Source organism: Cherax quadricarinatus, chromosome 19, assembly GCF_038502225.1.
Source record: "Cherax quadricarinatus isolate ZL_2023a chromosome 19, ASM3850222v1, whole genome shotgun sequence".
Lineage (NCBI taxonomy): Eukaryota > Metazoa > Arthropoda > Malacostraca > Decapoda > Parastacidae > Cherax > Cherax quadricarinatus.
The window spans coordinates 47,020,303-47,084,565 of record NC_091310.1 but is presented as its reverse complement, the minus strand read 5'-3'; the positions used below and the strand labels follow the sequence as shown (position 1 = coordinate 47,084,565).

The 64,263-nt window shown below is 38.6% G+C and overlaps 2 protein-coding genes across 11 annotated transcripts in view; both read right to left on the bottom strand.

Moving 5' to 3' along the window:
- Positions 1–3,661: 3,661 nt before the first annotated feature.
- LOC138851034 (DNA repair and recombination protein RAD54B-like) lies at positions 3,662–41,549 on the bottom strand. 2 transcript variants are annotated; one of them, XM_070086793.1, is made up of 10 exons: positions 41,423–41,549; positions 37,420–37,542; positions 33,798–34,209; positions 30,246–30,345; positions 25,542–25,646; positions 17,359–17,610; positions 15,133–15,351; positions 12,534–12,674; positions 12,008–12,232; positions 3,662–3,814 (listed from the first exon to the last, which is right to left on the bottom strand). In XM_070086793.1, exons 2-10 carry the CDS (start codon positions 37,523–37,525, stop codon positions 3,677–3,679), a joined length of 1,698 nt encoding a protein of 565 aa, XP_069942894.1. In that variant the 5' UTR covers positions 37,526–37,542; positions 41,423–41,549; the 3' UTR covers positions 3,662–3,676. The 2 variants fall into 2 exon arrangements, with proteins under 2 accessions (XP_069942894.1, XP_069942895.1); XM_070086794.1 differs by lacking the exon at positions 17,359–17,610.
- Positions 41,550–51,358: 9,809 nt separating this feature from the next.
- The window catches only part of LOC128688146 (serine-rich adhesin for platelets-like), a 134,938-nt gene continuing 122,033 nt past the window's right edge, over positions 51,359–64,263 (bottom strand). For all 9 annotated transcript variants that reach the window (XM_070086784.1, XM_070086788.1, XM_070086787.1 and 6 more), the window contains 3 exons: positions 60,569–62,577; positions 54,186–54,317; positions 51,359–53,895 (listed from right to left, as the gene is read on the bottom strand). In XM_070086784.1, the coding sequence (XP_069942885.1) occupies positions 53,735–53,895; positions 54,186–54,317; positions 60,569–62,577 (2,302 nt within the window). In that variant the 3' untranslated portion in view covers positions 51,359–53,734. The remainder of the gene's footprint in view (positions 53,896–54,185; positions 54,318–60,568; positions 62,578–64,263) is intronic.

The window sequence follows — 64,263 nt, the reverse complement described above, 5'->3', positions numbered from 1 at the left end:
AAATAACTGAACACTTGCTTCCTCCACATACCTTCCCTCCAATCTGATATCCAATCTTTCATTACCTAACTCATTTGTTACCCTCATCACCTGCCTCTTATCTATGTTCATTTTCAACTTCCATCCTTTTAATACAGTACGTACTATATTGAATGAACTGAGATTTTTTTTTTATTATCACACTGGCCGATTCCCACCAAGGCAGGGTGGCCCGAAAAAGAAAAACTTTCACCATCATTCACTCCATCACTGTCTTGCCAGAAGGGTGCTTTACACTACAGTTTTTAAACTGCAACATTAACACCCCTCCTTCAGAGTGCAGGCACTGTACTTCCCATCTCCAGGACTCAAGTCCGGCCTGCCGGTTTCCCTGAACCCCTTCATAAATGTTACTTTGCTCACACTCCAACAGCACGTCAAGTATTAAAAACCATTTGTCTCCATTCACTCCTATCAAACACGCTCATGCATGCCTGCTGGAAGTCCAAGCCCCTAGCACACAAAACCTCCTTTACCCCCTCCCTCCAACCTTTCCTAGGCCGACCCCTACCCCGCCTTCCTTCCACTACAGACTGATACACTCTTGAAGTCATTCTGTTTCGCTCCATTCTCTCTACATGTCCGAACCACCTCAACAACCCTTCCTCAGCCCTCTGGACAACAGTTTTGGTAATCCCGCACCTCCTCCTAACTTCCAAACTACGAATTCTCTGCATTATATTCACACCACACATTGCCCTCAGACATGACATCTCCACTGCCTCCAGCCTTCTCCTCGCTGCAACATTCATCACCCACGCTTCACACCCATATAAGAGCGTTGGTAAAACTATACTCTCATACATTCCCCTCTTTGCCTCCAAGGACAAAGTTCTTTGTCTCCACAGACTCCTAAGTGCACCACTCACTCTTTTTCCCTCATCAATTCTATGATTCAGCTCATCTTTCATAGACCCATCCGCTGACACGTCCACTCCCAAATATCTGAATATGTTCACCTCCTCCATACTCTCTCCCTCCAATCTGATATTCAATCTTTCATCACCTAATCTTTTTGTTATCCTCATAACCTTACTCTTTCCTGTATTCACCTTTAATTTTCTTCTTTTGCACACCCTACCAAATTCATCCACCAATCTCTGCAACTTCTCTTCAGAATCTCCCAAGAGCACAGTGTCATCAGCAAAGAGCAGCTGTGACAACTCCCACTTTGTGTGTGATTCTTTATCTTTTAACTCCACGCCTCTTGCCAAGACCCTCGCATTTACTTCTCTTACAACCCCATCTATAAATATATTAAACAACCACGGTGACATCACACATCCTTGTCTAAGGCCTACTTTTACTGGGAAAAAATTTCCCTCTTTCCTACATACTCTAACTTGAGCCTCACTATCCTCGTAAAAACTCTTCACTGCTTTCAGTAACCTACCTCCTACACCATACACTTGCAACATCTGCCACATTGCCCCCCTATCCACCCTGTCATACGCCTTTTCCAAATCCATAAATGCCACAAAGACCTCTTTAGCCTTATCTAAATACTGTTCACTTATATGTTTCACTGTAAACACCTGGTACACACACCCCCTACCTTTCCTAAAGCCTCCTTGTTCATCTGCTATCCTATTCTCCGTCTTACTCTTAATTCTTTCAATTATAACTCTACCATACACTTTACCAGGTACACTCAACAGACTTATCCCCCTATAATTTTTGCACTCTCTTTTATCCCCTTTGCCTTTATACAAAGGAACTATGCATGCTCTCTGCCAATCCCTAGGTACCTTACCCTCTTCCATACATTTATTAAATAATTGCACCAACCACTCCAAAACTATATCCCCACCTGCTTTTAACATTTCTATCTTTATCCCATCAATCCCGGCTGCCTTACCCCCTTTCATTTTACCTACTGCCTCATGAACTTCCCCCACACTCACAACTGGCTCTTCCTCACTCCTACAAGATGTTATTCCTCCTTGCCCTATACACGAAATCACAGCTTCCCTATCTTCATCAACATTTAACAATTTCTCAAAATATTCCCTCCATCTTCCCAATACCTCTAACTCTCCATTTAATAACTCTCCTCTCCTATTTTTAACTGACAAATCCATTTGTTCTCTAGGCTTTCTTAACTTGTTAATCTCACTCCAAAACTTTTTCTTATTTTCAACAAAATTTGTTGATAACATCTCACCCACTCTCTCATTTGCTCTCTTTTTACATTGCTTCACCACTCTCTTAACCTCTCTCTTTTTCTCCATATACTCTTCCCTCCTTGCATCACTTCTACTTTGTAAAAACTTCTCATATGCTAACTTTTTCTCCCTTACTACTCTCTTTACATCATCATTCCACCAATCGCTCCTCTTCCCTCCTGCACCCACTTTCCTGTAACCACAAACTTCTGCTGAACACTCTAACACTACATTTTTAATCCTACCCCATACCTCTTCGACCCCATTGCCTATGCTCTCATTAGCCCATCTATCCTCCAATAGCTCTTTATATCTTACCCTAACTGCCTCCTCTTTTAGTTTATAAACCTTCACCTCTCTATTCCCTGATGCTTCTATTCTCCCTGTATCCCATCTACCTTTTACTCTCAGTGTAGCTACAACTAGAAAGTGATCTGATATATCTGTGGCCCCTCTATAAACATGTACATCCTGAAGTCTACTCAACAGTCTTTTATCTACCAATACATAATCCAACAAACTACTGTCATTTCGCCCTACATCATATCTTGTATACTTATTTATCCTATTTTTCTTAAAATATGTATTACCTATAACTAAACCCCTTTCTATACAAAGTTCAATCAAAAGGCTCCCATTATCATTTACACCTGGCACCCCAAACTTACCTACCACACCCTCTCTAAAAGTTTCTCCTACTTTAGCATTCAGGTCCCCTACCACAATTACTCTCTCACTTGGTTCAAAGGCTCCTATACATTCACTTAACATCTCCCAAAATCTCTCTCTCTCCTCTGCATTCCTCTCTTCTCCAGGTGCATACACGCTTATTATGACCCACTTCTCGCATCCAACCTTTACTTTAATCCACATAATTCTTGAATTTACACATTCATATTCTCTTTTCTCCTTCCATAACTGATCATTTAACGTTACTGCTACCCCTTCCTTTGCTCTAACTCTCTCAGATACTCCAGATTTAATCCCATTTATTTCCCCCCACTGAAACTCTCCTACCCCCTTCAGCTTTGTTTCGCTTAGAGCCAGGACATCCAACTTCTTTTCATTCATAACATCAGCAATCATCTGTTTCTTGTCATCCGCACTACATCCACGCACATTTAAGCATCCCAGTTTTATAAAGTTTTTCTTCTTCTCTTTTTTAGTAAATGTATACAGGAGAAGGGGTTACTAGCCCATTGCTCCCGGCATTTTAGTCGCCTCATACGAAACGCATGGCTTACGGAGGAAAGATTCTTTTCCACTTCCCCATGGACAATAGAAGAAATAAAAAAGAACAAGAGCTATTTAGAAAAAGGAGAAAAACCTAGATGTATGTATATATATATATATGCATGTGCGTGTCTGTGAAGTGTGACCAAAGTGTAAGTAGGAGTAGCAAGATATCCCTGTTATCTAGCGTGTTTATGAGACAGAAAAAGATCTATACAAGTATTCATGAGATTAGGAGTTCAAAACTTACCCAATTCCTTTTCAGTCTGAGATGCATTTGGCTGCTGAGAAGCAATTATAGGATCTTCATATACATGACGAAATGATGATGAGGTGAGTATACCTGGATTCACATATTCTATGAGGGCAAATAACTCCTGCGGAGATTATGAAAAGTGTCATCAGAATTGAATGCTATAAATAAAAATTACATTTTAATTTCCTATGCATTATAGGCATACCCAGTTTATTCTCTGGGTGGGTTACATGATCTCAGAATGTTATGAGAGCAAAGATGAATGGATTTTAAGTGCCTAAGGAAAAATCAAAAGGTCCACTGAAAGAAAATATTCTGCTGTGAGTCTGATGAAATATACTACTTTTTTTTTCTTAACATAATGGCAGTTTCCCATCAAAGCAAAGTGATCTACAAAACAAAAACTAAAGTTTTTCTTTTTACATCTAGTAATTTATACAGGAGAAAAGGTTTACTAGCCCTTTGCTCCCACTAATTTATTTCATAATCAAGATATTATTATTGTAAAACATATATTAATAATGCACAATACTCGCTAATTATTGTAGTACATAGTTTGGAATTTGTATAGGATATGACGAACACTAGTAGTAGTAGGTTGGTAGACAGTAACCACCCAGGGAGGTACTACTGTCCTGCCAAGTGAGTGTAAAACGAAAGCCTGTAATTGTTTTACATGAAGGTAGGATTGCTGGTGTCTTTTGTCTGTCTCATAAATATGCAAGATTACAGGTACATCTTGCTACTTCTACTTACACTTAGGTCACACTACACATACATGTACACGTTTATTTATACACACTCATCTGAGTTTTCTTTGATTTTATCTTAATAGTTCTTGGTCTTATTACTTTTCCTTTTATATCCATGGGGAAGTGGAATAAGAATCTTTCCTCCGTAAGCCATGCGTGTTGTAAAAGTCAACTAAAATGCCGGGAACAATGGGCTAGTAACCCCTTTTCCTGTAAAGATTACTAAAAAGAAAAAGAAGAAGAAAATTGTCAAAGTGGGAAGTCTGAATGTGCGTGGATGTTGTGCAAATGATAAGAAAGAGATGATTGTGGATGTTATGAATGAGAAGAAACTGGATGTCCTGGTTTTAAGTGAAACAAAGCTGAAGGGGGTGGGAGAGTTTCAATGGAGAGGAATAAATGGGATTAGGTCAAGGGTTTCAAATAGAGTTAGAGCTAAAGAAGGAGTAGCAATAATGTTGAAGGATAAGCTATGGCAGGAAAAGAGGGACTACAAATGTATAAATTCAAGGATTATGTGGAGTAAAATAAAGATTGGATGTGAAAAGTGGGTTATAGTAAGCGTGTATGCACCTGGAGAAGAGAGAAGTGTAGAGGAGAGAGAGAGATTCTGGGAAATGTTGAGTGAATGCGTGGGGAGTTTTGAATCAAGTGTGAGAGTAATGGTGGTTGGGGATTTCAATGCTAAAGTGGGTAAAAATGTTATGGAGGGAGTAGTAGGTAAATTTGGGGTGCCAGGGGTAAATGTAAATGGGGAGCCTTTAATTGAGCTATGTGTAGAAAGAAATTTGGTAATAAGTAATACATATTTTATGAAAAAGAGGATAAATAAATATACAAGGTATGATGTAGCATGTAATGAAAGTAGTTTGTTAGATTATGTATTGGTGGATAAAAGGTTGATGGGTAGGCTCCAGGATGTACATGTTTATAGAGGGGCAACTGATATATCGGATCATTATTTAGTTGTAGCTACAGTTAGAGTAAGAGGTAGATGGGAAAAGAGGAAGGTGGCAACAACAAGTAAGAGTGAGGTGAAAGTGTATAAACTAAGGGAGGAGGAAGTTCGGGCGAGATATAAGCGACTATTGGCAGAAAGGTGGGCTAGTGCAAAGATGAGTAGTGGGGGGGTTGAAGAGGGTTTGAATAGTTTTAAAAATGCAGTATTAGAATGTGGGGCAGAAGTTTGTGGTTATAGGAGGGTGGGGGCAGAAGGAAAGAGGAGTGATTGGTGGAATGATGAAGTAAAGGGTGTGATAAAAGAGAAAAAGGTAGCTTACGAGAGGTTTTTACAAAGCAGAAGTGTTATAAGAAGAGCAGAGTATATGGAGAGTAAAAGAAAGGTGAAGAGAGTAGTGAGAGAGTGCAAAAGGAGAGCAGATGAAAGAGTGGGAGAGGCACTGTCAAGAAATTTTAATGAAAATAAGAAAAAATTTTGGAGTGAGTTAAACAAGTTAAGAAAGCCTAGGGAAAGTATGGATTTGTCCATTAAAAACAGAGTAGGGGAGTTAGTAGATGGGGAGAGGTATTAGGTAGATGGCGAGAATATTTTGAGGAACTTTTAAATGTTGAGGAAGAAAGGGAGGCGGTAATTTCATGCACTGGCCAGGGAGGTATACCATCTTTTAAGAGTGAAGAAGAGCAGAATGTAAGTGTGGTGGAGGTACGTGAGGCATTACGTAGAATGAAAGGGGGTAAAGCAGCTGGAACTGATGGGATCATGACAGAAATGTTAAAAGCAGGGGGAGATATAGTGTTGGAGTGGTTGGTACTTTTGTTTAATAAATGTATGAAAGAGGGGAAGGCACCTAGGCATTGGCGGAGAGCATGTATAATCTCTTTATATAAAGGGAAAGGGGACAAAAGAGATTGTAAAAATTATAGAGGAATAAGTTTACTGAGTATACCAGGAAAAGTATACGGTAGAGTTATAATTGAAAGAATTAGAGGTAAGACAGAATGTAGAATTGCGGATGAGCAAGGAGGCTTCAGAGTGGGTAGGGGATGTGTAGATCAACTGTTTACATTGAAGCATATATGTGAACAGTATTTAGATAAAGGTAGGGAAGTTTTTATTGCATTTATGGATTTAGAAAAGGCATATGATAGAGTGGATAGAGGAGCAATGTGGCAGATGTTGCAAGTATATGGGATAGGTGGTAAGTTACTAAATGCTGTAAAGAGCTTTTATGAGGATAGTGAGGCTCAGGTTAGGGTGTGTAGAAGAGATGGAGAATACTTCCCGGTAAAAGTAGGTCTTAGACAGGGATGTGTAATGTCACCATGGTTGTTTAATATATTTATAGATGGGGTTGTAAAAGAAGTAAATGCTAGGGTGTTCGGGAGAGGGGTGGGATTAAATTATGGGGAATCAAATTCAAAATGGGAATTGACACATTTACTTTTTGCTGATGATACTGTGCTTATGGGAGATTCTAAAGAAAAATTGCAAAGGTTAGTGGATGAGTTTGAGAATGTGTGTAAAGGTAAAAAGTTGAAAGTGAACATAGAAAAGAGTAAGGTGATGAGGATATCAAATGATTTAGATAAAGAAAAATTGGATATCAAATTGGGGAGGAGGAGTACGGAAGAAGTGAATGTTTTCAGATACTTGGGAGTTGACGTGTCAGCGGATGGATTTATGAAGGATGAGGTTAATCATAGAATTGATGAGGGAAAAAAGGTGAGTGGTGCGTTGAGGTATATGTGGAGTCAAAAAACGTTATCTATGGAGGCAAAGAAGGGAATGTATGAAAGTATAGTAGTACCAACACTCTTATATGGATGTGAAGCTTGGGTGGTAAATGCAGCAGCGAGGAGACGGTTGGAGGCAGTGGAGATGTCCTGTCTAAGGGCAATGTGTGGTGTAAATATTATGCAGAAAATTCGGAGTGTGGAAATTAGGAGAAGGTGTGGAGTTAACAAAAGCATTAGTCAGAGGGCAGAAGAGGGGTTGTTGAGGTGGTTTGGTCATTTAGAGAGAATGGATCAAAGTAGAATGACATGGAAAGCATATAAATCTATAGGGGAAGGAAAGAGGGGTAGGGGTCGTCCTCGAAAGGGTTGGAAAGAGGGGGTAAAGGAGGTTTTGTGGGCAAGGGGCTTGGACTTCCAGCAAGCGTGCATGAGCGTGTTAGATAGGAGTGAATGGAGACGAATGATACTTGGGACCTGACGATCTGTTGGAGTGTGAGCAGGGTAATATTTAGTGAAGGGATTCAGGGAAACTGGTTATTTTCATATAGTCAGACTTGAGTCCCGGAAATGGGAAGTACAATGCCTGCACTTTAAAGGAGGGGTTTGGGATATTGGCAGTTTGGAGGGATATGTTGTGTATCTTTATACGTATATGCTTCTAAACTGTTGTATTCTGAGCACCTCTGCAAAAGCAGTGATAATGTGTGAGTGTGGTGAAAGTGTTGAATGATGATGAAAGTATTTTCTTTTTGGGGATTTTCTTTCTTTTTTGGGTCACCCTGCCTCGGTGGGAGACGACCAACTTGTTGACAAAAAAAAAAAGAAAAAATGATGAACACTAATAGGAAATGGAAATTTAGTGTTAGTTGGCAAGTGTTAGTTCAGTGAGATCATCTGCCTGTTTGTCTATCAAAAAACTGTTGGAGAATCCACAGTACAGTGGACCCCCGGCATACGATATTAATCCGTCCCTGAGAGCTCATCGTATGCCGAAATCATCGTAAGGCGAATTAATTTTCCCCATAAGAAATAATGGAAAATCAAATTAATCCGTGCAAGACACCCAAAAGTACGAAAAAGTCTTACCGCATGAAATATTAAGTTTAATGCACACAAACTGAAGAAGAAATGCACAGTAAGTAGTACTCTACTAACAATAGAATACATGACACTTACCTTTGATGAAGATCTGGTGATGACTGATGGAATGGGAGGAGGGGAGAGTGTCGAACTTATTGTTTAGAAGGGGAATCCCCTTCCATTAGGACTTGAGGTATCAAGTCCTTTTCTGGGGTTACTTCCCTTCTTCTTTTAATGCCACTAGGACCAGCTTGAGTCAGTGGACTTCGGTCGCACAACATACCTGTCCATAGAGGCCTGTACCTCTCGTTCCTTTATGATTTGTCTAAAGTGGTTCACAACATTGTCATTGTAATAGTCACCAGCACAGCTTGCAATAGATGTGTGAGGGTGATTTTCATCCATAAAGGTTTGCACCTCAAGCCACTTTGCACACATTTCCTTAATCTCTTTTTTCAGTTCCATACTAATTCTCACCCTTTTTACCACAGGGATGGCACTAGCTTTCTTTGGGTCCAAGGCGACTTATTTTGTGGTAACAAGCACTAAAAACACTGGGATAATGTGAAATGTACCGAATGTATGCGTAGATGCGACCGCACTGGCTAGCTTGTGAACATTGATGCTGAGGCCACATGTGGGACACGTCTCTGACGAATCGCATGAGGCGAGTTTTTTAACGTGAGGCAAGGCAAAATTTTTGCATTAAAATGTATCATATGCCGGATTTAACGTATGCCGATGCCATCGTATGCCGGGGGTCCACTGTAATTACAATTTGGAACTAACTTACAGAAGGACTTTTGGGAGCCTCTGCCTCTTCCTCTGTAGAATGAGGGCTCTTGTGGTATAAAATGGCTTAAAGATGACTCTAATGTGATTTTCTTTTTAACACGTCGGCCGTCTCCCACCAAGGAAGGGTGACCCAAAAGAAAGAAAAACACAGAAAGAAAGAAAAAACTTTCATTATCAGTCAACACTTTCATCATCACTCATACATAATCAATGTCTAAGCAGAGGCACCCAGATATGACAGTTTAGATAGTCACTCCAAACTGCCAATATCCCAAACTCCTCCTTTAAAGTGTAGGCACTGTACTTCCCATTTCCAGGACTCAAGTCCGGCTAATATGAATATTAAGAGAAAAAATGATGTGATGTTTGATTACAAGGTTCACATATTTTTCTCTTTACACAGCTCTTAATAATGTGAAAGGCTGTTCTTACTACATCCACATCCAAAGTAAATAGCCATGTGAACCTAGGTGCCTGCCTGTTACCTAAGTTGGGATGGAGCAGATTATCAAACACCAAGCAATAAATACAAAGCAATCAGCTTACAGCAGTATTAATATACAGTGGACCCCCGGTATTCGATATTAATCCGTTCCTGAGAGCTCATTGAATGCCGAAAATATCGAAAAGCGAATCAATTTTCCTCATAAGAAATAATGGAAATCAAATTAATCTGTGCAAGACACCCAAAAGTATGAAAAAAAAAAAAATTTACTACATGAAATATTAAGTTTAATGCAATAGAATATTTACAATAACAATAAAATAATTGACAATTACCTTTAATGAAGATCTGGTGATGATTGATGGGATGGGAGGAGGGGAGAGGTGTTAGTGTTTAGAAGGAGAATCCCCTTCCATTAGACTTGAGGTAGCAAATCCTTTTCCGGGGTTACTTCCCTTCTTCTTTTAATGCCACTAGGACCAGCTTGAGAGTCACTGGATTTCTGTCGCACAACATATCTGTCCATAGTGGCCTGTACCTCCCGTTCCTTTATGACATTCCTAAAGTGTTTCACAACATTGTCAGTGTAATAGTCACCAGCACGGCTTCCAATAGCTGTGTTAGGGTGATTGTCATCTAAAAAGGTTTGCACTTTAAGCCACATTGCACACATTTCCTTAATTTTTGAAGTAGGCAACTTCTTCAATTTCTCTCTCCCCTCCTCCGAAGCAGTTTCCTCAAGTGTGGCCTCTTGCTGTTGAAGATGATCTAGCAGCTCATCAGTGGTTAGTTCTTCATTGTCCTCCTCCACCAACTCTTCCACTTCCTCCCCACTAACCTCCAACCCCAAAGACTTCCCCAATGCCACAATGGATTCCTCAACTGGCGGATTCTCAGGGTTAGCCTCAAATCCTTCAAAATCCCTTTTGTCTACACATTCTGGCCACAGTTTTTTCCAAGCAGAGTTCAAGGTCCTCTTAGTCACTCCCTCCCAAGCCGTACCTATAAGGGTTATACAATTGAGGATATTAAAGTGATCCTTCCAAAACTCTTTTAGAGTCAGTTGAGTTTCTGAGGTCACTACAAAGCACCTTTCAAACATAGCTTTTGTGTACAGTTTCTTGAAGTTGGAAATAACCTGCTGGTCCATGGGCTGCAGGAGAGGAGTGGTATTAGGAGGCAAAAACTTCACCTTAATGAAGCTCATGTCCCCAGAAAGTCGCTCTGCCAAGTCTGTAGGATTGCCAGGGGCATTGTCTAATACCAGGAGGCACTTAAGGCACTAATTTCTTTTCAATTAGGTAATTTTTCACAGTGGGGGCAAATGCATGGTGTAACCAGTCATAGAAAAAGTCCCTAGTGACCCATGCCTTACTGTTTGCCCTCCACATCACACACAAATTAGCCTTGAGGACATTGTTTTTCCTGAACACTCTGGGAGTTTCAGAGTGATACAATAATAAAGGCTTCACTTTGCAATCACCACTAGCATTGGCACACATTAACAGAGTAAGCCTGTCTTTCATAGGCTTATGTCCTGGGAGTGCCTTTTCCTCCTGAGTAATGTAGGTCCTGCTTGGCATTTTCTTCCAAAACAGGCCTGTTTCATCGCAATTAAACACTTGTTCAGGTTTCAAGTCTTCACTGTCTATGTAATCCTTGAATTCCTTCACATATTTTTCAGCTGCTTTTTGGTCTGAACTGGCAGCCTCACCATGCCTTACCACACTGTGTATGTCACTACGATTCTTAAATCTTTCAAACCAACCTTTGCTGGCCTTAAATTCACTCACATCAGCACTAGTTGCAGGCAATTTCTTTACTAAATCGTCATGCAACTGCCTAGCCTTTTCACAAATGATCGCTTGAGAGATGCTATCTCCTGCTATCTGTTTTTCATTTATCCACACCAATAACAGTCTCTCAACATTTTCTAACACTTGCAGTCACTGTTTCGTAATCACAGTTGCACCTTTTGCAAGAACAGCTTCCTTGATTACCGTTTTCCTGCTCACTATAGTAGAGATGGTTGATTGGGGTTTATTATACAACCTGACCAGCTCCGACACACGCACTCCACTTTCGTACTTTGTAATTAGCTCTTTCTTTATTTCAATAGTCATTAGCGCCTTTTTTCTCGAAGGGTTGGCACTAGAAGCTTTCTTGGGGCCCATGGTGACTTATTTTGCAGAAAGAAGCACCAAAAACAGTGATAATATGGATAATATGGAATGTACCGAATGTATCCTTAGATGCGCGCACACTGGCTGGCTTGTAAACACTGGCACACACGGGGCAGTTCAGGCCACACGTGGACACGTCTCGTACGAATCGTATCGAATACCAGGTTTTCGATCTGATACCGAGGCAAAATTTTTTGCGATATAATGCATCGAATACCGGATTTATCGAATACCGGGGGTCCACTGTACATGGTAGTGATTAAAGAGGCAATGATCAAAATTCATCAAAATTCTATAAAATGCAGGTAGCTACATTATTTTTACAATACATAATGTAATACACTTAAAAAAATAACCCTTACCTGCAGATCATTCTGAACTGGAGTTCCTGTAATTATGACTTTTCTTCTACAATTAATACTTGCAAGGAGAGATGTAGTTTTAATATTGGCATTCTTTAAGCGGTGCCCCTCATCACAGAGGAGGAGATCAAATTTTAGTGTTTTAATCAGATCAACACCACGTACAAACATTTCATATGATATAATCATAATTCCTGAATGCTGTACTTTGCCAAAGTCTTCAACCTGTATAAAAGAGAAACAACATATTGCAATGGAATTGGTTTAAAATGGGTCTCAAAAGTGGGCAAAATTGCTAATGTGTGAATTGTGCCCTGAACACTAACTCTGCACTTGCATAACTCCTTAAGTTTTCCATCAAATTTTGTACTTATGGTTTCATTACCACCAGAAAAAGATTCTCTACCATTTCAGAATTAAAAAAAAGAATGTAGACACTCAGCACTTAATTTCAGGGCTTTGGACAGTGAAAGAGTCAACAAAAGTAAATAATTAAATATCAAATTAATTTGCGAAGTTACTTTACCTTGTTGGCTTGATTCACAACATAGACTTTAATTCTCTCTCTTCCCAGCCATTTTGTGAATTCCTTTTCCCAACTGCTCGTGAGACTCGATGGAGTGACGATCAAACTGTTCTTTACTACCGGAAGTCCACCATAGGGGCCCTGACAAAATGCAATGATGTGTAGATCGAGTGTTTGCATTGAAGCACGTAAGTGATCACTTCTTAAATAAGGAAGATGAGTGCCTGCTTCACTGATGGAAATGAAGGTGTGTGACATTGTAGATTAGAAAGTGATCTGGCAAGAATTGCAAGTCTATGAAATAAACAGTAGCTTGATGAAAACTCTACAGCATTCTTGTCAGGCAACTCTGCCACATTTTATGGTGTACTTTCCAGTACACCATTGTTTTTTAGTAAGAATGAGATTTAAACAGAAATGCATGATGTCGCTATAGTTCTGTTTTTGCTGTATATGGGGTAGTAAGAAAAGTTAATGGAAGTGGGTGCTCCTAAAAAATAATTAATCTGATTTTATATTGTTGCAGTTGCACAAATAACCTGCACTTAGGAGAGGAAACTTATAACAATGTTTCAGTCCATCTCAGAACACTGACAAGTCACATTGAAGCAAGAGGTGGAGAATGCCAGAATATATATGATGGAGGGTGGGGGGGTGAAGATGGGAGTAGTAGTAGTAGCAACAGTAGTACCCCTGCTGTTACTTTTATTACTACTCCCTCTGCCACCATCCTATGCCCTCCACCAACACTACTAGTACTACCTCTATTTTCTCTACTACTACTACTACTACTGCTGCTGCTCTCTTCTTCCTCTGCTCCCTCTCATACATACTGTGGCCTTCTCCACTTCTCGCTTCAGTGTGACTTGTCAATGGACCAAGACAGGCCGAAATGTTGTCATAAGTTTCTTCACTTTAGTGCAGATTGATTGTGTACTGTTCCAGCCATGGTATTGTGATTTTGTGAATTTTTTTCTGTTGCAATTGCAATTTGAAGTTCACAGATGTACTTGAGAGAGTCAAAAGAGAAACTGCAAAATTTGGTATAGGAGACTGGTAAGTTGTTTGAAGAGAAAACCAAAAGTGAATGCAGGGAACTGTAAAGTTATTAGAATTAATAAAAGTATAGGAAATGAAAGATTAGAAGGTTAGATTAGAAGGTGTGAATATAATGCAGAGAATTCGTAGTTTGGAAGTTAGGAGGAGGTGCGGGATTACCAAAACTGTTGTCCAGAGGGCTGAGGAAGGGTTGTTGAGGTGGTTCGGACATGTAGAGAGAATGGAGCGAAACAGAATGACTTCAAGAGTGTATCAGTCTGTAGTGGAAGGAAGGCGGGGTAGGGGTCGGCCTAGGAAGGGTTGGAGGGAGGGGGTAAAGGAGGTTTTGTGTGCGAGGGGCTTGGACTTCCAGCAGGCATGCGCGAGCGTGTTTGATAGGAGTGAATGGAGACAAATGGTTTTTAATACTTGACGTGCTGTTGGAGTGTGAGCAAAGTAACATTTATGAAGGGATTCAGGGAAACCGGCAGGCCGGACTTGAGTCCTGGAGATGGGAAGTACAGTGCCTGCACTCTGAAGGAGGGGTGTTAATGTTGCAGTTTAAAAACTGTAGTGTAAAGCACCCTTCTGGCAAGACAGTGATGGAGTGAATGATGGTGAAAGTTTTTCTTTTTCGGGCCACCCTGCCTTGGTGGGAATCGGCCGGTGTGATAATAAAAATAAAAAATTAGAAGGAAGGAATGTGGAGATGTATATGTATTTAGTTTTTTTTTTCAACAAACCAGCTGTATCCCACCAAGGCAGGGTGGCCCAAAAAGAAAAACGAAAGTTTCTATTTTTAAACTTAGTAATTTATACAGAAGGGGTTACTAGGCCCTTGCTCCCGGCATTTTAGTCGCCTCTTACAACACGCATGGCTTATGGAGGAAGAATTCTGTTCCACTTCCCCATGGAGATAAGAGGAAATAAACAAGAGCTAGAAAGAAAATAGAAGAAAACCCAGAGGGGTGTATACATATATGCTTGTATATGTATGTGTAGTGTGACCTAAGTGTAAGTAGAAGTAGCAAGACGTACCTGAAATCTTGCATGTTTAAGAGTCAGAAAAGACACCAATAATCCTACCATCATGCAAAACAATTACAGGATTCCATTTTACACTCACTTGGCAGGATGGTAGTACCTCCCTGGGCAGTTGCTGTCTACCAACCTACTACCTATTTAGATACTTGTGTAGATTTATCATGTGGATTCATGAAAGATGAGGTAAATCCAAATAAATATGGAAAAATGTGGTGATAAATCTGCGGGAAGGAAGAAGCATGTCAATGTGAGGTCAGTACACTTCTGGAAAGACAGTGATAGTGAATGTTTTCTTCTCTGGATCACCCCGCCTTGGTGGGAGACATATGTTGAGCTAAAAATAATATTGAAGAAAAGTGCAGTAATGTTTAAACCAACTAGCATTTAGTTAAAGCTCACAATATTATTATCATACAGCAACACTATCATGAATCTTTTAAAAAAGGTTAAAGATATCATTACAGACATTTTTATCTAACCCTCTTGCACAAACTATTTATTTCTTGTAATAATTTACCTGCTTGAGAAGAGTCCACACCAGAGTAATGCACTGTAGTGTCTTGCCAAGGCCCATTTCATCTGCTAATATTGCTCCAAAGCTACCAGGAAGCCTATATCCCATGACACATTCATACAAGAAGATGACACCTTCATGCTGGTGTGGTCGTAGCTGTCCGCTGATGTATGGATCTATTACTACGTCCACCACTTTTGCTCCGCTACTGTTATAGGTCCACTATAAACAAAACATGTCCAAAGTTGTAGAACTCATAATTATGTACTGTACTAAAATAAGACTCTGCTACATTGAATAAAGTTAAATTTTCTGATTTGGGTTTACATGCATTAAGTCAAACAGAAAGCTTACCACTTGGTTTCGGTCACCCACATACATTACTAAGTGGCAATACCTTTAGCCTTGACTCTTAGTTCTTCCCTTTAGTTATACCCACATTAATCCAATGCTGGAAGGTAAAAAATAGTAAAAGAAGTATCTGAAAAAAAGAGAGTATAATTCTGTAGCAAGGTCGTCTTATGATTAGTAGATCTTGCACTAAATAAATAGGTTATTTACTGACCACAATACAAATATTTTTTGCATGTCCTTTTATCCAATTAATTCTTTATTTAAGTGATGTAGTACTAGCAGCAGCATTATTTTCATTCTGCTAACAATCTTATCTCTGATTATTCTACTCTTCATAGTTTTCTTCTTCTTTCAACAAACCAGCCATATCCCACTGAAGCAGGTGGCTTAAAAGGAAAAACAAAAGTTTCTCCTCTTAAATTTAGTAATACAGTGGAACCTCAGTATACGTCCAGCTCCCTCCTCAAGCAAAGCTCAGCACTCGACCAAACAAATACGACTTGCCAGAACTTCGCTGTAAACTATTTCATGTCTCTTCGCATTTTTTGATGTTTTTTTGCATTATTTGTATAAATAAGTCACCATGGAGCCTACGACGATTAGTGATAACAGCCAACCAAACAGAAAATTGGTTGGGAAGAACTTGTTCGATACTCAAATGGAGCGGCACTCAAGCAGCCTTCTGGAATGAATTAAGGTTGCATACTGAGGTTCCACTGTATATACAGGAGAAGGGGTTACTAGCTCCTTGCTCCCGGCATTTAAGTCGTCTCTTACAACACGCATGGCTTACAGAGGAAGAATTCTGTTCCGCTTTCCCATGTAGATTGGAAATAAACAAGAACTAGAAAGAAAATAGAAAAAACCCAGAGGGGTGTGTATATACATGCTTGGTATAAACCTTGGCAATAAATACCGACAAGTTGGTTTAGAAAGACATAAGCAAACATTATGGCATATTTATTAGAAAACGTTTCAGTCCTGGGACCTATATCACTTCTAACATACAGAGGTAGAAAGACATTATATATAGCGGAGAGTGAGGTGTGAGTGACGCATGGTGACCTGAAGAATGTTATGTTGGGATGAGGACGGGCAGACGATGAGATCATGTGACTCCTGTGTTGTTGAGTTGGTGGTGCTTAGCCTACTTAAGTATCATGTATGCTAATGTTTTTGAAATTTTGTGGTTTCCAGTGTTATGTTCTATTGTGTCGGTGAGAGCGATTAGTGAGGCTTCTAGGCACCGTCGGGGTCTGAGGTCTGGTTCGGTGAGAATGAGTTGTGCCTCATTCCAGTTCATCAAATGCCCCGTGGAATCTCTGTGGAGGACACAGGCATACCTTAAATCATCTCTGTTACAGGCACTTCGATGCTCGTTCAGGTGGACCGCAAGATCTCTGCCTGTCTTGCCTACATATTTCTTGGGACAGAAACCGCAGGGGATGGTGTAGATGCCTACTGTAGAAGTTACAGGTGTGGGGCTGTGTTTCATAGTGAGGTCTTTGATAGATGATGTGTTTATGGTGGAAATGTTTTATCCAAGTTTGACCTTTCTAATTTTTAAGCTTGCTTTTTACTATCTTTCTTCAATATATATTCTGAAGTTAGTGAGGTGTCCTATTTTTTTCCTGTTCTACTTTGGCAAATTAAAGAGAAATAGGAAAATCTTAAGTGAAATTATTTGAGAAAAGGATGTACAGGGAAGGTAAGCTTGTAGGAAGCTTAAAAAGTTTGGTACAAATACTGGTAGGCAGGTGAGAATATAGATCAAGAGATGGCAGTGTCAGCAAGACAAAAGCCAGACCATGAATGGAAGAAAAAGGTAAATGGGAAAATGTCCTAATGAATGTAAACAACAAATTAAATATGTACCTGATGGTGACTTGGCGGTCTGGGCATGACAAGGGCATCAGGTCCTGTAGGATCAAACAAAGGACCTATGTCTTTGGTTTTAATGGCAGTCCAATTGTGAGAAGGACCTAGTGTAGGGAGACGAAAAGGCTTTGGTTTTGGTTTTGGTCTGGACAATTGCCTTTCGTCCTGGGTTCCACTTTTAATTTGTGATATTTGTTCATGAAAGCATTCACCACTGGCATAGCTCTCAGCACTGATGATACCTTGAATCTGGAATTATAGTTAGTGAATTTAGTATTAAAATTAATTGAGTTAATATTCATCATCTATCTTGAGATAGGTGACATCTAGGATACCACTTACACTTAGGTCACACTACACATACATGTACAAGCCTATACTATATACACACTCCTCTGGGTTTTCTGCTATTTTCTTTCTAGTTCTTGTTCTTGTTTATTTCCTCTTATCTCCATGGGGAAGTGGAACAGAATTCTTCCTCCGTAAGCCATGCGTGTTGTAAGAGGCGACTAAAATGCCAGGGGCAAGGGGTTAGTAACACCTTTCTCTTGTATAAATTACTAAATTTAAAAATAGAAACTTTCGTTTTTCTTTTTGGGCCACCCTGCCTTGGTGGGATACGGCTGGTTTGTTGAAAAAAAAAACAACAACAAAATTCTAAACTGTTGTATTTGGGCGCCTCTGCAAACACAGTGATTGTGTCTGAATGATGGTGAAAGTGTTTCTTTTTTTTTTGTTCAACCTACCTCAGAGGGAGATGGCTGACATGGTGCTGTGGTCGGGGACATGGAAGAGGATGCAATACTGACAAGTGCAAAGTACAGCCTCTCATCACTTAACGACGGAGTTCCATTCCTAAGACCACTCGGGTAAACGAAATCGTCGTTAAGTGAGGAGCATATTATAATGGTAGTGGGTTTGTGTCAACCATCTTTGATATTGTCTTAATGTCACCTTTGCACCATTTATAACATTTCTGGTGTATTTTTAAATGTTTATACAGTAGTGTACTGTATATTGTAACAAACAGAACAGAGGAAATCAGGTCTAATATACATTATTTAGGTATGCATACTGGTTAGAGCCCGTCATAAGTCCGAGTTGTCGGCAAACGAGTAAGTCACTACACGAGGAGAGGCTGTAATACATTTTTAGGTTAGGGTGTGAAGAAGTGAGGGAGACTACTTCTCGGTAAAAGTAGGTCTTAGACAGGGATGTGTAATGTCACCATGGTTGTTTAATATATTTATAGATAGGGTTCAATTCAATTCAAGTTTATTCTCTATAAGGGTTACAATGTGGGGTTTACAGGTTTTGGGTATTGTGTGGTTTACATGTTATAAAATACTAATTACAGAGGGGGCCACTAGGACACCTAGCATGGCTAGGCATTTCGAGCAGACTTAGATTATTTCTTAACATTAAATCCTTACAGATTATGGTATTAAGGCTAAGTAACTACATCATAATTTGTGAGTTTAGCAATGTGAATGCTTTTGTTTTGGCACAATACAAGGTGTCTATATTGGAGTATCATAGGCAAACTTATGACTAGTTAGGATTTATTATTTTAAGATTAAGATTAGTATTTCTGGGTTTATAGTCAGTGGGTAAGTGAGTGTAATTGTGAACCACCAGGTGGTTCTCCTGGAGAGTGAAACGTTGCCACAATAAATGTCACATTAGTTGCACTTGTGTCCTTTTACTTTACATATTGTCGGTAATTCTACCAACTTTATTACATGTAGTTAGTTGTCGGGGTGGATCAGGGAGATAGGATGTTTTCTAACTGAAAGTGATGAATGTGTCTGCAGTTCTAGAGTTTTCAGGTAGGGTGTTCCAGATTCTAGGTCCTTTGAAATACATTGAATTTTTGTAAAGGTTTAGTCGAACACAGGGAATATCATAGAGATGTTTGTGTCTGGTGTTATGCCTGTGGATCCTGTCACAATTATCAAGAAAGCATTTTAGGTCAAGGTTAATATTGGAATTTAAGGTCCTGTAGATATAGATTGCACAGTAGTAAGTGTGGATGTTCTGAACAGGGAGTAAGTTTAGATCTATGAAGAGTGGGGGGGGGGGGGTGTTGGTAGGGATGGGATTTAGTTATTCTTACTGCGGCTTTTTGTTGGGTTATTATTGGCTTTAGGTGTGTTGCTGCAGTTGAACCCCAAGCACAGATAGCATAGGAGAGGTATGGATATATAAGTGAATGGTATAGTGTGAGAAGGGCAGTTTGCGGTACGTAGTATCGTATCTTGGAGAGGAGCCCCACCGTTTTGGATACTTTTTTTATGTGTTGGATATGGGTGCTGAAATTTAGGTTGTTGTCGAGGAATAAAGAAGTAAATGCTAGGGTGTTCGGGAGAGGGGTGGGATTAAATTATGGGGAATCAAATACAAAATGGGAATTGACACAGATGCTTTTTGCTGATGATACTGTGCTTATGGGAGATTCTAAAGAAAAACTGCAAAGGTTAGTGGACAAGTTTGGAAGTGTGTGTAAAGGTAGAAAGTTGAAAGTGAACAGAGAAAAGAGTAAGGCGATGAGGGTATCAAATGATTTAGATAAAGAAAAATTGGATATCAAATTGGGGAGGAAGAGTATGGAAGAAGTGAATGTTTTCAGATATTTGGGAGTTGATGTGTTGGCAGATGGATTTATGAAGGATGAGGTTAATCATAGAATTGATGAAGGAAAAAAGGTGAGTGGTGCGTTGAGGTGTATGTGGAGACAAAAAGCGTTATCTACGGAGGCAAAGAAGGGAATGTATGAAAGTACAGTAGTACCAACACTCTTATATGGGTGTGAAGCTTGGGTTGTAAATGCAGCAGCGAGGAGGCAGTTGGAGGCAGTGGAGATGTCCTGTCTGAGGGCAATGTGTGGTGTAAATATTATGCAGAAAATTCGGAGTGTGGAAATTAGGAGAAGGTGTGGAGTTAATAAAAGTATTAGTCAGAGGGCTGAAGAGGGGTTGTTGAGGTGGTTTGGTCATTCAGAGAGAATGGATCAAAGTAGAATGACATGGAGAGCGTATAAATCTGTAGGGGAAGGAAGGCGGGGTAGGGGTTGTCCTCGAAAACGTTGGAAGGAAGGGGTAAGGGAGGTTTTGTGGGCGAGGGGCTTGGACTTCCAGCAGGCGTGCGTGAGCATGTTCAATAGGAGTGAATGGAGATGAATGGTATTTGGGACCTGAAGAGCTGTTGGAGTGTGAGCAGGGTAATATTTAGTGAAGGGATTCAGGGAAACCAGTTATTTTTATACAGCCGGACTTGAGTCCTGGAAATGGGAAATACAATGCCTGCACTCTAAAGGAGGGGTTCGGGATATTGGCAGTTTGGAGGGATATGTTATGTATCTTTATATGTATATGCTTCTAAACTGTTGTGCTCTGAGCATCTCTGCAAAACAAGTGATTATGTGTGAGTGAGGTGAAAGTGTTGAATGATGATGAAAGTATTTTCTTTTTGGGGATTTTCTTTCTTTTTGGGTCATCCTGCCTCGGTGGGAGACGGCCGACTTGTTAAAAAAAAAAAAAAATTAGAAAGAAATATTGAACCCATAGGGTTCATACAGCATCTTGGCAAATGGGAGGCAATCCGGTTCAATGCAATTAAGGGAGGATAATTTCACTTCCTTGGATGAAAAGCCTCTCACCAGCATCAAGGAACCTCCCTCAAGAAAGCAACCACAAAAGTAGCAAACAGTACCTGCCTCAGCAGCAAAGCTAAGAGAATACTAGGCTTCACAGCTAGAAACTTTGAGCACAAAACACCACATACCATACTGACTATAATATACTTGTTAGACTGTATCTTGAATATGCCATCAAGGTTTGGTCTCCAAATTTCAGTAAAGATGAAAATACACAAATAACCCGCACATAAAAGAGAGAAGCTTACGACGACGTTTCGGTCCGACTTGGACCATTGACAAAGTCACACTAACCCTCACTCCCTTTCTTGGTACTTTTTCTCCTGCCCACCTCCGTCACTCTCAAGACTTCATTGAACGGGTTCACTCTCTCCCAACCTGTAAGATGCATAGTCTTGACGTTGAGTCCCTCTTCACCAATGTCCCTCTTGATGATGTCCTTGATTTCCTTAGAGAGAAGGCCCATGAAGGGTTTCTTCATCTCCCTATACCTACTGATGTCTTTCTTGATCTTATCCGCCTCTGTGTGGACTAACTCCTTTTCCTTCCAAGGGAAATATTATTCTCAAACCTTCGGTGTCGCTATGGGCTCTCCTCTCTCTCCTGTCCTTGCTAATCTTTACATGGAATACTTCGAGACTGTTCTTCTTCCTACCCTCGATGTGCAACCTTCACTCTGGCTCCGCTATGTGGATGATATCTTTGCTCTGTGGCCTCATGACTCTAGTCTCTTCCAACCTTTTCTTGAAGCTCTTAATAATCTTGCCCCTTCCATTAAGTTTAAAGCTGAATGGGAATCTAATTCCTTGCTTCCTTTCCTTGATGTCCATGTCCACCGCTCAAATACAGGTTTTTCCTTTTCCGTTTACCGAAAACCTATGCACAGTGGCATGTACATTCACTACTTTTCCTATCATGCTTCCCCTGTCAAGAAAAGTGTTCTTATCTCCCTCTTTCTCCGTGCCCTCCGCATCTGTGATCCTCAGTTCCTTCCAGCAGAAATTTCCACTCTTCATAATTCGTTTTCCCGTCTTGGCTACCCTTCCCATTTCATAGACTCTGCCCTCTCATGTGCTAAATGCAATTTCTTCTCTCCCAAACTCTCTACTCCTGGGAACTCTTCTATCCTCTGCTTTCCCTACATTTCTGGTCTTTCTAATCTCAACAATTCTCTCCGTCCCTTAGACATCAAGCTTACCTTCCGCCAGACTAACACTCTTCGCACTAATCTCGTTCATACCTCTCCTCCCTCTACAGATGTTCCTGGTGTCTACTCTATTTCTTGCTCCTCCTGTCCTCTTCAATACTTCGGAGAAACTGGTCGATCTCTTTCTGACAGACTTAGGGAGCACAAAAATACAATTCTCTTTTCTGTCACGTCAGAGATCATAGCCATCCTATTGACTGGTCTTCTGCTAAAACGGTCTTCCCCACTTCCAACTCGAACAGTCGCCGTCTAGTTGAATCCTCTCTAATACACAACTTTCCTTGTATGAACCTTAGCCCTGGTTTCATCTCTGTAGATGCCTTCCTCTCCCACTACATTGTAAAATGCTCCAAACTTCAGAACACCCGTGACTTAACCTGACTCCTCATTTTTTCTTTTTCTTTTTCTTCTTCTCCCTCTTCCCCTTTCCTCTTTCCTTTTCTCCTCTGGGTTGTCTTTCTCTCTTCTGTCTCGTGTTTCTGTTCCTTCTTCATTTATTTCACCACTTCCCCTTTCACGCGCCTCTGTGCACTTGCTCTCCCTCAGTGGGCACCTAGCTCTCTTGCAGTGCTCCCCTTCCTTTGTACTTGGCTGGCTCGTCTTCCTTATTTCCCACTTCTACCACTACTACTACCTCTTCTACTACTACTACAACTACTGATGAAATTAAGACACATGTGCGGTGTCTGGTTGTCTTTGTTGTGGACGTTTCGCCATCCAGTGGCTGGCTGGATGGAGAAACGTCTATGATAGGGATGCCCAGGTGTTGCGCATGTCTTAATTTCATCTTGTCAGTATTATATACCATTCTTGTACTACTACTACTACTACTACTACCACCACCACCTCTTTCTGCCTATATATAGCCGTCCTGCTCCATTTCTGGTTAGTGTGACTTTGTCAATGGTCCAAGTCGGACCAAAACGTCATCATAAGCTTCTCTCTTTTATGTGCGGGTTATTGTTAAATGTTGATGAAGAAAGATAGGGAAGCTGTGATTTCGTGTATAGGGCAAGGAGGAATAACATCTTGTAGGAGTGAGGAAGAGCCAGTTGTGAGTGTGGGGGGAGTTCGTGAGGCAGTAGGTAAAATGAAAGGGGGTAAGGCAGCCGGGATTGATGGGATAAAGATAGAAATGTTAAAAGCAGGTGGGGATATAGTTTTGGAGTGGTTGGTGCAATTATTTAATAAATGTATGGAAGAGGGTAAGGTACCTAGGGATTGGCAGAGAGCATGCATAGTTCCTTTGTATAAAGGCAAAGGGGACAAAAGAGAGTGCAAAAATTATAGGGGGATAAGTCTGTTGAGTATACCTGGTAAAGTGTATGGTAGAGTTATTATTGAAAGAATTAAGAGTAAGACGGAGAATAGGATAGCAGATGAACAAGGAGGCTTTAGGAAAGGTAGGGGGTGTGTGGACCAGGTGTTTACAGTGAAACATATAAGTGAACAGTATTTAGATAAGGCTAAAGAGGTCTTTGTGGCATTTATGGATTTGGAAAAGGTGTATGACAGGGTGGATAGGGAGGCAATGTGGCAGATGTTGCAGGTGTATGGTGTAGAAGGTAGGTTACTGAAAGCAGTGAAGAGTTTTTACGAGGATTGTGAGGCTCAAGTTAGAGTATGTAGGAAAGAGGGAAATTATTTCCCAGTAAAAGTAGGCCTTAGACAAGGATGTGTGATGTCACTGTGGTTGTTTAATATATTTATAGATGGGGTTGTAAGAGAAGTAAATGCGAGGGTCTTGGCAAGAGGCGTGGAGTTAAAAGATGAAGAATCACACATAAAGTGGGAGTTGTCACAGTTGCTCTTTGCTGATGACACCGTGCTCTTGGGAGATTCTGAAGAGAAGTTGCAGAGATTGGTGGATGAATTTGGTAGGGTGTGCAAAAGAAGAAAATTAAAAGTGAATACAGGAAAGAGTAAGGTTATGAGGATAACAAAAAGATTAGGTGATGAAAGACTGGATATCAGATTGGAGGGAGAGAGTATGGAGGAGGTGAACGTATTCAGATATTTGGGAGTGGACGTGTCAGCGGATGGGTCTATGAATGATGAGGTGAATCATAGAACTGATGAGGGGAAAAGGGTGAGTGGTGCACTTAGGAGTCTGTGGAGACAAAGAACTTTGTCCTTGGAGGCAAATAAGGGAATGTATGAGAGTATAGTTTTACCAACGCTCTTATATGGGTGTGAAGCATGGGTGATGAATGTTGCAGCGAGGAGAAGGCTGGAGGCAGTGGAGATGTCATGTCTGAGGGCAATGTGTGGTGTGAATATAATGCAGAAAATTCGTAGTTTGGAAGTTAGGAGGAGGTGCGGGATTACCAAAACTGTTGTCCAGAGGGCTGAGGAAGGGTTGTTGAGGTGGTTCAGACATGTAGAGAGAATGGAGCGAAACAGAGTGACTTCAAGAGTGTATCAGTCTGTAGTGGAAGGAAGGCGGGGTAGGGGTCGGCCTAGGAAAGGTTGGAGGGAGGGGGTAAAGGAGGTTTTGTGTGCGAGGGGCTTGGACTTCCAGCAGGCATGCGTGAGCGTGTTTGATAGGAGTGAATGGAGACAAATGGTTTTTAATACTTGACGTGCTGTTGGAGTGTGAGCAAAGTAACATTTATGAAGGGGTTCAGGGAAACCGGCAGGCCGGACTTGAGTCCTGGAGATGGGAAGTACAGTGCCTGCACTCTGAAGGAGGGGTGTTAATGTTGCAGTTTAAAAACTGTAGTGTAAAGCACCCTTCTGGCAAGACAGTGATGGAGTGAATGATGGTGAAAGTTTTTCTTTTTTGGGCCACCCTGCCTTTTTGGGAATCGGCCAGTGTGATGATGATAATAAAAAAAAATATTTGTGTATCGTTCCAGTCATGGTATTGTGCCTTTTTTTGTTATTTAAAGATGAAAATATGCTGGAGAGAGTACAGTAAAGAGTAACCAAGCTTGTACCATCATTAAAAAACAAACCATATTAAGACTCAAAGCACTCAGTCTTTTCTCTTGTAAGAAGCAAGAGATTATGCATAGATCTATAGCAGCATCAATGACCCCAGTCACACAGATCTAAGTGACTGACAATGAAAGGGTTACCATAAAGTGTACTGTATGTTATAACTGACAAAGATTTCCTAATATAGTTAGAGAGAATAAAGTCAAATCTATAATACACAATGAGATGCTAAAAAGAACATTGGAAATTTTTTCACAAATGGTGATAAAGAGATGAAACTGATTTGAACAGGGTTTTCTTTGTAACATATGCTTATCAAGATGCATTAATCTCAGTTTCATATTATTGTACCTTATATTCCAGACACTAATAACTAACCTCAACTTCCTTACTTCCAACAGGAAGTGTACTGCCATTCTCCAGTGATGATAAATCCTTTAACATGTATCCAGATCCACGGCCAATCTCCTTTCCCTCTATATCCTGGGAGTTCAAGTAAACATTTTATAAAATTTTTAGAACTGCCTATACATTTTAAAGGTAAATGTCATTTCCCCCAAGGTAGAGCTTCCAAAAGAAAATACATTCATTATTTTCTCCCTAGCTGCCGTTCAAGAAGGGCACAGACATCATGGTTAAATGATGACCCAGATTATAACATTTTTGACATTCTATCATATCATTTTTGGCTCTACTTTTCCAGGTGCTATTCCTGACTTAGGTCAGATCTTCAACAGCACTTTATATTCACTAGTTTTGGGACTTTCTTCCCTTTGGTCATACTGCTCGTGAGATGCGAATTATTAAAAAAAAAAGAAAGACCAGAAATATGAACTGCATGGGTTCATAAGTCGCTTTGACAAATGAGGCAATCCTTTCCAAGAAGAGGTTCACTTCTGATAAACCTCACTTGAAACTATTCTATAATCAACCACAAAAGTAGCAAACTGTACCTGCCTAAGCAAGCTATGAAGAATTCTTGTAAAAAATTTAGCATTAAAATACTACCATATACTATTATTATATCTGTTAGATGTATCCTAAACCATAGGGTCTCCAATTTCTAGAAAGGGAGATAATCACAAATAACCAACTAAAGGGAGGAAGTCATTTTATTCAGAACTGAAAAATTACAATCACATAATCACTCTTTGGTACATGTCTACCGCATAAACTATAATTAAAGAAATTTTGGGAATGAGTGCTTTATTCCAGAGAGCCTGATTTCTTGAGAAAGGATAAGTGTTTCATGAAAATCTTTCGACTTTCTCTGGACAATCTTCCTTCCAAGGAAATATTATTCTAAATACCTTTTCAGTGTATTTGTTTCGTCTCCATTTTTAACTTTCAAAACTTGAGACTTTTCACTGTCACTTCACATGCTAGGATATGGATGACTATCTTTGTCTGTGGCTCATGATCTAGTCTCCAACTCTTCTGAGTCTATAATGTGCTTCATTAAGTTCAAACATGAAAGATCTATCTGTGATGTCATGTCCACCCTAGATACATTAATCATCCGCATGCAATATGCACAGTGGATGTAGCACACTACTTTTGCCATCATGCTTGTAAAAGTATTCTTTCTCCTTTTCCTCCGTTGCCATCGATGTATTACTCAGTTCCTTAAAAGTTAGAAATTCATTTATTTTTTTGATATTCCCATTATGATTGTAAGAAAGTTTTTTTCTTTTTAGTCTGAACCACTATTTTTTCCCTACATTTCTAGTCTTTCAATTCAAAATCTCCATCTAGACAGTTACTTCAGAAGACTAACACTCATGATATGAAAGTCCACCATATCCCCCAGTTTTTTTTTTTTTTTTGTTTTAATACTCAACGGTCGATTCTCTCACAGGACTTAGGGAGCACAAAAATACAATTCTCTCATTCACTCCATCATGCCTCCTAGAGGTCTTCTGCTTTAAACTGCACTTCCCCTCCTTCCAGACTGCAGGCACTGTACTTCCTCTCCAAACTCAACTCCGAGCCCTTTGCCGGTTTCCCTGAGATCCTTCTTAAATGTAAATTGCTCCAAACTTCAGACACCCAAGTATTAAACCCCATTTGTCTCTCTTTCCTCCTTCAACCTTCCTCACCTTTCCTGCTGGTGTCTTCCTCTCTGCTCTTCGTTCCTTCTCTTTTACCCCCTCCCCTCCAACTGCTCTCCTAGTGGGCACCTACCTCTGCTGCTCCTTCCTTTACTTGGCTGACTCACTCTTATTTCCACTTCTCCCTACTTACCTCCATCTCTCTCTACATGTTAAGACCACTCGTGTCGATGCAACGCTTCCCTCAGTGCTCTGGATGAGCGTCTTGTAATCCCAGGTGTCCTGTCTTAATTCTCCAATTAATACCATCTGTCTGCATTATATCACACCACCATGCCCTTTCGCCTATGAACGTCCTGCCTCCATTTCCTGTTATGTGCTTGTCAATGTCCATCACCACGCTCACCCCATAAGGCTTGTAAACGTTATTTTAATGTTGATGAAGAAAAGAAGTTATTGTCTCACAGGCCAAGAGAATACCCATCTTTTTTAAATCTAGATTCACCATTGTGATGGGCGATCCGTGACAGTCCACTCCCAAAATGAAAGTAGCACCTTATGCATAGCTCTGTCTCAACTGATTTTAATTTTGGAGTGCACCTAATCTTTTATAATGTATAAGAGTAAGTTACCTTTGCGGGGCATTCACTTTTTCTTCTTTGCAAGCTACAAAAGATCAAAATTAATAGTCTGTATATCCCTTTAGGAAGTTCTTATGAAGAATTAGTGTCATCAGAAAGGGAAGCAGATGAACAAGGCACTTTGGAAGGTAGTGATTCCAGTGTTTACAGTCGACTTTGCAACTAGTATTTAGATTAAGGCTCAGTCTTTAAATATGATTGAAAGCATACAGGTGACATCAGATTCAGTCTTGTTGAAGGCTAGTTACTGAAAGAAAGATTTCTTCAATCTTAGGCTCAATTAGAGTATACTCGAAGAGAATATTATCTTCAGTAAAGTACTCTAGACATGATTGCAATGTCACGTGTTGTTTAATATATTTATAGATGGGTTTAAATCATAAATGCCAAGGTCTTGCAAATCTGTTCAAATGATGTCACATAAACGAGTGTCACAGTCTACTTTCCTAAAGCCTGCCTTGGGAATCTCTGAACAGTTGCAGTACTTTGTGAATTTTTGTCAAAGGTTAGTGAATACAAACAGTTTACAGGTACAATTATATGAAAGACTGATTCGTTTATAATTTGCATTCATTTTAGTGCCTTTGCATGTTATAAAAGGAACTAGACATGCTGCAAGTGAGGGGTACTTAGCTCTGTGATACATTTTTCAACATAGGCAAATAAATACTCAGAGCTATATCCCACCCTTATTTGTGAACATTATGAATGTTTATCCCGAGAAGGCTGGCGGATGTCATGTCTGTCATTTTGAATATAATGCACGAACTATTTGTTCAGGACGATCAAACTGTCTTCCTGCAGGCTGAGAAGGTTTGTTAGTGTTCAGACATGTAGAGAGAATCACGGGACTTCTCTATCTCAGTGAAACGATTTAAAAGTTAATCAAAGATTTTTCTTCAGGGCTTCCCAAATGACCTTTTAAGTATCAAATGTTTTAATACTCTACGTCTGTTGATGTGACAAATCCCATTTATGTTCTCAGGGACTTTCTTAGATAGTAATGCCTCACCCCTAAAGGTTTATGTTCAGTTTAAAAATTGTAGTGTAAAGCATTCTCAACAGTGTGAGTGAATTGTGAAGTTCTTTTTTGGGCCACCTGCTTCTTTAATTCTCTCTTTTATCCATAATATCTTTCTCTTCATCACTTCTACCCTTTTTTTAAAAGATGAATATGCTAAGTACATTTGTCCCAAGTTTTACCATCTTAAACAACCATATTAAGACTCAAAGCACTCCTTTCTCTCGATTTTGCACACATTTCCTGTAACACAGATCTATACTGACAATGAACACCATAAATGTACTTATTTAAACTGACAATTTCCTAATATTTAGAATAATCACTATATCCATGAATGCTAAAGCACATCTTCTTCACAAATGGTGTTAAATGCTGATTGAACAGGGTTTCCTACTATGCTTATAAGATGCTTATCTCTTTCATTTATTGTCCTTGTATCCATCTGACCTTTACTACTTCCTGTACTTCAACAGAAGTGATCTGCCATTCTCATGTGCCTTTAACATGTATCCAGATCCGAAGTCTCCCTTCCTCTTTATCTGACAATAAACATTATAAATAAACTCTGTACATTTAAAGGCTACATCATTTCCAAGTAGATAGTACTTATTATTTCCTCTTTTAGCAAAATCATGTAAATATAAATTAAACCTTTCTATACATTCTCAATCATGGCTCCTTTATCATTCTACTTACATCTTCAAGCACTTTTTCAAAGTATACATATCTCCCCTCTCTAAAAATAATCTCATTTAGCATCTAAAAGTCAACAATTACTCTTTCATTGTTTCAAGGCTCCTAAAAGTTTAGAAATGCATTCTACGAAAAATCTTCTCTCTAAATCCTCTTTATGACAAACAAACAGAACTATATGAAGCAGCTATCTGATCTAATTTGTTTAATCACATGATTCTTGAATCTTACAATTATGATTCTCTTTTCAACTTCCAAAGATATTTAACAATAAACCCTTTTTGCTCTAACTTCTCTAGTAATTACTCAGATTTAATCTATTCATTTCCACACTGAAACCCTCCTTCTACTCAAGATTGATGGACTGAACACATCGACTCAAGGTTGAGGGACTGATTACCTCATTCTCCTCCTGTTCTTCAAGTTTCTCCTATGTATGGACTGATGAAGCCACTGTGTGGCGAAACGTTTCCTCAATAAAGATACCCAAGAGTTGCACATGTGTCTAATTTATCAACATGAAAAGGTGTATAGTATTACCTTTGCAATATAAAGAAAAAGCTAATTACTTCCTCAAAAAAAAAAAAATTCTGAGCATAAAAAAGATCTCAGCTGTGTCAAGTATAGAGAACAATTTATGTACAGTACTACTAGAGGCCTTCTCAGTGGCTACCTTCAGGATGACCGATCTGTTTTTCACAATCAACACTGCATCACCTTCCCAATTCTTGTGTTTCTTTCGAGAAAGCTTGCACCAAACTACCGAATAATATCTGAAAAATGTAGACAACTTGTACAAAAAATCCAATATTGTATACATTTTATACATTAACAATCTTTGACTAATGTATTCCTATACTTTTGCTAGTGCACTCAGCTCACACACTGAGGTCTGTGGTTCGATCCTCAGTACAGGTGGAAACATCAGGACATGTTTCCTTAAAACACCTGCTGTCCCTGTTCACCTAGTAGTAAAATAGACTGGCTGGTGCGGGTCGCATCCTGGGGACAAAACTAACCTAATTTACCCAAAATGCTCTGCATAACAAGGGGCTTTCTATGTAGTAGTATATATTGTACATGTACCTGTAGAAATAATGATTATTATATTATTATTTTTTACAACATGTCAGCCATCTCCCACCGAGGCGGGGAAACCCCAAAAAGAAACATTTTCACCGTCATCCACACATAATCACTACCTTTGCAGAGGCGCCCAGATACAACAGTTTAGATGCCACTCCAAACAGCCAATATCCCAAACCCCTCCTTTAAAGTATAGGCATTGTACTTTCCACCTCCAGGACTCAAGCCTGGTTAACTGGTTTCCCTGAATCCCTTCACAAAATATTATCCTACTCACACTCCAACAGTTCATTAGGTCACAAAAAACACTTTTCTTTTTTTTTACATTTCAGCAACTGCAAACATTTGTTTGTGGCTTCATTTCATCAAATATTAGCAAAATGCTATGCATACTACAGGAGTCACGGAAAATACGTTCATCTAACAAAATTTCTCCAAAAATATACTAAATACTGTATAGCTACTACATTTTATTTCTACATTGGCTGTTTCCTGCCAAGGTAGGATGACTCAAAGGAAATGCAGTCATCATTATTTACTCAATAGTTATCTTGCCAAAAATGTGTGGAAATCACAAATCTAATAACACCTTGAACTACAACGTCTCAACACATCCTTCAGAGCATCACCACTGCACTGTCCGTGTCCCGTGTACAGGAATCAAGCCCAGCTAAGAGATCATAAACAAATAGTACTTTGATCGTACACCAACAGCACGTTAAATCCCTAAAAGGACTTCTCTATTTTCTTACTATTAATTTGAAAAATAATAATGATCTTTAAGACCTTTAATATAAATTGTGAGGACTCACAGCCTCAGAATACATAAAAAGACAGAGGAAAAATATTTGGATTTCTCCCTGAAGCCATTTGAATATTCTGCTTCTACTAACATATCTTTAACCCTTTGACTGTTTCAGGCCCCTCTCTGAAACTGTCATTCTATGTCGCTCAATTTTTAAAAAAAAAATTATTTTTTCTTATGAAATGATAGAGAATATTTTCCCGATGGTAATGACACCAAAAGTTCAAAATTTGGTCGAAAACTCATGGAATTATGCTCCTGCGAATTTAGCGGTCTCGGCGACATAAGCGTATTGGCGATTTCGCCGAATTTGAGCCCTATTTTCAGCCAATTCCATTGTTCCAGTTGACCAAACTCATAGCTATTTCTTTAGAACTCCATTTTATCTATCAGCTGAGTACAAGAAACCTCCCATTTACTAATTTGGACTACCCAATATGGTGGTCAGAAATTGGCAATTTGGCCAATTTCACGCAAACTAAAAAAGATGCCAATTTCAAAATAGGGTCCAGAATAAACAAGGTAGACATTCGTGGCACTAAAATAACATATGCTCTGTTCATTAGTCACATCTCTAGGCTGCTCTTATATTATTATTGCTTTCTATTTTGATTTTTTATTCATACAAAAAATACAAAATTTACTGTTATGCAGACTACTGCATTATTGTAAAAATGGTATAAATAATATCAGTGCACTAGTGAAAGAATATTAAACTCCCCAGTTGACGTGTATTGGACGTGTGGTGTGATTTATTTACTCCTGAACATTGGTAAAAATCGAACATTTCCGCTACTTTGAGCTCAGTTTCAAGGTCGTTTTCATTGTCAAAGAAATGAAAATCATCTCTACTTCTGTAATATGTTTTCCATTTTATCACCTAAGACCATGAAAACGCGAATACAACGATAAATACTATACGAAAATACACCTCAAAGTCGGCGTTTTATTCCAAAAAAACAATCAAGTTTTTTTTTTCTCATTACGCAATGTGTGCTGCAGGATTTTTTTTATGTGGTGCACACTGACCACACAGACCCATTCTCTCACATGTGGGCCTACCAGCTTTCTCCCGCTTGATTTGAAGCCGCTAGAATTATTGAGTATACAGTACAGTGGACCCCCGGTTAACGAACTTTTTTCATTCCAGTAGTATGTTCAGGTGCCAGTACTGACCGAATTTTTTCCCATAAGGAATATTGTGAAGTAGATTAGTCCATTTCAGACCCTCAAACATACACGTACAAACGCACTTACATAAATACACTTACATAATTGGTCGCATTTGGAGGTGATCGTTAAGCGGGGGTCCACTGTATGTCAGAAACATTGGCTCGTAAGACGTATTTATACGTCGAAAACAGTCAAAGGGTTAATAAATGAAGAAATAGGCATAAAAAATAAAAAATACTAACTAATAAATTAATAATAATGATTTTTTTTGTTTTGTACTGGCTGTCTTATTACCAAAAATCTAGTTAAACATGGTTATGACCCATATTTCAAACAATTAAGAACAAATTTTGACACAAAATATGACATTAAGAGTCCTTGGGCAAGTATTATAGAGAAATTTATTAAAAAAAAAAAAAAAACTGCTGTTTTTTTATTTAGCATCAATGAATGCATTTAAAATTAGGACAGAACATTTCTGAACACCTGTACTAAAAATCAAAATCATGAACAATGTAAAATTAATGAAGGAAACTGTTGAAAATTAGACAGTTAAGAACATAAGAATGTAGGAACACTGCAGAAGGCCTACTGGCCCATACGAGGCAGGTCCTTATCAAAATGACATCTACCTAAAGCTACTCAAGAAATAACTCCCGTACCCCTTGACACCAATCAAACCCAGCCCCTCCCACTCATATATTTGTCCAGTCTCTTCTTAAAGCTACCCAAGGTCCTAGCCTCTATCACCCCACTGGGAAGACTGTTCCACGCATCTACAACTCTGTTAGAAAACCAGTACTTACCTATGTCCTTTCTAAATCTAAATTTATCCAACTTAAATCCATTATTCCTGGTTCTTACCTGGTTTGACACCCTTAATGATTAAAATAAAAATAAATAAAAACAAAATTAAACCTCAAAACATTGCTTACTGTCATGGTAAGGCTTTGCTAGAGTACGACAAAGTTACAGCAATAGGAGGAAATACATTACATGAAGCGCTAAACTTACATGGGTCATGCTGAATAAGTTGTGGAGGTTCAATCCTCTGTCCACTAATCAGGAAACTAACTGCTTAACTTTATTTGCCTAGTATCATTAATAAGACAAGAAAGGAATTTCAGTGGTCATTTTATGAGGTAGTGAATTGTCTCTTACTTTATTTTTTGAGGCTCCTGATTCTCTTCTGCTGAAGCACTATAAAGACAATGCCCTTGGTTCATCTCTGGTTTTTGCCATGGTCTTCCATATCCAGTTAACTTTGTTGATGGTACATGGAAGTGCCTTCCTGGAAGTTTATTATTATGGCTACAAGAGATATTTAGTACATTGCTGCCAGTTTCCTGCAATGGAGACAACAGTGTATCTTGGCCTGGAGCATTATGTAGCCTGTCTTGCTTGTTATCAGGCTCAGGTAATGAAGTTCCATGATCTGAACTTTTAGTGCAGTGACTAGCAGAGCTGCTACTAGCAGTACCCAGTGTAGCATCTGGATTCTTAATCAAAGACAGGATGTCCGAAGGACTTCGAAGCGGGCCCTCTTTTGTCTTAAGAAAGGGTACACTTGATTCTAGAATGTGTGAAATTAGAATAACTATATTAGCATCATATTCAGTGTAGCAAATTTTTAATTATCCCAAACAAAATCATCTGACATTTGACAAATTTATCTTGCTGATACAGACCCAAGAAACAAAAATTTGTAAATAACAAAAAGGCACAATACCGTGACTGGAACAATACACAAACAATCAGCACGTAGAAGAGAGGAGCCTATGACGACGTTTCGGTCTGATTTGGACCGAAATTGTCCAAGTCGGACCGAAATGTCGTCGTAGGCTCCTCTCTTCTATGTGCGGGTTGTTTGTGTAAAAATTTGTAATATAGAGAATTAGAGTAATTTCACAATCAGTAAGTACTTGTGAGAAAGCAGAATTTAAAGTGTGAAGAATGGTTTGAAAAACCGACAAGTTGAAGATTGAGACACTTATGCAGCATATGGGAATCTTTATTCAGGAAACGTTTCGCCACACAGTGGCTTCATCAGTCCAATACAAAGAGGAAGGCGTAAGGAGAGGAGGAGAATGAGGTAATCAGTCCCTCAACCTGGAGTCGATGTGTTCAGTCCATCAATCTTGTAGAATGTACAGCATAGGGCCGTAGACGTGGCTTATATACTGTAGTGAGGTGACGTGAAGCAGATGGAGGCGGGGTCATAGTGGTACCATCCACTAGTCGAAGTAGGTCTTCGTCCAAAGGTTGAACAAGTGTTGAAGAATTCTTTGTAACAAGACCCCATGATGCTGCCGTGTCTGACAGTTGTGATGAATGGTTTGAAAAACCGACAAGTTGAAGATTGAGACACTTATGCAGCATATGGGAATCTTTATTCAGGAAACGTTTCGCCACACAGTGGCTTCATCAGTCCAATACAAAGAGGAAGGCGTAAGGAGAGGAGGAGAATGAGGTAATCAGTCCCTCAACGCCTTCCTCTTTGTATTGGACTGATGAAGCCACTGTGTGGCGAAACGTTTCCTGAATAAAGATTCCCATATGCTGCATAAGTGTCTCAATCTTCAACTTGTCGGTTTTTCAAACCATTCATCACAACTGTCAGACACGGCAGCATCATGGGGTCTTGTTACAAAGAATTCTTCAACACTTGTTCAACCTTTGGACGAAGACCTACTTCGACTAGTGGATGGTACCACTATGACCCCGCCTCCATCTGCTTCACGTCACCTCACTACAGTATATAAGCCACGTCTACGGCCCTATGCTGTACATTCTACAAGATTGATGGACTGAACACATCGACTCCAGGTTGAGGGACTGATTACCTCATTCTCCTCCTCTCCTTACGCCTTCCTCTTTGTATTGGACTGATGAAGCCACTGTGTGGCGAAACGTTTCCTGAATAAAGATTCCCATATGCTGCATAAGTGTCTCAATCTTCAGAATTTAAAGTACAAGCAGTAGAAAATATGTATGCCAATATTTAACCTTTTCAGGGTTGGTCCCATAGTACTACTACAGTTGAAGCCAGGGTCGGTCCTGTAGTTCTACGACATGACTCAGTTCACTCAGATAAGATGTGAACAGTAAATTTGGGCCTAGAAGTGAGAGAATGGGTCTATGAAGTAAGTGTGCACCCTATATAAAAAAAATCCTGCACCAAGCAATGCATAATGGGAAAGCCTTTGACTGTGTTCTTTGTTTAAAACAGAGAATTTGCAGTGCATTTTTGTATGGTTTTTATGGTTGTATTATTGGTTTCTTGGTCTCTTTTGATAGAATGGAAGATACATTACAAAATAAAGATGATTTTGTTTGGTTTCAGGACTGAATATAGCTTGAAATTGAGCTCAAAGTAGTGGAAACATTCGATTTTTGCTGATATTCCAGAGTACACATATGACATTACTCATCTAATACGTGTCCAACCGGCCACTCTAATGTGCATTTAGGAATGCACTGACATTATTTATACAATTATTACAATAGTGCAGTAGTCTGCGTAGCAATAAATCTTCTATTTTTTGAGAAGAGAAATTCAAAATGGACAGCAAGCATAATACAAGAGAGGCCTGGAGACGTGACTAATAAACAGAGAAAATATTTTTTTTCAGTGCCAGGAATGTCTACATTGTTTATTCTGAACCCTATTTTCAAATTGTCAATTTTTTAATTTTGTGTGAAACTGGCCAAATTACCGATTTCTGATCACTTGATTGGGCAGTTTGTTGTACCCAGTCGATAGAACAGAAGGAATACTAATGAAACAATGAGTTTGGGTGACTGGAACAACAGAATTGGCTGAAAATAGGGCTCAAAGTGGGTGAAATCACCAATGTTTAAATATTGAAACCATAATAAATCATCAAAAGGAGCCGACAAATTTTTCTAGTTTTCTTAAACAAGATACGATACAGTACAAAGGGCTCAGTAGCATTTCCCAGCCAGCTTCCTACATTTTTACCATACTGCTTGATGGTGGGTACATTATATTGAACTTCATGACCTGCACATACTTCACTAAAGTTGCCTTCCTTGCCTCCTTAAAACTTTCCGCTGTATAGTACACAATACACACAATGATAAATCTGCTTACTAATTAAATAACTGTTCATATATGTTGATCAAACAATTCTTCAAGTTTTTTAGAGTTCCACTAAAAAACTGAAAAGAGAATCTGCACCTGGATTTGGAAACATCAGCCTCTGCAGCGCCCAAAATAATCTCTATAAAATAAATATATGCCTCCTGGATACTAGGAAAACAATCACTGACCATCAGAGTGAACATGGTTGTTGTTATAAAAGTCTCTGTAACTGCCAAGTTTGACCCTTGAAATGTAACTTATAGTGGAAGTTTCAGCCACTTTTGAAAGTTTCTACATACATCTGAACCCTGAGAATTGCATGAATTAGGTTCCAGGAGGTGGATAAAAGCAAATTTTGCATGTCTACATTATTTATACGGTTTAGACAGCCATACTATATATATTTAAAAATTGTTCTAATCTGTTTAATAATCACATTAATAAGAAAGAATAATCACATTTTCAATGAAATCTTATGGCTAATTTTCAATTTAGGGATCATTTGCCAAGAAAATACAGGCACAAAAAACAGTAATAAACAAAGCTATGTGTGAAATGGCTTTCAGTAAAAGTACTGATAAATCAAAATATGCAGATTATGAAGCATGTGAATTCCATTGTTTGACTGTACTGCCATTTTAAACAGCAGCACATTATTTAGAAAATAAATGCTCTCACCACCAGTCTGTGTATTTATACACTGTCGTTTAACTTGAGGGCCAGTAAATGGCGGACTGAATGCTGCTCTCTTGTGTAGTTGTGAGGGAGCGGCTGAACGTCTCATTGTCACCTTGCTGCAAACTGCAACAAAACAACTCATTAACTTTTGATAGTGATTTAGTATAAATACTGTAGTTCTTTTCCTTTAAGCTACATTCAGTCTTCAAGTAGTAGAAATATTTCACTAACACCTACCTGACCACAACAGACAAAAATAACATACAGTGGAACCTCAGTTTTTGTTTGCCCTGGTTTTTGTCGAATTCGGTTTTCGACAACTTTTTTCGTCAAAATATTGTCCCAAATTTTCATTCATCACCTCGGTTTTCGTCCACCGTACCAAACACATCTGTCTGCAGGCGCCCACACAAAGCATCCCACACATGCATTCTGAGTCAGTCTGGCTTTGTTTCTCGTCGAGTGAACATTATCCTGCGCATTCATATGAAACATTTCATAATAAGCCATTGTTTTTTGTGCTTGCTTGAGTGCAACTGCTAAATAAGTCACCATGGAGCCAAAGAAAGTTCCGAATGCCAGCCCTTTGATAAAAAAAGGCAAGAAACACGATACAGTTCAATGGTGGTAGAAGGTGGTAGTGATGGTGGTAGAGGGTGGTAGTGATGATGGTAGAGGGTGGTAGTGATGGTGGTAGAGGGTGGTAGTGATGGTGGTAGAGAGTGGTAGTAGTTGTGATGATGGTAGAGGGTGGTAGTGATTGTGGTAGAGATAACCTCTCCTCCCTCTTCCCTCCTTGCCGTCTTCCATACGCCAACAAGAGTCTTCAATAAAGGTAAAAGTGATTTAAATGTTCATTTATCCATCTCATTAGTGCTTTATATTTATTTCTCATTGTTTTCTGTATGTAAAACTATTGTTATTCTCTATAAAATGTATTTTTCGTTAATATTTTTGAGCGTCTGGAACGAATTAATTGGATTTATATTATTTCTCATGAGAAATATTGCTTCAGTTTTCGTCGAATTCGGTTTTCGTCAGACTCTCTGGAACGAATTAAAGACAATAACCGAGGTTGCACTGTATAAGCACAATGGGATATTAATGTACAGTACATACGTTATACTATATTGTAGTTACAAGCATAGTGCTTGTAGTATGCAAGGTAATTCTTGAAGGACAAATATATATTTTGAAGAGACAATTAATACTTATAAACATGTGTTTCAACAAAAGGTGAAACATTTTTTATACAGAAAATTAGCATTATTTTCTTGAAGAAAAAAGTGGAAATCCAGAGGCATGCAACAAAAGAAAGACTGAAATTAAAACATAAATTTACAACAAAGAAAGAGAAAGCACTGGAAATGCACTTGTTAGAAAACTGGAAAAGACATTTTATCCCAGAAAAATTATACCATACACAAATAACCCGCACATTAGAAGAGAGGAGCTTACGACGACGTTTCGGTCAGACTTGGACCATTTACAAAGTCACACTGACTTTGTGTGACTTTGTAAATGGTCCAAGTCGGACCGAAACGTCATTGTAAGCTCCTCTCTTCTATGTGTGGGTTATTTGTGTATCATTCCAGTCACGGTATTGTGCCTTTTTTTTTTTTGTTATAAATTATACCATAAAATGTTTTGTAAAAAACTGAGGGGGGAAAGATGTGTGTTAAACATCAATTTTAAATTAAAGAGAAATCTGTAAAGTTACAGTACAAAATATATGTCATTACTAGCAGAGTAATACAGTAGCTGTTGCAAAAGATGCAAGCAGATGTAGTGAAGCACAGGTACTGAAAAATAAAATACAGTAATTATAGATGGGAAATGATTAGTTTAATGGTAATTGTACTCCTATAAATTCAAATGGGTACCTGTTAATTACAGAAGTAAAGTAAAGTAAAGAAAAGTAGAGTAAAGTTTATTTCTTTGTAAAGGTTACAATGTGTAATTACAATTTTGATTTGCTAAGTACAAAGATAGCCACTATCATGCCGAGGCATTTTGGGCAAACTAATCCTAATACATAAGATAATGGTACATAGTAACTATACTTAAAACTAGACAAGTATTAGTGGTTAGTTATTTTACAATCTTATTTAAACTTAATACAATCTTATTTAAACTTAGTAAAGTGAGTAGGGTTCGCTAAAATAAGCTTGAAATTGCACACAAAATCATAGTACTAATGGGTCTTTAATTCAATAAAAATATTCCATGAGTATTACAAAGTGAGGTCTAGATGTGTCTCAGATCAAATATATATGTACAATGCATAAATCCTATTCCTAATCTTTTCAACTTATTAATCGTATGTTAATTTTAAGTTTACCCAAAATGCACTTGCATACAAGTTGCTTTTGGCATGTACACTCAACTATTATATTCCTTTGTACAACCATGTATCATGTCAAAATAAATTTATTACTATTGTTATTATTATAATTTTTGTCAGTACATTATTATTATTATTATTATTATAATCAAAATTATAATAATAATAATAATCTCTTCAAATACGGTACTCTACACAGCAACTCCAAGGCTGAGGGACTGATTACATCATCTTTTGTATATAGTTCTACTGTCTTCAAGTTATTTCCTAGAATCTGTATTGATAAAGCCACTGGTTGGCAAAATATCTACAATTAAAGATACCCAGATGTCACAAATGTGTCTAATTTTCATCGTTGGTATTGTATATCATTCATGTACAGTTATGGAGTGAATGGTGATGAAAGTTTTTCTTTTTTAGGCCACCCTGCCTTGGTGGGATTCAGCTGATGTGTTAATAAAATAAAATAATTTTTAACATTATTAGTAAAGACAATGGCAGTAGGGGAAATTTTGGTATTTTCAGGCAGTGAGCTCCAAATTTTTGCATCTTTTATTTCCATGGAGTTTCTGAACAAGCTGAGTCGTACATATTTATAAAATTGCTCACAAGCAGTATCCAGAATATCATAACAAGTTTCTCAAAGTTGGGAACCAAAACCAGTATGGTACTAGTGGAAGCGAACACAACTTTGTAATACCCACAGTAGGCTGTCAGGCCTCAAACACCTTTAACTGTACAGTAATAAAGGAGCGGAATGGACTGTCTGTCATAGCACGAGCCAGTTCAGGAAGAGCTAAAAGGTACTTAATGAATGAAGCTACAAAAAGGGAGGAGAATGATTTCTTGTATAGCTAACATTGGTGTACCTATTCCTTTAAGCTGATCCTCTCTTTAATGTTAATGTAAATTATTCGGTTTACCTATTTCTAGTACAGTATACACATATCTCCTTTTATTGTAACTGATTTTCACACAGTTAGGTTACTTAGCTGCTTTAACTTTTAAGGTTTAAATAATATATTACAAGGATCCAATGGAAATAAATCACTTTGACTTTTTTTGGGTTACTCTAGGTAATTTACGCTATGTATGATAATTATATTTATGTATATCTGTGCCTAAGTAAACTTATTTATTTACTTAATTACCCAAAGGAAATTAGTCACTCTGACTTTTTGGGTTATCCCAGGTTCTCTACATATATGGTGGCCTGGTGGCTAAAGCTCCCGCTTCACACACGGAGGGCCCGGGTTCGATTCCCGGCGGGTGGAAACATTCGACACATTTCCTTACACCTGTTGTCCTGTTCACCTAGCAGCAAATAGGTACCTGGGTGTTAGTCGACTGGTGTGGGTCGCATCCTGGGGGACAAGATTAAGGACCCCAATGGAAATAAGTTAGACAGTCCTCGATGACGCACTGACTTTTTTGGGTTATCCTGGGTGGCTAACCCTCCGGGGTTAAAAATCCGAACGAAATCTTATCTTATCTTATCTATGTAACTGTATTTGTCTATACATGAATAAACTTACTTAGTTTAACTTCAGAAAAGTCAGCGACTTTATTCCATTAATAATTTACATATATCGCTATGTATGATAATTGTAGTTAACCTAATTTGTGTAACTGTACTTACGTATACCTAAATAAACTTACTTATTATTATGTAAGACAATTATAATCATCCAAAATTGTGTAAAATTAGGTCAACTTAGCAGCAGCAGCAACAAACCTCCCGCTCACTCCTGTTACTGTTGGCGTTGTTAAGGGTCATTAAAGCTTACCTCTTATTGAACCCTAGTAAATTGATTCAAGTTCAGGTACACATAAATACAGTTACATAAATTATTATACATAGAAGCATATGTGTAGATTACCCAGGTTAACACAAAAAAATTGTGACTTATTAAAATTGGAGTTAGTTTATTTAGTCACAGATACACATAAGTAAGTTTATTCAGGTATAGGTACACATAAATAGTTACATAAATTATCATACATAGCACCAGTAAATAAACAAGTTTATTTAGGTACAGGTATATATAAATACAGTTACATAGGTTTTCATACATAGCAGCATATGTATAGATTACCTAGGATAACCCAACAGTGTCAGACAAAAATGACAAAGTGCTATTATAATACATCGTGTAATCTGTCAGTGGCCTTATAAACCCTAACATCATACAGTAAATTACCTAGGTTAACCCCCCCCCCCCCCCCCCAAAAAAAAAAAAAAAAAAAAATCACAGTGACTTATTTCCATTGGGGTCCTTGTAATGTCTTATTTTAAACTTGAAAGGTAAAACGTAAACTCAACTGTGTTAAAATCAATTATAACAAAAGGAGATACAATAGGGATAAAGTAAACTGAGTTATTTACATTAACATTAAAGAGAGGATCAGCTTACAATAATGGGTACACGAATATTAGCTACACAAGAAATTACTCTCCTCCCTGTCTGTAGCTTCATTTATTAGGTGCGTTTTAACTCTTCCCAGAAGTCCGGGGAAATATATCCAAATATGGGCGGGAATTATGAAACAAAGGTTTCCTCCGAAAAGAGCCACGGAAAGACATTGTTCCAGATTAGGTTATCCTAGGAAATTTACACATATACTATGTCTGATAATTTGTGTAACTATTTAAATAAACTTAAGAGGTGAGGTGGATCCCCTTGCCTGAACCCACAATCAGAGGCCAACACATTGATGGGGAACAGTGTAATAAAGAAAGCGAATGCCAGACTGAAGTTCCTGTATAGACAAGCACAGTGTCTACCTACTGAGGCTCGCAGGACCCTAAGATAAGATAAGATAAGATTTCGTTCGGATTTTTAATCCCCGGAGGGTTAGCCACCCAGGATAACCCAAGAAAGTCAATGCGTCATCGAGGACTGTCTAACTTATTTCCATTGGGGTCCTTAATCTTGTCCCCCAGGATGCGACCCACACCAGTCGACTAACACCCAGGTACCTATTTGCTGCTAGGTGAACAGGACAACAGGTGTAAGGACACTCGTCGAAATGTTTCCACCCGCCGGGAATCGAACCCGGGCCCTCCGTGTGTGAAGCGGGAGCTTTAGCCACCAGGCCACTGGGCCCTTATACAATGCCATATGGATTACGCTTCCTCTTCTTGGTACTCTGCCTTGACAAAAAAACTGATAGACTGCAAATCACCCAGAACAAAATCGTAAGATTCATCCTGGGGCTGGGACCAAGAGAACATGTAGGCCAGGATGAATTACAGCAGTTGGATATGCTGAATGTTGAAGACAGAGTAAAACAACTGAAGCTAAATCATGTTTATAAAATTGCTCACGAACAGTGTCCAGAATATCTTGCTGTCAATTTTGTCAAGGTTGGGAACCAAAGCAATCATAGTACTAGGGGGAGAGAGCACAAATTTGTAGTAGCCACAGTCAGTGGCCAGGCTTCAAACACCTTTTATTGTACAGCAATAAAGAAATGGAACAGACTACCCGCACATGTCAAAGCCAGTCATAGTATGAACCAGTTCAAGAAGAGTGCCAAAAGGTGTCTGATGAATGTAGCTACAGAAAGGGATGGGAATGATTTTCTATTTTTAGCTAACATACGTGTAAATTTTACCTTATTCCTAGTAATGACCCTCGCATTGTAGATAGCCTTAATGACCTTGGTGTAGTAGATAGTCTTTTTAGTATGATAATAAGATGTTATCTTCATTGTAGAATAATAAGAAAATATTATAACCTTTATATTATAATAATAAGGTAAAAGGATCCCAATGGAAATAAGTCACTATCTGACTTTTTTGGGTTATCCCAGGTTCTCTACACATATGCTGCTATGTATGATAATTCTATGTAACTGTATTTGTGTATACCTGAATAAACTTACTTACTTACTTACACATTTCTCCCTGAGTCAACAACAACAGATTTTATGCGGCCTAGAAGCTGATGCATGCCGCCCAACTAATTAAATGATAAACAAACAATAAGCAACTTTGTGATAAATGTTTTTGAAAACAGACAAGTTGAAGATTAAGACACTTATGCAACATATGGGAATCTTTATTTAGGAAACGTTTCGCCACACAGTGGCTTGAACATTAAAATGGTATAAAATACCGACAGGTTGTTAGGTAAGACACATATGCAACAGTTAGGTATCTTTATTATGAAACGTTTCGCCTACACAGTAGGCTTCTTCAGTCAAGTACAGAAAAGTTGATAGAAGCAGAAGATACTTGAAGACGATGTAATCAGTCCATCACCCTTAAAGTTTTGAGGTGGTCAGTCCCTCAGTCTGGAGAAGAGCATAATAGATACCTAACTGTTGCATATGTGTCTTACCTAACAACCTGTCGGTATTTTATACCATTTTAATGTTCAATCTGTCAGACACTGCAACACAAGGGTATCTTGGTACAGACCTGCAATCAACTTCGACAACTTCCACTAGTGAGAGGGGCTGGATTTGAGAGGGACCTGACCTCTCAACATCTGAGTTCTTACCTCTCCTAGTGGCCTACGTCTCACCTCTTGGCGCTATAAAAAGTTCCATCCTGTCACTTCTTCTCCATATTGTTTCATACTATGGAACAATGCTCTTCTCCAGACTGAGGGACTGACCACCTCAAAACTTTAAGGGTGATGGACTGATTACATCGTCTTCAAGTATCTTCTGCTTCTATCAACTTTTCTGTACTTGACTGAAGAAGCCTACTGTGTAGGCGAAACGTTTCATAATAAAGATATCTAACTGTTGCATATGTGTCTTACCTAACAACCTGTCGGTATTTTATACCATTTTAATGTTCAATCTGTCAGACACTGCAACACAAGGGTATCTTGGTACAGACCTGCAATCAACTTCGACAACTTCCACTAGTGAGAGGGGCTGGATTTGAGAGGGACCTGACCTCTCAACATCTGAGTTCTTACCTCTCCTAGTGGCCTACGTCTCACCTCTTGGCGCTATAAAAAGTTCCATCCTGTCACTTCTTCTCCATATTGTTTCATACTATGGAACATTGCTCTTCTCCAGACTGAGGGACTGACCACCTCAAAACTTTAAGGGTGATGGACTGATTACATCGTCTTCAAGTATCTTCTGCTTCTATCAACTTTTCTGTACTTGACTGAAGAAGCCTACTGTGTAGGCGAAACGTTTCATAATAAAGATACCTAACTGTTGCATATGTGTCTTACCTAACACACAGTGGCTTCATCAGTCCAATACAAAGCAGAAAGGTGCAAGGGGAGGAGTAGTTTGAGGTAATCAGTCCCTCAACCTGGAGTCGATGTGATCAGTCCATCAGTCTTGTAGAATGTACAGCATAGGGCCGTAGACGTGGCTTATATACTGTAGTCAGGTGAGGCGAAGCAGGAGGAGGTGGGGTCATAGTGGTACCATCCACTAGTCGAAGTAGGTCTTCGTTGTGATGAATGTCAGATACTGCATCATCATGGGATCTTGATACAAAGAATTCTTCAAACTTGTCCAACCTTTGGATGAAGACCTACTTACAGTAGTGGATGGTACCACTATGACCCCACCTCCTCCTGCTTCCCCTCACCTGACTACAGTATATAAGCCACGTCTACGGCCCTATGCTGTACATTCTACAAGACTGATGGACTGATCACATCGACTCCAGGCTGAGGGACTGATTACCTCAAACTACTCCTCCCCTTGCACCTTTCTGCTTTGTATTGGACTGATGAAGCCACTGTGGTGAAACGTTTCCTGAATAAAGATTCCCATATGTTGCATAAGTGTCTTAGTCTTTATTTTTTTTGTGTATTACACATGTAATAAAATATATTTGGCAAAAAGAAAGCCACTAGCAGAATAAAAAATGAAGTTTTCATGCAATAAAATATTGAGAGAGAGAGAGAGAAATGAAAAAGAGAGAATCATTTATCCCCAGGATGATTCGAGTCTGGAACACATTTGTATAGCATTATGATGTCAACGAGATAGTCAGTTGATCAAATGAAAATGCTGGCTCACAGATGGCTCCAACTTCATCTTCTTTGTTTGTTGGGTTTATCAGGGCCACTGACAGCATAAGCCGTATCAAGCCCGGTTTCTCGATGGTACGAGGAAAAATTGTTGGGCAAGGCTGGGCGATGAGAGAAAAGGAACAAAAGTTCCTTTGTAAAAAGAGATAGAAACGAAGTTTCCAATTAGATCTGGTGGATGCCCTTGCCAAGCCCCAGCAGAGAGGGATGCCAACACCCACCTAGTTCAGTAACTGGCTTCCCACCAACGACCGTTAAAGAATTTTCCGCAGAGCGGAAAAAATGGAGCTGGCTAAGTAAGCCGATGAACAGGTGCCCCTCCTGTGGAGTGCCCGGCGGGCAGAATAGATGAGGACAAGCGTCCCAGAGAGAATAGTGGAAATTTGTCACTGATACACAGGCGAGAGAGAGAGAGACGTCCACAGCCAACGAAGGCTGGTGCAAAAGTCCCCTCCTACTTCATCCTTTTCCCTACTTGTATGTCTCATAATAATAATGCTTTCAAATGAGTTGATGTAGGTAACAGCTCTTAGCTTATCAATAAAGTTAGGAATCCTTAACCTGTAAATAGCTTGTCAATAAAGCTAGGGATCCTTAACCTAACCTTGTCAAACCCTGTGTAAAAAAATAGAAAGAGAGACAGACAGACACAGACAAGGCCAACAATGTCAAAGACCACACTTGGCTCCATAATGACGACAGCGACAAGCAAGCTTCTATACCACAAGATGGGCAGAAAGCAGCAACTTCACTCTTGCTGTATCCTTCTCCAGAACATCACTTCATCTGAGATCATTTATCCCCAGGATGACTCGAGTATGGAACACATTTGTACAGCATTATGATGTCAACTAGATAGTCAGTTGATCAAATGAAAATGCTGGCCCACAGATGACTCCAACTTCATCCTGTTCCCTACTTGTATGTTTCATAACAATAAAAATGCTTTCAAATGAGCTGATGTAGGTAACAGCTCTTAGCATGTCAATAAAGTTAAGAATCCTTAAACTTGTAAATAGCATGTCAATAAAGCTAGGGATCCTTAACCTAACCTTGTCAAAACCCTGTGTAAAAAAAAGAAAACTCACACAGAGAGAATTTTGAGAGATGCTGAGTGTCTGGGAAGTTTTGAACCAAGTGAGAGAATACTTGTGATGGAGGACCTAAGTACTTAAGAGGGTAAAACTGTTGTGGAGGGAGTAGCAGGAAAGTTTGGGGTGCCATAGTTATATGAAAATGGAGATGCCTTTAATCAAACTGTGTATAGAGAGAGCTTTGGTAATAAGTAATACATATATCTTCTGTATTTAAAAGATATAATATAGCACAAGTAGAAAGTAGATGGAGCAAAAAGAAAAATAGCAGCAGCAAGTGAGAGAGGTGAAAGTTTATCAACTAAGGGAGGAGGAAATTAGGTTGAGGTATAAGCAACTATTGGGAGACAGGTGGGTTAGTGACAGTCTAGGTAGTGTGGGGGTTGAAGAAGGGTGGGATAGTTTTAAAGATGCAGTTTTAGAATGCAAGGCAGAAGTTTGTGGCTATAGGAGGGTGGGTACATAAGGAAAGAGGAGTGACTGGTGGAATGATGAGGTCAAGGGTGTGATAAGGGAGAAGTTTGCTAATTAGAGTTTTTTACAAAGCAGAAGTGATATAAGGGTGGAGTACTATATGGAGAGTAAGAGAAGTGAGGGAGTGCAAAAGCAGAGCAAATGATCGAGTGGGAAAGGTGCTGTCAACAAATTTTTCTTAGAATAAGAAAAGTTTTGGAGTTAGATAAATAGGTTAAGAAAGCCTAGGGAACAAACGAGTTTGACAGTTAAAAACACAATAAAGTAGTAGATGGGGAGTTGGAGGTATTGGGAAGACGGTGGGAATACTTTGAGGAACTGTTAAATGAAGAGGGGCAGTGATTTCATGCACTGGCCGGGGAGGTATAACATCTTTTAGGAGTGAAGAAGAGCTGGATGTGAATGTGGGGAAGGTGCATGAGGCATTGGGTAGAACAAATGGGGGTAAAGCAGCTGGAACTGATGGGATCATGACAGAAATGTTAAAACAGTTTAAAAATTATAAGGGAATAAGCTTACTGAGTATATTAGGAAAAATGTATGGTAGGGTTATTATTGAAAGAAATAGAGGAAAGACATGGAGTAGGATTGCAGATGAACAAGGCTTTAGTATGGGTAGGGGATGTGTAGACAAAGTGTTTACATTGAAGCATGTAAGTGAACAATATGCTGCAGCATTTACAACCCAAGCTTCACACCCATATAAGTGTGTTTGTGCCACTATACTTTCGTACATTCCCTTCTTTGCCTAGATGGATAATGTTTTTTGTCTCCACAGTTACCTCAATGCACCACTCACTTTTTTTCATCAGTTCTATGGTTTACCTCATCCTTCATAAACTCATCCACTGACAAGTCAACTCCCAAATATCTGGGAACATTCACTGCTTCCATACTCCCTCCCTCCAATGTGATATCCAATTTCTCTTTATCTAAATCATTTGATACCCTTATCACCTTACTCTTATCTATATTCACTTTCAAATTTCTACCTTTACACACCCACCCAAAATTGTCAACTAACCATTGCAACTTTTCTTTAGAATCTCCCAAAATCACAGCATCATCAGCAAAAAGGAACTGTGTGAACTCAGATTTTGTATTTGATTCCATATAATTTAATCCCACCCCTCTCCCCAATGCGTTAGCATTTACTTCTTTTACAACCCCATCTATATATATGTTAAACAACCACGGTGACATTACACATCCCTGTCTAAGACCTATTTTTAGTGGGAAGTAATTGCCCTCTCTCCTGCACACCCTAACATGAGCCTATCCTCATAAAAACTCTTTACAGCATTTAGTAAGTTACTACCTACTCCATACACTTGCAACATCTGCCACATTGCTTCCCTATCCAGTCTATATATGCCTTTTCTAAATCCATAAATACAAAGAAAACTTCCCTACCTTTATCTAAATACTGTTCACATATATGCTTCAATGTAAACACCTGATCTACACATCTCCTACCCATTCTAAAGCCTCCTTGCTCATCTGCAATCATGCTCTCTGTCTTTCCTCTAATTCTTCCAATAATAACCCTACCATACTCTTTACCTGGTATACTCAGTAAACTTATTCCCCTATAATTTTTACAAGCTCTTTTGTCCCCCTTCAATTTATATAAAGGACTTATACATGCTCTCTGCCAATCCCTAGGTACCTTCCCCTCTTTCATACATTTTTTTTTTAACAAGTCGGCCGTCTCCCAACAAGGCAGGATGACTCAAAAAGAAAGAAAATCCCCAAAAAGAAAATACTTTCATCATCATTGAACACTTTCACCTCACTCACACATAATCACTGTTTTTGCAGAGGTGCTCAGAACACAACAGCTTAGAAGCATATACATATAAAGATACACAACATATCCCTCCAAACTGCTATCCCGAACCCCTCCTTTAGAGTGCAGGCATTGTACTTCCCATTACCAGGACTCAAGTCCAGCTATATAAAAATAACCAGTTTCCCTGAATCCCTTCACTAAATATTACCCTGCTCACACCCCAACAGATCGTCAGGTCCCAAATACCATTCGTCTCCATTCACTCCTATCAAACACGCTCATGCACGCCTGTTGGAAGTCCAAGCCCCTTGCCCACAAAGCTTCCCTTACCCCTTCCTTCCAACCTTCTCGAGGATGACCCCTACCCTGCCTTCCTTCTCCTACAGATTTATATGCTCTCCATGCCATTCTACTTTGATCCACTCTCTCTAAATGACCAAACCACCTCAACAACCCCTCTTCAGCCCTCTGACTAATACTTTTATTAACTCCAAATCTTCTCCTAATTTCCACACTCCGAATTTTCTGCATAATATTTACACCACACATTGCCCTTAGACAGGATGTCTCTACTGCATCCAATCGCCTCCTCGCTGCTGCATTCACAACCCAAGTTTCACACCCAATAAGTGTTGGTACTACTATACTTTCATACATTCCCTTCTTTGCCTCCATAGATAACATTTTTTGTCTGCACATATACCTCAATGCACCACTCACTTTTTTTCCCTCATCAGTTCTATGATTAACCTCATCCTTCATAAATCCATCCACTGACACATCAACTCCAAAGTATCTGAAAACATTCACTTCTTCCATACTACTCCTCCCCAATTTGACATCCAAGTTTTCTTTATCTAAATCATTTGATACCATCATCACCTTACTCTTTTCTATGTTCACTTTCAGCTTTCTACCTTTACACACACTCCCAAACTCATCCACTAACATTTGCAATTTTTCTTTAGAATCTCCCATAAGCACAGTATCATCAGCAAAAAGCAACTGTGTTAATTCCCATTTTATATTTGATTCCCCATAATTTAATCCCACCCCTCTCCCAAACACCCTAGCATTTACTTCTTTTACAACCCCATCTATAAATATATTAAACAACCATTTATTAAGCAAAAATACCAACCACTCCAACACTATATCTCCACCTGCTTTTAACATTTCTGTCAAGATCCCATCAGTTCAGGCTGCCTTATCACCTTTCATTCTATGTAATGCCTCGCACACCTTCCCCACACTCACATCCTGCTCTTCTTCACTCCTAAAAATGTTATACCTCCCTGGCCAGTGCATGAAATTACTGCCTCTCTTTCTTCATCGACATTCAAAAGTTCCTCAAAATATTCTTGCCATCTACCCAATCCCTCCAGCTCCCCATCTACTAACTCCCCTACTCTGTTTTTAACTGACAAATCCATTCGTTCCCTAGGCTTTTTTAACTTGTTTATCTCTTCTCCTGTATAAATTACTAAATTTAAAAAGAAACACTTTCGTTTTTCTTTTTAGGTCACCCTGCCTCAGTGGGATACAGCCTACCCTCTCACATTCACCCACCTATCTTCACATCCCTCTCATTCACCCATCTACCCTCACATTCATCCACCTACTCTCACATCCCTCATTTATGCACCTACTCTCACATCCCTTATTTACCCACCTTCCCTCTCATTCACCCACCTACACTCTCATTCACTCACCTACTGTCTCTCATTCACCCACCTAGTGTAAATTATGTACTGTGCTATAAAACTATACAGTATAGTATTGTATTAAGAGTACAGTACTGTACTGCAGTACCACAGGTTACAATCCCCATATTCTTTGTATTCGGTTGTCTGCTGTATTAGTGGACCAAGTCCACTAGTTCAGAAGACAACCATTTGATCATGAAAAATTAATCATAATATGGAAGTTGTAGACAACTGGTAATATCATGCACTCCCTCCCATCTATCAGTCCATAAATGAGAGGTTTACTGTACTTCAAAATTCTTATGTACCAGAAAGTACTAAAATATTAATTTTGAAGCATCCGTTATTTAACTTTACTATTTTTTATTTCTGCAGTAAGAAGTAACTGAGATTTAATTAATGTGCAAAAATTAATCTAGCTATCAAATGTTCTGAATATTCATAACAACTCTGTAGTGCAAAAATTTACAGCACAAAGATGAAATGAGAAAGGTTAATAACAGAATAGCTCTCCTACATATATCTTTATGAATTTTCTTTGCCAGCTTCAGAAAGAAAAAAAACAATGTACAATGAATGACTGGACAGTATGGAAGAATATTTATTTTCCTCCAAATTATCTTATGTTAAGAATAATAACTAGAACCTTAAGAAACTATAATTGGTATATAAGAGATACTGAGTACATAATTACTAAACTGCTTTTGACCTATTATTATTCCTCCTAAAACTAAATAAATACATTTCAATCAATATTTTACAAATGCAGAGTAGGTAACAATATATGTACACTTTGTGCATTTTAAATGCGCAATATTGTTATCACATATATTCAAATTTTCTATATGCTCTCCTGCAATATAATAAACAGTCCATTAAACTTGCAATTAGAATTACATGGAAATGGTGAAGAGTCAACAGTACGGAAAGTAAGACGCTGATTGCAGAGGAGTCTTTATTGATACAGTTTGGTACAGTGAAACATTGTACCAATAAAGGCTCCTCTGCAATCAGTCTTATACACAATACTATTTGTAATTAGTATTTTAATTAAATTAATAACCTCTCAAATATTTACAAAGTAATTTTTTGTTTAAAGTTATTATGACTAGAATTTTCTAGATGACCAGAATACCCAAAAAGGCATGCCACAGACATCAACACAAATTCCAGTGCTAATAATTTACTTGAGGAAACTATAAGTATACATTTTGTAAATCTTATACTAATGAAATCACTATAACATGATTGCAAATAATAGATTAGCACACTGATCTGTGAGTTTCATGACTTGTCAGCCATGGGTTTGTGCTCCACCCATTCTGTGACTTGTAAATCACATAATTTTTCAATATTGTTTTACGCCATTAATTTTAACAGCACATATAGTAATTTAGCTTCCCCAAGCCATTATGATATGCAGCACATACATAACATGTACAGTATAATATTTATGTTATTGATTATATTAAACTTTGTTAGCAATATAATTTTTTTTTTCAACAAACCGGCTGTATCCCACCAAGGTAGGGTGGCCCAAAAAGAAAAACGAAAGGTTTTCTTATTAAATTTAGTAATTTGTACAGGAGAAGGGGTTTATAAAAAAAAGATATCTTTACAATTTTGTTTTGAACTTCATAATGTTTATGGGGAGAACAATGTTAAGATTGAGTTTATTCAAAACTCAATCTGCATATAGGTTGAGACTGTCAAAGGAGGGTGGACACAGTAAGCATTTCAGGCCAATGAAGGAGGTATCTGAAATAAGGATGACATGCTCTGTGATAAATGATCAAAAAAGATAATAGCCTAACTTTCATTGATATTTCTTTAATTTGCATAATTCTTTCTCATTTTGTTTGTATGATGTACATGAATAATACCAGGTAAAAGTCTTGCCTTCTTCAGCATTTATTTCATACATGGTTACAATTCATATCCCAAATTAATATAGCATTTTTTCCAATCTTATTTCAACCAAGTATCAGTCTGTAAATATATACAATGATACACTTCGAACAATGAATCACAAAACCTGTTTTCAGATACAGTAACACTGTTGCATATAAGTAAATATATATCTCACTGTGTTAACTGTATTTCTGTGTCAAGTATTTCTTCACTTTTCTCACTACATATACTTGTTGTCTGGTCACACTTTAAAACATGTTCCACAATATACATTAATTTCACACTTAGCACACACCAGTGTTACACAGTATGAATTAACACTTAACATACTCAGCACTGTAGCAGTATAGTTTAACACTTAATGTTCTCAGCAATATAGCACTATAGTTCAACATTTAATGTACTCAGCAGTGTAGCACTATAGTTAAACAGTTCACATTGTGCTTAGTAGTATTATAAAGTACAATGTGTTAATCAACACTTCACAGAATAGTTTCATACTTCACAATGTATTCAGCAATATTCCCCAGCATGGTTTCATTTCACATCATGTTCATTAATGCTTCACATTATATTCACATTTCACAATGTATTCAACAATGTCCTTCAGTACAGTTAATACTATATCATAAATGTCTCTTTCACAGAATGAACGTTCTGACTGAATAACAGGCCAGTTTGTGTGAGAAATAAAAATTTTTATTTCACTTTACTAGGACACAATTATAGCAGCTTTTTAACTCTAATTTTGCTATAGTTAGTCACAGTTATTTTTGCTACAATGAAGTAACACTACTAAACTAAAATATATAAGTCTGAAACAGTATTTGGATAAAAATTCTGAAGGTTTATTTTAAAAGTCAAAGCATGATATGTGTTCTGTGAAGGTGCAGAAATTTTGTAAGGCAATTTCATAATTTCTTTTGGGCTGAAGGGTATGACGATAATATCAGATAATTTATAAACAGCCAAGTTTAATGAGTGAATTCTGCAATCTTCTTCACAACATTGACATCATTAAGAATGAGTTTTATAAGAGCTCGAGCTTGAAGGGTGGCTGGGTCACGTTCTTCACCGTCTTCCTCACAGTCATCATCCACAGTATCTGCACACAAGCCCATTTCGGCTTCAAGTACTGTAAACATTTAAAAATTACTGTAAAAGATTATCCATACGTCACTCTAGTGTCTTAAAAGTTTATACAGTAAATACAATGACAAAAAAAATTAAGGGAGGATAAAAGTTGACTATAAAAACCAAACCTGTAAGTAGTGATACAATTTGAAGTCAACTAAACATAATATACAAAAAGGTACCAATTTTCAATGCTGTTTAAAAAAGGCAACCTCTAGGTTTTTTTTCTATATACATTAAATTTAAATTATTACTGGCATAAATGCTAAGGGATAACTAAGACAACAATACCTTCAAGCTGTTTTTCAATCTGGTCAAAGCGCTTGGTAATGTTGGTCTGGACAATTTGTACATGTTCTAGGAGATTTAACTTACAGTTGACAGGCTCAATCCTTTCTGCTTCAGGAATTATTGGAACACTTACTGGAAAAAAAAATTCTATTATTATCTTTAAATATAAAATGTGATCTAATCTCACCCTTGTTGCACATGGGAATAGTCATGACTAAGGAACTGCATTAGGAAAGCTTTAAAAGCTCTTTTATAATGTACTGCTATTTACTGCTGTATTTACCTACTTGTACTTAACTATTTGTAGTTGCAGGGACTGATCCTTAGATTCTGGCCCTGCTTCTTAATTTGCCATTATTCATATTAACTTTCTCTTACTGTCATGGGCCCTATCATATCTGCTCTTAAAACACATTATGGAGCTTGCCTACATTAATTCTTCACTAATATCATTTGACTTTCTGACCACTCTAAGACCGAAGAAATACTTTCTAACATCCCTGTGGTTCGTCTGTGCCTTTAACTTTCAATTGCATCCTCAAGTTTCTGTTTCTCACTTCTCAAGCAGCTTATCCCTTTCTACCTTATCAATTCCCCTTAGTATGAAGTATATTGCTATCATGTCCCTCTGGTTCTTCTGTCCTCCAAAAAAAAAAGTATCTGGAGGATGTGTGCTCAAGCTATTAACATTGAGGGCACCAGCAACAACTCCCACTGTTTGCTTGTACTCATTGTGAGAGTATACCAACTCTTGAAATCAGCCATAGGATACATGCACTATTGTATTATTAACTCTTGAATCTGTTATCACATAACTATACTTTCACACAAAAAATAGATAACGACTTAAAAGAAAATATGTTACTAAAAGTATTAGTCAGAGGGCTGAAGAGGGGTTGTTGAAATGGTTTGGTCATTTAGAAAGAATGGATCAAAGTAGAATGACTTGAAGAGCATATAAATCTGTAGGGAAAGGAAGGATGGGTAGGGGTTGCCCTTGAAAAGGTTGGAGGGGGGGGGGGAGGTTAAAGGAGGTTTCGTGGGCGAGGGGCTTGGACTTCCAGCAAATGTGTGTGAGCGTGTTACATAGGAGTAAATGGAAACAAATGGTTTTTGGGACTTGATCAGCTGTTGGAGTGTGAACAGGGTAATATTTAGTGAAGGGATTCAGGGAAACCGGTTATTATAGATTTAGCCAGACTTGAGTCCTGGAAATGGGAAGTACACTGCCTGCACTTTAAAGGAGGGGTCTGGGATATTGACAGTTTGGAGGGACTTCTAAACTGTCGTATCTGAGCGCCTCTGCAAAGACAGTGATTATGTATGAGTGGGGTGAAAGTGTTGAATGATGATGATAGTATTTTCTTTTGGGGGATTTTCTTTCTTTTTGGGTCACCCTGCCGTGGTGGGAGATGGCCGACTTGTTGAAATTTTTTTTTTCACAAATCAGAGCCCTAAAAATTACATCCAGTAACAAACTCACTGTGTTCCCATAAAACATTCATTCAGTTCGAAATTTAGCACCATAGTAGAAATAGGCAAGAATTTATGGTATGGTAATATGATGTTGGGAGAACCAACTTAACCTTACTTTCTGCAACTAGCCATGCCTCAGTCATGCTGTCCCAGCATCTCTCTTTAATAATTTATCTTTGTCTACCAATATATCTTAGATTTTACCACTCCCTTTGGCAATGTAGATTAACCATGGCAACCCAAGACAATTGCTACTGATAATGGAAATGAGAAGGCTAGGCAAGAATCTATGATAATGTTTCAGAAAATACAGATGACAAATAAGCTGTATGTGGATATGATTCGAGAATGTAGAATGAATAATTTGAACACTGGTACAGTGGAACCTCGAATATCGAACTTTCTTCGGTCCAGAAGGCTGTTCCACTGCCTTTACCGAATGAATTTATTCCCATCAGGAATAATGTAAATTAGATTAGTCCATTTCAGACCCTCAAAAATACACTTATAAAAGAACTTACAAAAATACACTTACATAATTGGTTGTGTTGGGAGCAGTTCGATTTTTGAGGTTCCACTGTATAATTATGTAGAGCTACACAAGTCTGTGTTTAGTAGTAGTGAAAATGAATTATATAAAAGAAAATGAGATATGTGCTGTTCAGGAAGATCAAATGCTAAACACTTGGTATGAAGGGAAGCTGCATTTCACAGCACCATAATCAAACATTCAACAATTTGGAAATGTTTGTGAGAAAGATAGCATATATTCAAATGAGAGCACATTTACTTCTGAATAGCTAGACATCTTAACTTTGCTCAACTAGGACATCATCATGACTATAGTATTTACTGTTATGAGAAGCATCTGGAAAAAATATAAATATGCAAGGACTCTGCAAAACAGCATTCCTGATTTGTTGTTTTAAGTACGGTCCTACTGTATTGTCTTATTATTACATTAATTTGATATCTTTAAAATTCATTGTCTGTAAGGTAGTCCATCATCTACTTACAAGCACATGCATAGATGTTCATATATTAAGAATTATCTTTTTTTTCAACAAACTGGCCGTATCCCACTGAGGCAAGGTGGCCCAAAAAGAAAAAATAAAAGTTTCTCTTTTTAACTTTAGTAATGTATACAGGAGAAGGGGTTACTAACCCCTTGCTCCCAGCATTTTAGTCACCTCTTACGACACGCATGGGTTACGGAGGAAGAATTCTATTCCACTTCCCCATGGAGATATGAGAAAATAAACAAGAACAACAACTAGTAAGAAAATAGAAGAAAACCCAGAGAGGTGTGTATACATATGCTTGTACATGCAGGTGTAGTGTGACCTGCGTGTAAGTAGAAATAGCAAGACACACCTGAAATCTTGGTAGTACCTCCCTGGGTGGTTGCTGTCTACCAACCTACTACCTATTAAGAATTATATTTTCTAAATAAACTACAAAAGATTTTATCTCTCAAATTACTATCTATTAAGAGACAATAAATATGTCAAATTATATATAATTATTATAATTTAGGAAAATCAATTCTTTATATTTATATTTTTCACTACACTATTTCCAAGCTGCAGCAAGCTGCAAATAATTTTACAACACAAGTATCTAATGACTACCTGAAAATAAAATTGCCACATATTAAGCAGAAGTGTTATAAGAAGAGCAGAGTATATGGAGAGTAAAAGAAAGGTAAAGAGAGTGGTGAGAGAGTGCAAAAGTCCTTGGGGTTGGAGGTTAGTGGGGAGGATGTGGAAGAGTTGGTGGAGGAGGACAATGAAGAACTAACCACTGATGAGCTGATAGATCAACTTCAAGAGCAAGAGGCCAGACCTGAGGAAACTGGTTCAGAGGAGGGGAGAGAGAAATTGAAGAAGTTGCCTACTACAAAGATTAAAGAAATCTGTGCAAAGTGGCTTGAAGTGCAAACCTTCATGGATGAAAATCACCCTCACACAGCTATTGCAAGCCGTGTTGGCAACCTGTACACTGACAATGTTGTGAAACACTTTAGGGAAGTCATAAAGGAACGAGAGGTACAGGCCACTATGGACAGATATGTTGTGCGAAAGAAGTCCAGTGACTCTGAAGCTGGTCCTAGTGGCATTAAAAGAAGAAGGGAAGTAACCCCAGAAAAGGACTTGACACCTCAAGTCTTAATGGAAGGGGATTCCCCTTCTAAACACTAACACTCTCTCTCCCCTCCTCCCATCCCATCAATCATCACCAGATCTTCAATAAAAGTAAGTGTCATGTAAGTGTGCATGCCTTTTTCAGTTTGTGTGTATTAAAATTAACATTTCATGTGGTAAAAAATTTTTTTTTTCATACTTTTGGGTGTCTTGCACGGATTAATTTTATTTCCATTATTTCTTATGGGGAAAATTCATTCACATACCGATTATTTCGCATAACAATTACCCCTCTTGCACGGATTAAAATCGTTATGCGGGGGTCCACTGTATTTATATTTTTCACTACACTATTTCCAAGCTGCAGCAAGCTGCAAATAATTTTACAACACAAGTATCTAATGACTACCTGAAAATAAAATTGCCACATATTAAGCAGAAGTGTTATAAGAAGAGCAGAGTATATGGAGAGTAAAAGAAAGGTAAAGAGAGTGGTGAGAGAGTGCAAAAGGAGAGCAGATGATAGAGTGGGAGAGGCACTGTCAAGAAATTTTAATGAAAATAAGAAAAAATTTTGGAGTGAGTTAAACAAGTTAAGAAAGCCTAGGGAAAGTATGGATTTGTCAGTTAAAAACAGAGTAGGGGAGTTAGTAGATGGGGAGATGGAGGTATTAGGTAGATGGCGAGAATATTTTGAGGAACTTTTAAATGTTAAGGAAGAAACAGAGGCAGTAATTTCATGCACTGGTCAGGGAGGTATACCATCTTTTAGGAGTGAAGAAGAGCAGAATGTAAGTGTGCGGGAGGTACGTGAGGCATTACGTAGAATGAGAGGGGGTAAAGCAGCTGGAACTGATGGGATCATAACAGAAATGTTAAAAGCCGGGGGGGATATAGTGTTGGAGTGGTTGGTACTTTTGTTTAATAAATGTATGAAAGAGGGGAAGGTACCTAGGGATTGGCGGAGAGCATGTATAGTCCCTTTATATAAAGGGAAAGGGGACAAAAGAGACTGTAAAAACTATAGAGGAATAAGTTTACTGAGTATACCAGGAAAAGTGTACGGTAGGGTTATAATTGAAAGAATTAGAGGTAAGACAGAATGTAGGATTGCGGATGAGCAAGGAGGTTTCAGAGTGGGTAGGGGATGTGTAGATCAAGTGTTTACATTGAAGCATATATGTGAACAGTATTTAGATAAAGGTAGGGAAGTTTTTATTGCATTTATGGATTTAGAAAAGGCATATGATAGAGTGGATAGAGGAGCAATGTGGCAGATGTTGCAAGTATATGGAATAGGTGGTAAGTTATTAAATGCTGTAAAGAGTTTTTATGAGGATAGTGAGGCTCAGGTTAGGGTGTGTAGAAGAGAGGGAGACTACTTCCCAGTAAAAGTAGGTCTTAGACAGGGATGTGTAATGTCACCATGGTTGTTTAATATATTTATAGATGGGGTTGTAAAGAAAGTAAATGCTAGGGTGTTCGGGAGAGGGGTGGGATTAAATTTTGGGGAATCAAATTCAAAATGGGAATTGACACAGTTACTTTTTGCTGATGATACTGTGCTTATGGGAGATTCTAAAGAAAAATTGCAAAGGTTAGTGGATGAGTTTGGGAATGTGTGTAAAGGTAGAAAGTTGAAAGTGAACATAGAAAAGAGTAAGGTGATGAGGGTGTCAAATGATTTAGATAAAGAAAAATTTGATATCAAATTGGGGAGGAGGAGTATGGAAGAAGTGAATGTTTTCAGATACTTGGGAGTTGACGTGTCGGCGGATGATTTTTGAAGGATGAGGTTAATCATAGAATTGATGAGGGAAAAAAGGTGAGTGGTGCGTTGAGGTATATGTGGAGTCAAAAAACGTTATCTATGGAGGCAAAGAAGGGAATGTATGAAAGTATAGTAGTACCAACACTCTTATATGGGTTTGAAGCTTGGGTGGTAAATGCAGCAGCGAGGAGACGGTTGGAGGCAGTGGAGATGTCCTGTTTAAGGGCAATGTGTGGTGTAAATATTATGCAGAAAATTCGGAGTGTGGAAACTAGGAAAAGGTGTGGAGTTAATAAAAGTATTAGTCAGAGGGCAGAAGAGGGGTTGTTGAGGTGGTTTGGTCATTTAGAGAGAATGGATCAAAGTAGAATGACATGGAAAGCATATAAATCTATAGGGGAAGGAAGGCGGGGTAGGGGGTCGTCCTCGAAAGGGTTGGAGAGAGGGGGTAAAGGAGGTTTTATGGGCAAGGGGCTTGGACTTCCAGCAAGCGTGCATGAGCGTGTTAGATAGGAGTGAATGGAGACGAATGGTACTTGGGACCTGACGATCTGTTGGAGTGTGAGCAGGGTAATATTTAGTGAAGGGATTCAGGGAAACCGGTTATTTTCATATAGTTGGACTTGAGTCCTGGAAATGGGAAGTACAATGCCTGCACTTTAAAGGAGGGGTTTGGGATATTGGCAGTTTGGAGGGATATGTTGTGTATCTTTATATGTGTATGCTTCTAAACTGTTATATTCTGAGCACCTCTGCAAAAACAGTGATAATGTGCGAGTGTGGTGAAAGTGTTGAATGATGATGAAAGTATTTTCTTTTTGGGGATTTTCTTTCTTTTTTGGGTCACCATGCCTCGGTGGGAGACGGCCGACTTGTTGAAAAAAAAAAAAAAAAAAATTAAGTTCTTAAAAAAAACAGACTGTAAAGCATAAATCTGTTAACCCTGATTTGCATGTGTTATACTCCAATAATGTCAATAGATACTAACATACCTGACTGTGTTGGCACATGAGGTGCAAGAGCTGAGCTAGCCTGTGTTACCAGATGCTCAAGTTCAGTTTGTGAGGAAAGTAGTGCTGCAAGGTCATTACCACCAGGCATACTTCCCTCCCCTGCTGCACCTAGGCCACCAAGGTCAAGAGCAAGATCACCATCATCATCTAGCTGAGTGTCATCATCATCCATTGTGTCTTCATTACCTTCTACATCAACACACTGAGGCATGTCTGATGTACTCATAACTGCTGGCTGAGGAAGCTCCATGCCTTCAAGATCTTTTGACGGGTTGTCTTTTTGTTTTGTATTATCTAGTTCCTGCACTTCTAGCATTTTCTCTTGAGTCTGCTCCTTCCTTTCAGTATTTTCCTCCTCCTCCTCCTCTTTAATGCAAGTAGTATTAGCTTCATTTATACTTTCATTCTCAGCATTTTTACAGTCTTTATTCTCATCTGATTTGCAAAGATATTTTGGAGAATCACTCTTAACTTCAAGATAATTTTTGTCTTCCTTTTCACCAGAATCATCTTCATTGACTGTATTTTTAAGTAAATTATTTTCGTTTGTTGTCTCTGATTTAATTACAACATGAACATCTTCCTCAGTCTCCTTCTCTGTACTAGAAGACTTTATTTCAGTTCCACTACTATTAGTGTCCATTTCACTTCTTTCTGTACATTTTTCATTTTTTTCTTCTAATGTATTTGCTTCATTATTCTTCTCATTTTTAGCTGTTTTTATCTCTTCTTTACTTCCACACTGATTTGTTGCAAGGATTCCTTCTTTCTGAGTTGTCTCTATTTCATCACCCTCAGAGCCAATATTCACCTTAGCTTTATCTGTTAAGGAAAGATTTGAATCATCCGGGTCTTTTTCTCTGACAGTAACCTCTTTGCAGTCCACTTTGATATTAGATTTCACTTCCTCACAAGCACAGCCTTCTGGGTGGGCACTGTCATCAACTGATATATTAATAGGATAATTTTTTTCTAGCTCTACATGTTCAAGTAATGCTGGCTTTAGATCAATTTCTTCAGGCTCTCCAGCACACTGCCCTTCATTCAATGGTGCTTTTGCTATGTCTACAATGGTGTGTTCATCAGTACTCTTGGTGTCTTCAGTTTTTGTGTCACCCTCTAAATCATCAGATTTTCTTGTTGATTTAGAATCAGTGTCATTTTCATGCTCTAATTCTGCTAATTTTAAGTTAGTCTGTAAAGTTGTCTTGTTTTCAGTGAGATCTTCTGCCTCTACATCAGTGGTTGATGCATCTAAACTTTCTGCCTGGAAATCACTGATTTTGCTGTTCTCTTTCATCAATTTTATATTTGTCTCTGTCTGAATTATACTTTCCTTATCAGAACTATCACTGAGAACTTTGGATAAAACTTGGTGTTTGGTAGCAGAACATGACTGCTGTGCATCATTAGTCCCAGAAACAATATCTGTTTTACTGCTTAATGGAGCCTCTTCACTTAATGTATGATCTGGTGTTGCATGTTTCTGAATATCAGACATCTCTGGCAGAAGAGTAATCTCACATGAACTTTTGTTTTCCTTGACATCATCTACCACATTCTTTTCCTCTTTAATTTGCTGCAAGTAAGCATCAGCAGAGTCGTTCTGAAGTAAATTCGCACTATCTGATTTATGATTATCTGTTTGGGCAGAAAATTGTTCCCCATTGATAATTTGTTCAGTCACATCCCAGACTTCTGAGGGGCTAGCATTGATACTTTGCTCCAATGGAGAACTGGCGCTTGCTGAATCAGGTGCACTTGAATTGTCAATGCCTTCAGTCATAAGGCTGGGATCTGTTATCAGTGGGTTAGTAAGTGGTGGAGTAAGATCGGAAGCATCATGTTCAACTATGTTCATTAATTTTTGAAGAGGAGCCACAGCATCTGCCTGAGCTATTTCAGATGATACCTTGGTTTGGTCACTATTTTCTTCCTTCTCATCCCACTTCTTGTGCCACATGACAAACTTTGGATGATCTGCTTCCCTGTAACAAGAAAAACATCAACTTAAAATTAAACACAGCAGATCCTCATATTACATGGATTTATTTGGCATGTTTTGGTTATTACACTATTGAAAAATTGCAGCATAATTTTATACAACACTTCTGAAAATTAACTTAACATGGATTGGTTTGTGGGAAGGGAAAAAAATTTAGATGGACCCTGACTCCAATCTGGCAGTACCAAGCTTCTGGAATAAATTTAACATTGCAGATGCTATCAGCTATGCTAAAAGTGCATGGAATAAAGTGCCTCAATCAACATTAAATGTTGATTGGGGCACTGGTTCATTGGCTTTCCTTTGCTTGAGAGTCAGGTTCAGGAAATTGTTCAACTAGCAAGATTACCAGGTGATGGCTCTGAAGATATGAAGGAAGATGTGAATGAGCTCTTAGAAGATGATGATGATGAAGACAGGAGTCCAGAGGAAATGTTGCCAGAGCTCAATGCACAGATACAAAAGAGCCAGATAACAGATAATGAAGAACCTGAAGAAAAACAGCTAACACTGCAGCAGTTACATGAACAGTTCAATGTTGCTGCTAAACTAGCAGACTTTTTCAGTGAAGAGGACCCTGACAAATCTAGAAGCAGTGCTTTGAAATGGGGTCTAGAGCAGTTGATGATGCCTTACCATCAGTTGTATAATGTACTGCAGGGTAAAAGAAGCCAGAGATCCATTACAGAATTTATACACACTCCAATACAACCATCGACTTTAGTATCAGAACCTCAACCATCCACTTCTGCCGACAACTAACAACCATCCACCTCAGCCCAGTACAGCCACACCATACATCTTCACTCTCTTCACAATCACTGACATACATCAGCAACCACAATTTAAGGTAAATAATAATATTTCTGTTGCATTTGTAGTCTTAAGCAGCAAAAACAACATTATCATTTTTATTTTTGTAAGATCTGGATGTCTTAAAAAAAGCTGTTTGGCTTTTTTTTTTGGGGGGGGGTCCTTGCAATGTAACCCTATTTTTCCCATAAGTTCTTCAGTTTATATAACACTGATTTATCTAACACGGCATTTTCAGAAACATAACTACAGTGTAATATAAGGGTCTACTGTACATCAACTTTAAATTAGGAAGGGAAGCTTTACTTCCAAAAATGCATATAAAGAAAAAAAGTAAAAACAGGTTATAAAACTATGAAAATATTAAAAAAAAAAAAAATCTTTATTGATGCTTCTTTTATTTCCACAGTCAACACAAAATTTTTACCAACGCTCTTATATGGGTGTGAAGTGTGGGTGATGAATGTTGCAGCGAGGAGAAGGCTGGAGGCAGTGGAGATGTCATGTCTGAGGGCAATGTGTGGTGTGAATATAATGCAGAGAATTCGTAGTTTGGAAGTTAGGAGGAGGTGCGGGATTACCAAAACTGTTGTCCAGAGGGCTGAGGAAGGGTTGTTGAGGTGGTTCGGACATGTAGAGAGAATGGAGCGAAACAGAATGACTTCAAGAGTGTATCAGTCTGTAGTGGAAGGAAGGCGGGGTAGGGGTCGGCCTAGGAAGGGTTGGAGGGAGGGGGTAAAGGAGGTTTTGTGTGCGAGGGGCTTGGACTTCCAGCAGGCATGCGTGAGCGTGTTTGATAGGAGTGAATGGAGACAAATGGTTTTTAATACTTGACGTGCTGTTGGAGTGTGAGCAA

Excerpts from the sequence above, each read along its gene's own strand:
- LOC138851034 (XM_070086793.1), bottom strand. The coding sequence starts at position 37,525 with ATGAGACGTTCAGCCGCTCCCTCACAACTACACAAGAGAGCAGCATTC. Across the intron at positions 17,611-25,541 it reads TTGGAAGTAAGGAAGTTGAG|ATTCAAGGTATCATCAGTGC; the intron begins GTTAGTTATTAG and ends CTATAATTCCAG. Across the intron at positions 12,675-15,132 it reads TGTGGACTCTTCTCAAGCAG|GGCCCCTATGGTGGACTTCC; the intron begins GTAAATTATTAC and ends GCATTTTGTCAG.